Below are 72,089 nucleotides of genomic sequence, written 5' to 3' on the forward strand. Positions count from 1 at the left end.
GCTTGTGATTGGGTTGAGGAACAGAAATTCATAACACTTTCAAAATAAACTACCACCACTATGGTAATGTTCTGAGTGAAAATTATTATCACTTCTGGACTGCCAACACACAATGTCACATGTTTAAAGAAAAGTTATATTCAGTTTATGTAAATCACAGGATTAAACAGGAAGTATTATTTGAATGTCAATTTAAATGAAAAGCATTTATTTAAGATAAACTAAAACCATTCAATCAAGTTAAATGAACATCATTGATTCTAGTTAGTTGTATGTCGTTGATACTATTTGGTTTTACTTGTTTCGGTCACGTTGAACCACTGTCCATGATTGAATCATGTTCAGCCAAAGAGCTATTTTTTTGAGTGCATTTGCAGTCTTTGCACTTAACCACTTGTCTACTTACATGACATACTTCCAGATTTTGGCCAAAGTGTTCAAGTAAGCATGAAGACCGCAAGTGTTTTAAGACTTTTGTTTACTCAGTGGGACACTAGTGCATGATTGTGGTGCTTCATTTGCAAGCGTTTTATAAATACATATAATATCTGCAGTTTCTGCACCAATTAAAAATGTGCAAGTCCACATTTTACAACCAAATTATATGTAAAATCTAATTAATTTAACATACACTAGAAAGTTTTCCTAGACATGACACCTTTAAGCAGTATTAGAGATGTAAATTTAGTCTAAATTAAGTGTAGACTTGCAGTCTTGGCCACTTGAAACCCTGTGCATGCAACAGGAAGTGTGCAAGACTGTTCCAGCTCTGAAAAATGCCAAAGCACTTAACACACACTAAATCCACAATGGTTGTGCCTTAAATCACATGCTCTCTTGAGTTGGTACTTATTTTGAATAAGTACTTAATTTGCACATGCTAAAAAGTACATTCTATATAGTATGAATTTGTGTAGCATGAATGTAATGATGTATAAATTCTCCATGTTGTCATTATCATGTGACCTGCAGCGCCAGTTGCGCCACCTGCAACGTTGCGTCACTATATAATACATATTTTGGTTGTAAAATGTTAAGTGTTGCACATTTTACTAGTGTGGAGACTGCAGGGATTATTATTTTGTAAAACATTTGCAAATGAAGCACCACGATAACGCACTGGTTAAGTGTGTCCCATTGAGAAAATGAAAGTCTTAAAACACTTGCGGTCTTCACACCCATTTGACCACTTTGGCCTAACTCCGGAAATACATTATGTAAATAGACAAGTGGTCAAATGCAAAGACCGCAAGTGTAGGTATTTGGATAGTCTACAGCTACACAATAATTCATTCACTTACCTATTCAACAAAACAGAAACAACTTCTCAGGATCTTTCCACCTTGTGTATGTTTACATTTGTGTTTAGTGTCTTGTGGCTTCACACGGTTCCAGTTTCTTTGGCCATACAGGTAATAATTCTCCCGTTGTCTCCACTTATTTCCGCTACTGGAAATGGAAGCCATATGGGAGCTTGTTTCCACCACTGAATAACAAAAAAATAATAAAAAATAAAAGATAATTGCACCTTTTTATTTCACAATTTACATTTTTCTCTCACAATTGTGAGTTTACAAAATTGTGAGATATAAATTTGCAATTGCGAATTATAGTCATATCTCATCGCAATTCGGACCTTTTTCCTTGCAATTCTAACTTATTTTTCTCGCAATTGCAAGTTTAGCCTATATTTCGCAATTCTGACTTCTTTTCTAAGAATTGTGAGATACAAACTAGCAACTGTGTGATATAAATTTAGAATTGCGAGTAAATATGACACAATTATGAGAAAAAAAGTCAGAATTGCGAGATATAGGCTAAACTCGCAATTGTGAGATAAAAAGTTGCATTCCTTACCTGTTGATATAGCATTTAAATTAGTTTTGCGGAAATTAGGGCATAAATTGTTACTATAAATGTCGCTATAGCCAATGTAAAAAAATCTAAATTATCAAATGATTACCAACACACAACAACTGATCCATGACGTTGCCACAACTAACATCACAATCCTTCGTTGTAGCAACAAATCCAAGATTTTCACTTGTCACAGCGTGTTGCCACAACAAGGCTATACATATTATGTTATCAGTAGCCTATATGTTCCAGTCATATGAGGCACTGTCATATATTTTGGATAGCTGGGGCTTTCTTTGTCTCTTGGTTCGTTCAAATCTGCCTCATATTAATGCTGCTAACTGTTTTTTTCTTCTTCAGCTGGTGGTTCATGAATAGCTTTTCAGATTTAACACACCACAGAAATAAAACAAAAATAAACTAAGCAAAGTTTATGCTTAAAACAACAAATGAAAGAGCAGAGTGCATTTGAAGCCTGTAATGGGATACAATGGTTGTGAATGCAGAACAAAACCGAACATTGTGAAAGAGTTTAAACAGAGGCTCATTGAGAGGAAAGGGGCACTTAGCTATAATTGAAATCTCTTGGTAATAGACTCAATCTACAGGCAACAAAGCAACTACAGCACATTTTATGCACTCATTTAAATGATGTGCCATTAAGCTGTCAACAGGGCTCAACTCTTGAGAATGGGCTTGATCTTCATCTTTGTCAGCTCTGATGTATAAACATAAGCTACCTGAAAATGTCACCTTTCAAATTAAATCAATGTCCAAACCCTCTTTATTTTTTACTCATATACATTTTTATATTGTAAAGTGAGCAGATATCATGTCAGCTATTATGAATATCTAAATTTTTTTTCTTCCATACAAAACCAATATACCAAGCTTTGGTGAAGGCCTGCGTTGTGTCTTATTCTTACAATGAGCAGTTGTGTGTTTGAACCAGGCATTTAATGCATTGAAATTACTCTGAAATACATTCACCAGTGAATAAAGCATCCCTTGGGTACAATAAGACCAAGGGAAAAAAAAAAAAAAAAAAAAAAAAAAGAAGCTTTCTGTGTTCTGTGATCTTAAGCCTTTGAGGTAACAAAGTGACATAGTGATTCAATTGGTCGGCTCTGTTCTTTCATTTCACTCTCATTCCTGCATCAGCTTACAAATGTTCAAAACTACTTTAAATTAAGTACAAAAAGCAGTACCCTAGCACAGATGGAAATGAAGCTTTAATTTGGTATCTGATCCAGTCCAAAGCCTCTTTTTTGAAGTTAAACTGACAATAATTGCTTAAAAAAAAGAAAAAAAAAAAAAAAAGAAACAAGAGCAATACTGTTTCATCCATAATTTCCAAGGGTGATCCAAGACATCCAAATACTTACACATCCAAAAATATTTTAGTCTACATTGCAAAAGGATTACTTAAACCAGATGTTCTGAGGATTATAACACAGACATATTTTCAGACACACACACAAAAAAAAACATTATATACAGTAATTCTCCATGGAAAATTACAGTCATGCTTGTATCCTGCCAAATCTTTAGTTCTGGAGGCTTGGAGGAGTGATATAGCTGGCCTTTTTGGTCTATTTCTTGTCAGGGTCATTTCAGTTTTATGTGGTCAGCCCTTTCCATCAGCTATTCCTAGAATAGTTTCTTTTCAATAAGAAGGCAATGTTCTTCTGTCTTTCTTTTCATGAAATGCTCTTTGCGACAAGCCTATTTTAAGTGATATCGAGCATTTGCCTGAAAGATACTGTAGGTCAGTGAAAATCTAAATAAAGCATGCTCTCAAAGTGCTGTCAGCAGTCTATTGAATGCAGTCAACTGCTCACAGTTAGAGGTCATTGAACTCTGACTGAGTGACTGGGTGCTACTGTACCCTTAAAAATATCTCTTCCACATAAGAATTGCTTTTCACTTATTACCGTGACCTCTGTGTATCTGTGTGCCTCTCTAGTCTGCTCAGGGAAAGAATGCAACACAACAGTGGTAAGACTGCAGGCCTTAATTAACTTAGAATGTGGGAGGTGTTCAAATATCCTCCTACTATCCCTCAGGTTAGGGACAGAGGTTTAGGTCAGGTTTGGGTCACTTTCATAAGCAGTGGGGAAGTTTTGAGCAAATGTACTAAAAAAAGTAACTATCATTTAAATTCACAAGATCGTATATTTTTGTCATTGTCTTTTCTTTACTAACTCCTGAGTGTAGAACTGTCCACACAAACCACTATTTACAAACAGTACAGTATATCAACATTAATGGAAAAAGTTATAGTCCTAACAAGCATCTCTCAATGTTGGAATGGATCTCTCAATGTTGGACGCCATCTTGTGCATACTGTAAGTATTACCACAAAGATAGCAATATCCAAAATCCTTTTAATTTTTTGGTCCCCATGAGGAAAACAGTTTATTAATCATACTATGTGACATTTTTTGAAAATGTAAAAATGTAGAAAGTTTTACATGATGGGTAGGTTTAGAAATAGGGTTGGGGTTAGGGGATAGAATATTTTGTATAATACAAAAATCATTATGTCTATGGAATGCCCCCATAAAACATGAAAACCCAAGTATTACTGTTTTATTGTAATTTTGATCAAATAAATGCAGCCTTGGTGAGCATAAGAGACTTTTAAAGGTCCCGTTCTTCGTGATCCCATGTTTCAAACTTTAGTTAGTGTGTAATGTTGTTGTTAGAGTATAAATAAAATCTGTAAAATTTTAAAGCTCAAAGTTCAATGCCAAGCGAGATATTTTATTTAACAGAAGTCGCCTACATCGAACGGCCAGTTTGGACTACATCCCTCTACTTCCTTCTTTAATGCCGTCACTAAAACAGTTTTTTGACTAACCTCCGCCCACAGGAATACACAAGAGTTGCGTTTGTAGAGTGTGTTTGTCGCCATGTCGTCGAAACGCTGTTATTTTCATCCCGCAGTCCAATCACCGGGTCTGATTCCGGCTCAAATTGATAGGGTAAAATTAAAGACATGTTTACAATAACACTGAGCGCGTGCATCTCCACGTTATGGTAAGAGGCGTGACCTTTCCGGGCAAGGTTCGCTAAGCTGCTGTCGAATCACAACACAGGAACCGCTGGCACAATCAGAACTCGTTACGTATTTCTGAAGGAGGGACTTCATAGAACAAGGAAGTCATCAGCCCGTTTTTATGACAGTGGAAACAACGGTATACAGATAAGTAAATTATGTGAAAACTACTGTGTTTTTTTACACGCGAAACATGAACACATGTTATATTGCACACTATAAACACAATCAAAGCTTCAAAAAACCACGAAAAACGGGACCTTTAAAAACATAACAATTTTAATTATTCCAAACTTTTGACCAGTAGTGCACATATGAGTATATTAGAAATTAAATATATAAAAGTCATTGTTATACAACTAAACTCCTCATTAAATAAACATGTATTTTCATTTGTGTCTACAGCTGAATATCTTTTCAAATCAACACAGAACTCACATTGATGCTATTTTTAATACATGCATTACTAGAATAAAATCCAGTGCTTCATTATGTAGTAAAAATCAAAATGACTGACAAAAGGGGGGCAGGGTGGTTATTCTCTTCATTAAAAATACTCTCTACCAGTTAACTATTGGTCTCTATCAAAATACTCTCTATCGTTTAACTATCGGTCTCTATCAAAGAAAACCTTCAGATTAATTATTAATCACTGTATACAATTTACAATTTATTTCAAATTAAGCCATAATATTGTTCTACAATGAACTTCTTTACAAAGTACATTAATTTCAATGACATCATAAACGGAAAACTGAAAAATCCTCTATTTAAACATTTAATATGATGAAATAATTGAAGCTTGCACAGACTTTATTTGAATTTCAGAGGCGTTTGTTAATTTAACAAAAAAAAAAAAAAAAAAAAACTATCTGTCTGTCTGTCCACATACAGTGCTGTGTAGATTACTTTCAAATTGTAATCTTACTGAATGTAAATTACATGATAAAAATTGTAGTTAGAAATGTAATTATTACATTACACATTTTAAGTAATATAATCTGACTACTTTTTTCTTATACTTTTGACCTATCAGTTTGTTTATGCTGTATGGCTGTAACGGTGTGTGCTCAGGCAGACGAGGACAAAGACGAGTCAGGTTCAAACAGTTTAATGTAATAATATAAACAGGAATCAAAACAGGCATAGGGATTCACACACATAACTAGATACGAGACCAGACAAACAACAACAACAGACAGGCAGGAACTTAAGTAGTGCAGATGAGGTGCTTAATGATGAACAGCTGACAAAGGTGAACTCATAATGAGGGTGACCATGGAGACGGAAGACAGGCGGGAACACAAACAAAGGAACATGTGACAGATGAAAACCAAACTGAAAGTCCATGAAAACTGAAACTAACGTGACAGTATGCCTCCTCCGGCAAGGCGTGTCCTTGCACCGTGGAATGAAGATGGATGGAGAGAAGGTGGAGGTTTAGGAGGAGGATGAGGATGTGGCGAAGGGCTGGAGAGAAGTGGAGGTGTTGGGATGGCAGAAGCAGGCAGATTGGACCGTGGAGGCGCAGATGTTGCCGACCCAGACGATAGCCCACTGCAGAGTAGATTGAGGGAGAAGAAATGATGGTGGCTTACGGGGCATCATCCTGGTGATGATCGACATATGGGCAGCCGTTGGGAGAAGAGCCCCCAGCGCAGTCGTAGAGCCGAGGGAGTGAAGAAGCGCCGATGACCCTGGTGACCGCAACTGAGCCACAGCGACGACCCCCTGAGAAGGAAGTGGGATCCTGAGGGCTGAGGACGAACCGGTGTGACTGAAGGCGGAGGTGAAGACTGAGGGAAGGCGGAGCTAGCCAGAGCCGAAGGGGTGGAGGGCCAGAGGGCAGCGGACAGCCCGCAAGTCCGCAGCGGAGGCGTGGTGAGGTCTGACCCAGGCTGAGCCAACTGTCCGAGGGAGCCCGGCGAGGTTAAATGGCCGAAGATCAACGCTGGAGTTGAGGGAGGAAGGAGCGCAGGTGCAGGAGCCAGGGTGACGGGTTGAGGTGAGTCTAAGCACTCTGAGGCTGGAGGAGGAGTCACGGGCTCAGACCGCCCAGGTGGGATTGGCTCCTCGCAGGTCCAAGGTGGAACCACGCCACTGAGAGGAGGTGACACAGAGGGACCAGTGGGAGATGATGACGACTGGGTGGTATCAGTGGCTGAGGACTGAGGACGGGCATAGAAAGATGAGCAAAATCCAATGAAAAATAACGTGCTACCAACAGCAGTCAGGAGAGATGGTGGGAGAGGGAGGCTGGGCGGGGTTAACTTGACTGAAGAAGATGATTGATATACAGGTGAGTTCATGGGGTAAAAGGGATCCAACTCTCCGGGTTCTTGAAAAATGTCCAGTACATCTGGCTGGTACTCACTCTCAGTGGCGGGAGGGTGGGCATGGCTCACTTCCATGATCGAACTCCACGAGGACTCCCACGGCAATGGACTGTATGTAATGTAATATATGTAATGTAATGTAATGTAATATATGTAATGTAATGTAATTTAACTGTTGGAATCTGTTTACATAATCCAGATTACATATAATCAGTTACTACCCAGCACTGTCCATACATCCACCAGGTGGAGTGCCTTTGATTTTCACCTGAGGGCACTCCTCTCGACACCTGTGCTCTATCCCAGTGTCCTTTGTCTGTGCTCATGATTGTTTTGATTATGTTCAGCTGTGTCTCGTTACCTTGTTAATAATGTTTCCCTTTAAACCCTTGTGTGTGTTCTTTGTCTGGTCTTTTCCTTTGTAGGATTATTGGTTATTGCTGTATCTCAGAGCATAGCACTGAGCATAGTTTCTTATTACTATAAAATATATATATATATATATATATATATATATATATATATATATATATATATATATATATATATATATATATATATATATATGCATGTCAGTGTGGGCTCAGTCTACAAATAATACAAATAAAACACAAGGGAGCAGCTACTTAACAGCCAGAGTCATCCAGTATAATGAGTTGGATCTCTGAGGACGTGTGTGCTTGTTTATATGAGTGGTTTGTCTCATCTGTCGACTAATTATCTCTGTGCGCTGGTGGTGAATGAAATTTGACTGCCGACGGCATGGATCTTCTCCCTCCTCTGGCTCTCCTAATGGACTCAGTAATGGGATGATATTCTTATCATTCTTGTCTCTGCTCATCTGGAACATCAGGCTAATGACTCTGATTGGGTCGTGCCACAGAGAGTCCCCAAATGGCCTTGGCAGAACTCATTCATACTCAGATATATTGTCCTTTAAGATTACTATTTGAAAGATTTTAAGGGTTGGGATTTGGAGCACCATACACTCTTAAAAATTATTGGCATTGATGGTTCCACAAAGAACCTTTAACATCCCTGGAAACTGTCCATTGGAAAAAACGGTATTTACATGGGTAAAGGTTCTTTAGGTTATTAAAATTATTTGCACTAAAAATGATTCTTTTTATAGGAACTGTTCACTGAAAGGTTCTTTGGGGAATCACACTTGCAGTACTTTGATGTCAAATCTAACAGCAACAAAATCCAGCATGAACTGTCCCATAAATGTTGTTTTTTATACTAAAATAGCGCTAAAAAGGTTTATTTTTCAGGCTAGACAATCCAATGTGCATGTGCAGTCCAAAGCGTGAGTCTCAGGTTTCTATGGTAACCAGAGCTTCAGCAATTGACTCTTTTACTTAGAAGGCGGGACATATTTTGCCATATTGTGCATTGCAGTTTCTCCCATTCATAACTGGTAGTGAACTGTCTTCTAGAAGTAGAACCAAAGTCCCTTTCAAGGAAAGTCTGTTCACTTGGCGGCCATATTTGCAACGCTTCCGGGCAGTTATTTCAGGCATCCAAGACCAAGTCCTAACTATTTGAATGGGGGAATCCTGAAATTTGAAAAACTGCTTGGCGAACTCACAATAAAATATCACATTTCAAATCAGCAACAAAATCTGACATGAACTGTCCCATAAATGTTGTTTCTTATGCTCAAATAACATCAAAAAAGCGTATTTTTCAGGCTAGATGAGCCAATGCGCATGTGCAGTCCTAAGCGCGAGTCTCAGGTTTCTATGGGAACTGGAGTCTCTAATGGCAGCTGCAGTGATGCAATGACTTTATCAATTAGAGATTGGCTCTTTTACTTAGAAGGCGGGATGTATTTCGCCATATTGCGTGTTGCAGTTTCTCACATTCATTATAGGAGTGAACCATCTTTCTATATCTATAGTCTTTGGTAGAACCCATTATAATCAGTAACAACCAATGCTGTCTACACTGAATGCGGCACCATGCAGTGTGATGCGACAAGTAGACACGGGCTGCATCCGAAAACTGTAAAATGCTGCCTTCGGAGGACACATTTCAAGGAAGGAAGGCATCAAGGCACGTCCGAATCCAATGTTAGCTTCACTTCCTGTTTCCTGAGATACCTTCATCTGATCAATCTTTGAAGGCAGCATAGATGTATCCTTTGCTGCCTTTGATATCCCACAATCCTGTGCTTTCCATTCTGTGACAGTTGAGCTATAAAATAAAGATGGCGTCCGAAAGTTGCGTTTGCTGGTTAGTTTGTGTGTAAATGTACGTATTTGACCAAAACTTTCCACTTTTGATGTTATTTCTAGCAAGAAAGCTGCCTTTCGAATGCAGTCATGGTGTATAGGTCAAATTCGGCTACATTGATAATGGCAGTTGCTAGGCTATTCTTACTTTTTACATAACAGATTACAGAATTCAAATATGAATGATTAAAAAGTATGATAAGTCTATATTTATAATATAGCCTCCAAAAATGGTTTAACACTACTTAAATTGCTATTGCATTGTTTTAAAGAAAGACATGCAGACATTTTAAAGATGCTTGTATGGTTTCAAATGATGATAGATTAAACAACTTCATACATTTTCTAAAAATCACTTCAACACAGTTTCAAGTCATTGTAAAATCTCTCAGAAAAAGCTAATAATTCTGAGAAAAAAGTCCAGCATCATTTGTGTGCATATGTCACTTGGTATTTAAAAGTTTAATGTTTTATCAAATGCAATGAAATTCTGACATTTCCCACAATTTTTATGTGTGATTTAAGTGTCCAAATGCTTTTAAGGCCACTGCATAACATCAATTTATTCTTCAAAGTACCACTAGATGTCACCAGAGTATCTGCTAGAGCTGTGTTTCCCAACCCTGTTCCTGGAGGCACACCAGTACGCATTTTGAATGTCTCCCTTATCTGAACCATATTTCTGGTCTTGGAGTTTCTACTAACGAACTGATGAGTTGAATCAGGTGTGTTTGATTAGGAAGATTTGGAAAATGTGTACTGTTAGTGTGCCTCCAGGAACAGGGTTGGGAAACACTGTGCTAGAGAGCTCTTTATTTTGTGATGAGGAGCAATTCATGAGTTTCTAATTGTTTCCAAAGAAATTTACATTGCTTCTTAAAAAAACAAAACTATATATGTATATATATATATATATATATATATATATATATATATATATATATATATAATGTTACGCTTTCATTAAATATTCTGATATAAGGTTAACTGGAGTCAGTTTTTCAAAGTTATACAGTATTTGCATATTCCTGTTAATTCCAGTCATATATAGCTAGGCCTAATAATACTAAAATTGTATGAAATGTGTTTTGAGATTTCCATAGAGTTTGATTTTCTATGCATAAATGAATAACATGTTCACGTCCTCACAGGAACTCAAAATAACTGCGTGGGAAAAGCGATAAACTGACAGAAGTGGCTTTCAATCTCTTCACTCTCATCAGTTGCAATCACTACGTGAAACTGTATGAAAGTGTTTATGTGGGCGTTCAACTCGGTGGATATTCACTGATTTTCTTTCACCTGCAATTTGACAGAATGGTCAAAAGTAGGAGCTCTACACCATGAATATATATTTTTCTTCTAAAACGTTTTAAGTCTTCTTCACACAGGTCAGGATAATACACCTGAGGACGCGCTTACTCCTGCACGAGGACTAGAAGAGCACCGCTCCTGAGATAGAGGGAGGAGTTACTACACAATCACCTAGTAACCAGTAACGTAAACTGACCAGAAGGGTCGTAAATACGAAACCCGATCCGCGAAGTCGGATCTTTTGTGCAGCTGCTTCAACGCTCGCAGACTGAACTTGTCTCGAGATTGAGAAGACAACCCTTGCAATTTTTGAAGGAATAAAGAAAAGGGAATAGGAATGTGCACGCAACACATGGACAACGTGGGAAAGCATCGATGCACGCGGCTGGTATTAAGAGACAGGAGTTCATAATAAACAACGAACGCTTCCTCGAGCGAGTGGAATAAATCCGTAGTTTCACACATTTTTATTTGGTAGGTTGATGAATTTGCATGTCATAATTCCACGTGGTCATATTCATATTTCCAATGTTTTCTACAATGAAATTTGTATGAACTTATATATCGAAACGGCTAAAGTAACTTCAGTTGATTAATGTGTCATTACTGAATGGATGGAGAAACTTTTCTGTTTTGCACTGAAGACAATGGATCACAAACTGCCCAGTCATGTTTTTCATTATTATTATTGCAATGAATATTATTATCTTTACAATAACCATTCAGCTATATCGTTTTTTTTTTTTTTGTTATCGATCACCAGCGCTGAAAATTAAGAGATAAACAACAATAATTTAGTTTTGTGACCATTTAGCGTGCAAACACACGTTTGTCATTTAATGTTAGCTAAATATACAACTGCGCTAACAAAGTCAAAGTTTCCGAGTGCATTAATCGCCTCACAGCAGTTACTAGACTGAACGTTGTTCTTGTTTACCTGCTGCTATACTCTGTATTGTCCGCAGTATAATAGTCTTCTAGTCCCTGATTGACGTGGCGAGACCATTGACTCCAGCGGTCAGAGTTTGAGCGGTCAGCTGGTGATATAGTTTTAAAAGCAGACTTTGTTTTTGTGACTAGCTATAATTTAACGTTATCTCTAAAGAAAGAGAACTTAAACCAGTTTACGTTGTTTGTTCAGGCGTCTCCAGTGAGTATCATGACAATTTAACAACATTAAGTGAGCTCACAGCACGAAAATACGCAGGTGGGTGAAACGGAGCTTTCAAACAAAACTCAAGTAAAGTTTCTTTGAGCTGTTTCGTTCCGGAAGCCTATTAGCTGAGTAAAAAGACAATTTCTTTTTAAGTGTATTACCAAACAGCCTAAAACTCTACATTAGTGAATGCACATTTGACGAGTTGTGTTAAAGAGGTGGTTAACCCAAAAATGGTCTACTCACCCGTTGTGTTGCTTCAAACTTGCATGACTTTTTTTTTTTTTTTTTTGTGTGTGTAACACAAAATGAGATGTTTATAGACTTTACAGTGTTAAAGTAACTGTTCTTCCATAAGTGAATGGTGACCACATCTGTCGAACAAGATTTAAAGTGAATAACAACTTAAATGTAACTTTTTTTCTTTATAAAGCTATTTTATGGATTTAGAGACTAGAGATAAACAGTGCATGACCTTTCGTTATGCTTTTTTTTTTTTTTTTTTTTTTTTTTGGCTTGACAGCTCCTGGTCGAGGTGAGCTACTTCTTTTTTTGTGTTGTTGACAGAAATTGCATGGCAAATGAGTTTGGAATGATATCAGGGCTACAGACAGCGACTGAAAATGACCTTTTTTTCCATGCCAGTGCAACTACATTTCGTAAGAGGTTGCACTAGTGCAGCTAACAATTATACTAAGAGACATTGTTTTATTACGGTTATTAATTACTCTTGGTGCTACCAAATCAGGTGCTTATGCCACCTTCTGAACTCTCTAGAACTTGGTGTCTACTGCTCTCAAATGTTAGTCTGGAGCACTGGATATGAAGTAAATGATGACAGAGCTTTCATTTTTGGGTGAACTATTCCTTTAAGGGTTGTTCATGTAGGTCACCCACTTGCTTTCGCACACTACATCTATCAATCATAAGAGTGTAAAGTGCAAGCTGACATCTGCCCCCTCTCACATTTGCGCTTAGCTCCTGTTGTGAGTGGTTTCTTACACGCACAGGATGGGTAATTTATAGCTCTTTATCTGGTTTGGTTAGTGACTGTTGTACTTGCAGCATAGTGGCTCGGCCACGTTGTGTGATCAAACATTATTGACTGGAGCAGTCAACTGTGATAACTCTGGTTTTTCATTTTCAATACCACAGAGGAGTGCAACTTAAAGCAGCACGCAACATGATAAATGGCCTAGCACAAATCATTTAAATATTTATAAAAGTAAGAGAGCATCTTTTTAAAGACATTCACATTTCATTTACATTTACTTATTCTATGTCTTCAAATTGAGTCTATGTTGGGAATTTTGAATCAGTCATTGTTGACTTTTTTCAGCACTGAAGTGTGTGTGTTTGTGTGTGTGTGTGATGCTAATGAGATACTTTTGACACATTTTGGTATATAAAAACCAAAAGTTTTCTTATGACTTTTGGAAAATTGTCAAAATTTGGTGAGGGAGTAGAAAAAAGTTTGCATAGTGTGACAGGGCTAATTGGCATTCCCAAACATCATTGTTTAAATTCATTTGTGAGAGTAAATGTTGAACATTTTAACTAGAAACTGGAATTACTTTGCAGTGTTGGAGCTCAGGTTTGTTGTGGAGCTTTGAAACTGGTGTTGATGAATCATCTTGAAAACCGTCACCATCTGCCAGACATTTTCCAGGTCTGTTTACCCCTCTGTGCATGATGTGCCTTATCCCTTCAGAAGAAGTTTTGCGCTCTATACTAAGTCTTAAAAGTTGTGAGCAGTGAGAGCTTTGTGTCTTTTTCTGTATGGGAAACATGTCCGGTGAGAAAGCTGTATAGTTATCAGAGCTCTCTCTTCATGATGAGGTGTGGTTTTTATTGGACCTTTTCCCCGCTCGTAAAGTGCTGTGGGAGAAGCAGAAAATGAGTACAACTTTAGTCACATAAGCCTCAAAGAACCCCATGAAAAACTATTAACATACATGTTCCAGTCTTGGGGGCCATTCACACAAAACACGTTTTTCTATTCCACTGCACTACTTTTCCATTGTTTTTCAATGTAAACATGCGCTAGACAGACGTGTTTGATTGTTGCGCTCATGTCTTTAGGCCAATTCACACTGCACAGAGAGACACCGATTGTCACCAGATTACAGTACGTCACTTTTCAGACATTTCAAGACCTGACAAACGGTGATTTAACCTACAGTCGGCGAAAATGAGAGCTAACCAACGGCAACAGACGCAGACTAGGGTAACGCAGTGATCCGACAAAACCTGATAGTCGTATGTCGGTCGTCTCTCTCGCACATGACATGGCATTCTCTATCTGTCTGTGTGTCAGACACACGTCTTTGGTTGTTGCTTTTTTTGTAGATTCATTATTATAGGCTTTGTTACAGAAAGTACAAAAATATCAAAAATATTGTTTTGTCATTATGTGACAAGGTGTTTTCTGCAGATTACCATAATTATTTTAATAAGCAGAGCTGCCATAAGCAATGTGGTTTTAATACACGTGTCCAGGCAGTTATGTCTATGAAATAATCAGTATTTATTACCTTTGGGTAAAGAATCTATCCATGTTTTCCAAATTTTTAGTCTTTTCTTTTCTTTTCTTTTCTTTTCTTTTCTTTTCTTTTCTTTTCTTTTCTTTTCTTTTCTTTTCTTTTCTTTTCTTTTCTTTTCTTTTCTTTTCTTTTCTTTTCTTTTCTTTTGTGCAGTAGTTGATCATGGGCTGACATTACTGTGCCATTATTTGAACAAGTTTTCCCCCCATTGGTCTATTAATGAGTTGTCAGCTAATTCAGATCAACCCAACTTTAAATGACACTTAAAAACAAAAACTGTGGTTGAGCGCTTTACATGTTGGTCTCTTCCTGTCTAAGTCTGTGTTTTACTGGTATAAGCTTCAAAGTAGGCCTGACTTTATGCCACTGTAGTCAAAAGTCTGGCTACATGAGACTACCAATAGAACAACTGTGCCAAACACCTATAAACACTTTTATTAGATATGAAAGTGTGTACAAAGAGTATGAACTTGTGTGCTTATTAATGGAGGTTTTGCTTTCATTAAAAATGACTGTCTTACTCTATCCAATATTTAGTCAAATACTGTATTCAAAGTGTGCATGCTGCTGCCTTGTTTGAAACAGTCTTTTGAATTCAAGTTAGTGATGTAATCACTGCGTCATATCTCGTTTGACTCGGACACATTTGACTAGCCTGATCATGCCTGGATCTGCTACACCTGCAAATTGACTGTACAATTCTCTTCATTTCCTTTCTGTCTCTCTGTCTTTTTTAAAGAGTATGTAAAGTAGAATTTATAAGCCCCTTTCTGTGAAAAATTTATCTGCATTTACCCTAAATCAGAATGATTTATGATTCCTGAACATTATACCCAAGAGTTTCACACTAACCTCAATATTAGCGACTATCACCAGAGAATGCAGCGGCTGAGTTATGTTTCTTTGTTTCTAAATTAGAGCTGAGATGTATAACCTAGTATTTATATTATAGTTAATATTATGTTCACATTATCGCCCCAGTCATTGCATGGTGGTATACCCCATGTGAAAATATGTACAAATACAAATATGTATCATTTTAAAACTTACTTACTTTAAAAATCTGCTTTTTCATGCATCTAACCATTTTGATCAACTGTTATTGAGTGCTGAGTAGTCCCTCTAAAACTGAGTGTACCACCTGTGGGCACCACCTAGCTATGAAAAGTATAATAATCTTTTTTTTTCCAAACTACTGCCTTGATCAACACAAATAGGTGTCATTTGAATGCTTAGAGTCTGAACTTTACAATGTATGTAGCCAATTCGATTAACTCCTGAGTAGTGCCGAGTTATTTGTTGATAAATAAAAAAAGTTTTTATAGTTTATGAAATACTTTTTTGTACTATGTACTGGAATGTCAAAAACATCACACAGCTCAGATAGTCATGTGTCTAATGTCATTTGAAAGGTCTCACGGAATAGAATACAAGAAGCATAATTGTTTTGTGCTTTGACTAAACTTGAGAATGTTTTTGTATGTGAAGCCCGCAAGACCAATATGTAAATACAGATGCGGCATGCATGCCATGTTTTCACTTGTAACTTCATGAAACATGCTCAGATCATGGAAAATGGCACAACATTATTTACAGCAGATTGTCGATTAAATTGAGTCCAAAATCAACATAATCTATTGCGCCGATAATGAAATATTTCTCACGGAGTCATGACAAATTAAGTAAACATAGACATAGCTAAGTAAAATCAAATGTAGTGTTCACATGGCGTTTTTGCTTATAACTTCAGGAAACATGCATATATCGTAGAAAATGTCACTTCATTACTTACAGTGGATGCGCCCGACTGAAATGAGTGCAAAATCAACATAATCAATTGTGTCAATCATGAGATATTCCTCACAGAGGAACAACAATTTTAAAAATGCCTTCCTGGTGTCAAGGGCTAAACAAAAAGACTACATTGGTTCCAAATACTGTAACTTTTGATTACTTTATGCTATCACCACAAAATTTGAACCAGATGCAACTCGCATTTTCCAAAATCACCAAAATTTTCCTCCTACCTTATTTCTACCCTGAGTTATCATGTAATAAATATTTTTAACAAATTTAAAACGTTTTCTATCAAACGATACCTACCATTTGACTCTCCTTGCTAGAGTTTTGTAGTTATGAGTCTTTACTTTTGTGTATGTCATTTAGAAAAGAAAAGAAAAAAACAATTCTAAAAATGCCTTCATGGCTTAAAGAGTTAAAGGATTACACATGTGACACATTGCTGGTTCCTTTTATACATTCTTTTAACTGAATTAGTTCATGAATCAAAGGCATAAAAAAGGTCAGGTGACACTTAAGTACACTCCCTTTTCTTATATACTAAGCTGCAATTTATTGGTTTGTGCTCTCTCTTTTATGAGTGTAAAGATGATGTTTCAGAACCATGCTCTTTAATTTTTATAGGAGCCTCATCACACATTGTTCTGGAAAGAGTCTTATCATAGAGAAGTTTTTGCTGGACATCAAATGACATCCAGAGCCTCCTATAAATGCATTTTAGTTATTTAATGTGTTACAAATGTTTGTCTGAACTATTCTAATGGGCTAAAAAATATTACATTTCTAACATGCTGTTCAATTCATGAACCTTTCTCTATGTAAATCTGGCTTTGTCTAAGCTGCTTTGAAATATACACTACTCAAAAGTTCAAGTTTAGGGTCAGATTTTTTTTCTTTCTTTCTTTTTTTTTTTTTTAAAGAAATTAATACTTTTATTTAGCAAGGAGGATGCATTAAATTGGTCAAAAGGGGTAGTAAAATACATGTATAATGTTGTAAAAGATTTCTATTTCAAATAAATACTTTTAAACTTTGTTAATCGAAGAATCTTAAAAATCACGTGACGCTGTTGACTGAAGTAACGGCTGATGAAAATACAGCTTTGCCATCAATGGAATAAATTAAATTTAGACTGTTTTTATATATTTTATTTAAATTGTAATAATATTCCTGGTTTTAGTGTATTTTTTGATCAAATAAATGCAGCCTTAATGAGCATAAGAAACTATTTTCAAAATAATTAAGAAAATCTTACCGACCCCAAACTTTTGAATGGTAGTATACAGGGGCGTAGTTTGCGGGGGGATGGGGGGGAGGTAACCCCCCCAATATTCAAATCCATCAGTTACAACCCCCCCAATATTTCAACATGAAAATCACAGTAGATCTATACTAACATATGTATAATTCATTTATTTTGTAACAATAATTTTGTTTCTAATCGAATATGAGTTTGTCATAATAAATTAGTCAAAAAAGTACCCCCCTTCCATTGAACCGATTGGTAACGCCCAACCAATGAGCGTCGCACTTTCACCAAAACAATGCGAGTGGAGCTCTAATGTTTGAATGGAGAGCACGGGTAGCACCAAAAAATGAAGAGAACCGCTGCCCAGCCAACTGTATTAAACTTCTGTTCAAAGAGGGACGTTAAAAAGAATAAAGCATATACTCTAGGAGGTATGAAAACATTGTAATAGCTAATTACTCTCCACATATATTTTAGCTATCTAATCCATTGCAATTTAGCCATAACTATCAGTGTAACTGTAACCAGTTACCAAAACAGCCGTCTGTTTTGTTACTTCATTTTTCAATAGTTATCAATGAAAAAAGTATTCACATAGGTGTTTGTTTTCTTCCTTAATTAATCTGACTTTTGAACGAATTGGCTTGAATGAACGATTTAAGTAGCTCACTCATTAAAACGTCGAATCGCTGCCACCTACTGGTTTCAATATTTAACATAATTTCTTTCTTTTTAGAATCACTCCGTTATGTTAGAATTTGATGAATGTAGTTATGATAGATAGATAGATAGATAGATAGATAGATAGATAGATAGATAGATAGATAGATAGATAGATAGATAGATAGATAGATCCAATAACGCTACACATAAAACTGATTTTTTTTTTTTTTTTTTTTTATATATATATATATATATATATTAAAAAAATAATAACAGGCAGCATACCAACACTAAACCCCCCCCCCAATGTTGAAACCAAATCTACGCCCTTGGTAGTATACATCACTAAATTTGAAGTGTTAAAAAGTCACAGTGACATTTAAATTTTTAATTCCCACATTGTTGCTCTCCCCACAAGGCTGGGCTTCATGTAAGATTGAAACGTAAACTGACACAAGAAAATGCTAACATGGCGATGGATTGTTCATCTGTTTCCCCAATAAACTCTTTAGAGCAATCTGTTCTCGTAAATACATCTGAAAGAAGAATATAACTGCATCATCAACACGTATGACTTTATTGTATGGCTTTATTAATATGATTTCATTTATCTGTTTCAGGTAGAGTGGATTACTGATGTTGCAGCTTAATGCCGGAACTCAACATAAAACCAGAAAGCCCTCCTGTAAAACATGGTGAGAGGGGCTCTTGAAACCGATGGGCTTACCAGGCAACATTGCTGCCAGCATAGACCACTCTAACTAATGTGAAAGTGATGGGGATGATAATTATATTACACATAGCAATGATGGAACACCCACATTGACGAAGATTAACTGCATCTATCTTCAGTGCGCTGCAGCCAATCAGCATGCTGCGGTCGCTCAAATTTGGCCGCGTCTACCGATGTGGCAAGTTCCTCTTCATCGTAGCGCTTTTTGTTATTCTGCTGATGAACACTCACAACCTGTTCGCCTCGTTTCAGAGGAACGAGCTTACTGACCGCCGATTCATCGGCCTCAACAAGTGTCCGGCCTGCTTCGGCACTAGCTGGTGCCGCAAGTTCATGAATGGCCAGGTGACCTTCGAGATGTGGGGTCGCCTGCGTTTCCTAGACTTTTTCAATGTAAAGAACGTCTATTTTGCTCAATACGGAGAACCCAGGGAAGGAACGCGCAGGGTCGTGCTCAAGCGCCTGGGCTCCAACCAAGAGCTGGCAGAGATCGATCAGAAGATCTGCAAACGAGCCACTGGAAGACCACGCTGTGATCTCATTCAGGGTATGTACAAAACGGAGTTTGCCAGACTTAACGGGGACGTAAGACTGCTGACCCCAGAGGTGGTGGAGGGCTGGTCGGATCTAGTGCACTGCCCCTCGCAGAGGCTTCTGGACAGAGTGGTCAGGAGGTATGCAGAGACCAAGGACTCTGGAAGCTTCCTGCTGAAGAACCTTAAAGACACGGAGCGAATGCAGCTGCTGATGACGTTGGCATTCAACCCTGAACCTCTTGTGCTGCAGGTATTCACACACTAGCCGATTAAAACCTCTCCTTTTAAATGCATTTTCAAGTTGCTGAATTTTTCTTTTGATGCAAAAGCACTGTGTCTGATGCCCGCTTGAAAGTTCAAGGGATTAAGGGTGCATCTTTGCATATTTTAAAGTTTTGCACAAGGCTGTGTAAATAATAAATACTTTGCATCTGTCGGTGGTCACTAAGAGATTTCTCTGCTTTGGCAAACAGTGTGCTTGTCCTGAAGAATTCCTGCAAACATAAATCATGGAAAATTGTTATTCCATACACAAATTTGGCGTTTAAATATATGGAGGTTGCGTATTGGTCATAAAGATTGTCCAAAACATGTTTTGGTATGGCACACGTTTCATACTTAAAGTTGTGCGATATTGACAAAATATTCTAATTTATTTTTTGGAATTTTGTCGATTACGATAATTAGATAATATTTTGCTTAGTATGCTGACTCCCAAAGCTTTTCATATTTTTCATAGGTTTAGTTTAAGTTTTTTTAAGTTTGTTAACCCCAGAAAAGGGGAAACAGGGTTTTTGGTTCCAGTAAAACACAAAACTAAACCTCTGGGTAAGTTACCATAGTAACTTACTCTGTGAACCTACCCTGGTTTTCTTCAGTAAACCCAGTGTTTCTTTCGGTCTCCTCCCCCTTTTTAAAGTATGCGCTATGTTTAAATACTTCATTCATTCACGCTGCAAAAATAATTTTCTTATTGAGTATTTTTGTCTTATTTCAAGATCTAAATTAAGTGCATTTAAGTAAAATTATCTGCAGTGTGGTAATAAAAATAATCTTAATGCAAACGGAAAACAAGATTGATGAGAAGTGTCTATTACTAAGTGCAAGTTTACACTAGCTCCGCCCACCAATGTACACAAGGTTAAAAAAGACACACTTGTATCACCGGCTTCAGTGGTGTAGTCGGTATCTTGTAAGGTGCGTAGAATTAAGTTGATGCGATTGACCCGGGTTCGAGTCCGACCTTTGCGGGGCTTGCTTTTCTGTCTTTTCCCATCACATCAGAAAGGAATTTATTTTCAATAAAAATAAAGAAAATTTTCTAAAAGTTTAATAATGATAAAAGTATTTATAATTATAATAAATATTTTCAGTTATTTACAATACATATTATTTATTTATTTGTTATTATTGCACCCTGTTTTTTTTTTTTTTTTTTTTTTTTTTTTTGCCCGTGGGATACCATGAAAATGAATATTAGTTCAATAACTTACTGTTCTGCCAGTTTTCACTTTCACTTTATTATAACAGTGATAAGAACATAAGTTGTATTGACTTGAAACTATGCGGACGTCTTTTTGACGGGTGCCATGGTGAATCGTATATATCGGAGCTCCAATGATCATGGCTTTTCATAGTCGTGGTGCATTAACTCAGAGTCAACCTACTCAGAGTTAATTGAACTCAAATAAGCTGTTCTGGAACCAAAAACTCAAGTCAACTCAGAGTTCAAATTTAAACTTTAATTTAAAGTTTGTTAAACCTCCTTTCTGGAATACACTCCTGGTCAGTTCACAGCAGTGACAGAAATGTCCATTGAGGGGTGATATTTTTCCCCCCTTAAATTGATTTCCTGGAGATTTTTACCTTTTATAATGGCTTTTTTTTTTTTTTTAAATAACCTTATTAGATATTTACCCTATCTAATGTCAAGTTCTAATATTTAATTAATAAATTCAGTTAAAATGGGAAGGCACTGTTCAAACAAAATCAGTATCAGCTAAATTCATCTTTGCACTGCAGAAGTTGCACAGACAAATCATTTGGAAATTGTCATTGATTTAAGCAAAAACACAATATTGTGTCTATAATGTAACTCAAATTGTTAACTTATTGTTTATTGAATTGTTTTATATAACCAGTATGATATTCACAATCATGCTGATATTTGGGAAAAGCAGCAATCTCGCTTGGGTGATATGGGGGTGGGGAAGTGGGGCTAATGATATATCGTAGATGATACATATCGCATACCCCTATTTCCACTGTATTTTTTTTTCTTGTGTTTTCATGAGAGACCTTGACAGCTCTCTTTTTTTTTTTTTGCACCCCTCAGTCTGGCATTGATTTTTAGACCCAGCTAATCTATTCCAATTTCTTTTGCGATTGACCTAGCTTGTCGAAGGCCTGGGCAAACAAAAGGACATCTCTGTGAGAGCAGCCAATATCCGTTCTCACCTCCCATCATTCACTCCATCTGCCACACCTCAGGCATTCTAGGTGATAAAGGCAATCTGATCTCTCTCCGGAGAGCGAGTCGCTCGATTTGATTAGCAACATACAGTTTAGCCCCCTTTTGCCCTGCAACCTCTGCAGCGATTTGGTCAACATAATGAAATGTCATTAGTTTGCTGTGGATGCTGCTAATGAATTGGCTCCTAATCCATAGATGCGATTAAGTGTGATCTTCACCAGTGCTTGCTCTTCCTTCCCCTGCTGAAAACATGATGTTAAAGCTAACAGATGCTTGTCTCTTCAGAATGCTCTAAATCATTCATCACACTTCCTGAAGCTAAGAAAAGCCAGTTTTTCTAGTTTGCCAGAAGTTGTAGCAACCTTTTGCAGTTTTATAAGGCAGGCAAAATCTGCTTTCCAATTAGAAACCTGAGGCAGTCAGTCAGTGTCTACAAAGGTTTCTCCAAAATACCATAAAGTGCTGCAAAACATTGATGAGAAACGTGATAATTTATTAAATCATGCAATTTGCAAAATCAATTGAAATTAAAAAGTTGCAAAGTAACGGAAGTTGAGACACATCTATTCTTTCTTATTGTGACGTATATCTGAGTGAAAGAATATTGTAAGAGGAAAAAGATGTTGAGCGGGGACTGGGTTTTACCCAACAATTATTGATTGGATGGAGGCAGATCTGAATATGAGTTTGCGTTCTATTGTAAGAAATGGATGGGTTTAAGCACACTATATGATTTGAGAAGTTTGGCATACACCAACAGAGAGGAAGATTGATTTATAACATTTTGATTAAAAATTACAAGGTCAAAACACATTTTATTAAGGAGATGCATACATGGGTGAATCATTCACAATAAGATTAATAACAGACATTTAGAAAATAGGGTACATTTTCATGTTCACTTAAGATATTTTAAAACTGAAAATGGTATAATCAGCATACATGTTTGATGTTATTTTGTGTAAAATATTGTCTTTTCAGATGACGTGTTTGCTATGAGCGCAAAAATTACTTTTAATTTTTCTGCAAATTACAGTTACTTCTGATGTAATTGAATTATAGAACTTATATAGAACATTTCTATAAAAAACATTAGTGGATTTAACATCAAAATTTATCATGTTAAATGTTAAAATGTATATTTTTATTGTAACCTTTTCCCCTTTTAATACTTTGTTCAGTTCAAGAATAATTTATGCAATTTAGTATTGTTTATTTGAAAGAATTAAAAGAGCAGTTTCATGTCTATCCTTGTATTGTTCAACTGGTCAAGTTTGATATGGAATTTAGAAAGTAATTAGTAATAAGTGATGCAATACTTTTTAGAGAGAGTATATTTATCTAATTAGTCTGTTGAAGATGTAATTAATTACTTTTTTAGGGTAACTTACCCAACATTGATCACAATATGCACATTTGCGACATTAATGTAGATATATTGTGCAGGTGCAGCCCTCACTTTGTCTACAGTTCTAATTTTCCTGTCAATACATTTAAAACATTTCAGTCACTCTATTAGATGCCATTTTCAATGTCCGTTAATGGTTGATCCATATACACAGGATTGTTGGATATTATACAGTAAGCAACAAAGTAGAGCCTTCAGAAACTTTTTTTATACACTTGCAATGCATTCAGACATGGTTTGTTGACTTCCTACCTTCGTGTTCTGCTTGTGAAAGCAGTCTTTTTCGGTTTTTGACCACAATATACAGGCACGCTATATGGTCTTGTATACTGGATATGAGTATTTCTGTATGTTGGAAAGTCAAATTTAAATTCTGTCATATGACTGTTTTCTGTTTGCCCTGCAGGATGAATGTGAAGTCACTCAAGTTCAGATTTTTGTGGTCTTTGTATTTTTAGGTTTGTGTAAAAAAAAAAAAAAGAAAGAAAAAAGAACAGAGTAATTTGTTGTGTTTGGAGTTGATGGGAGTGCTGCGCTCAAGGGGCAAAAGAGCCTATGGAGCCGGAGACGAGCAAGACAATGAGAGGATTACAAAATCAGCGTGTAACAAGGATGCAGATGCCCCATCCTGTTGATGTTTTTTTTTTTTTTTTTTTTTTTTTTTTTAAGGCTTTGCCCACTGACATTTGTATTGCTATTTATAGCAGTAAAGGTCAGAAACACAATTTGTTCCCCTTAGCCTGGTATTGTGTCAGATTGTTGTGAAATGTGTGTCCTCTGGAAAAAAGCTGCTGCGCTTGACTTTGTACTTGCATTACTCGTGCCTCCTTCCTCCATTGAGAACGTGGCCCATCTGCTCAGCAAGGCTGAGAATAGCACAGGCAGAGCCCCGAGGGTCACGTCCATCACGGCATTAATCTTGCACACAGCCCAGTGTGTGTGGTGTGCGCCTCCTCTCCCTTCACCTGACAATGAGGTTATTATGAGGTTGTCATGCCCGGAGCACCTTTCTAAACAGTCCCAGAGCTGACAGGAGTCAACTGCTGTTTGTGTGTAAGGCTTTCACAAACAAGACTGAGCACAGCAAGGTTGTTATCAAGGACATGCCTATTATTTAGTGCATGTAAACTGGTGAACTCTCTTCCTGTAGAAGAAATTTGTCCTGATAACGTTGATAAATTTGTACAGATAGTGTCTGCAGTACTTTAAAAGGTGTTTTTGAAGTGATTCCTGGAATGAGATTCTAGAAAATTTTAATCTAGTTTCCCTTAGGTTTTAAAGTGTAATGCAGTCTTAAAGGGATAGTTCACTCAAAAATGAAAATTTGATGTTTATCTGCTTACCCCCAGGGCATCCAAGCTGTAGATTACTTTTTTTCTTCAGTTGAACGCAAATTATGATTTTTAACTGCAACCGCTGCCGTCTGTCAGTCAAATAATAGCAGTGATTGGGAACTTGACCATTAAGAGTCGAAAAAACTTCCATAGACAAATCCAAATTAAACCCTGCGGCTCGTGACGGCACATTAATGTCCTAAGACACGAAACGATCGGTTTGTGCGAGAAACCGAACAGTATTTATATAATTTTTTTACCTCTAATACACCACTATGTCCAAGTTCGTTCAGCTTCCGGCTAGTGAGGTCTGATCGCGCTCTGACAACGGAAGTGATGTCTCGCGCTCATTGAAGTATATGGGCGAGACATCACTTCCGTCTTCAGAACGCGTTTTTTGACCTCACTAACAGGAAGCTGAACGAAGTTGGACATAGTGGTGTATTAGAGGTAAAAATTATATAAATAATGTTCGGTTTCTCACACAAACCGATCGTTTCGTGTCTTAGGACATTAATGTGTCGTCACGAGCCGCAGGTTTTAATTTTGATTTGTCTAAGCAAGTTTTATTTACTGTTATAGTTGAAGTTCCCATCTACTGCTATTATTTGACTGACAGACGGCAGCGGTTGCAGTTAAAAATCATAATTTGCGTTCGACTAAAGAAAAAAAGTCACCTACATCTTGGATGCACTGGGGGTAAGCAGATAAACATCAAATTTTCATTTTTGGGTGAACTATCCCTTTAAATACTGTTTTATATCTTACATCGTCATTGGTCTGTGTCTGTCGGTGCAGTGTGAATTAGCCTTTAAAAGTATTGACTTATCTAACAAAAAACAACAACAAAAAAAAAAAAACAAGGTATCAAGTACGTAGTCTCATTTGATAGAAAACCTTTCAAATTTTGAAGAAAATAGATTTTGATCATGATTGATGAAACCCAGAAACGATGCAATTAATTGATTTTTGGTTCCCACTTTATATTAAGTGGCCTTAACTACTATGTACTTGCATCAAAAAATAAGTACAATGTACTTATTGGGTTCATATTGAATTGCAAAACACGTTTGCTGCTATTGAGGTGGGATATGGGTAAGGTTATAGGGAAAGCTTTGGTGGTATGGGTAGGTTTAAGGGTGGGTCAAGGTGTAAGGGAACGGTCAACAGTGTAATTATAAATTTAATTACAGATATAATTACATGCAGGTGTTATCAAAATATAAGTACAATATGTACCCAATAAGTGCATTGTATCAAATGATTAATTTAAATGTAAGTACATACATTTAAATGTTAGTTTGGCCTTGTTCACAATCATATCAGCTGCATCTGAGTCAAATTTTGTGTTTATCTCAAAGCAATCAAAAGTTATGTCATTTAGAACCATTGTAGCCTTTTTATCAAAAAAGGTCCAAAAAGTCCAAAGTCCAAAAACCTCTCTAAACATCATGATCTGAGTGTTTTACTGAACATAACTACTTACATGTGCACAGACCACAAAGCATAAAAATATTTATAATTACATGGAATCAAGACCTGTGAATCTGAATGATCAATCCAATCCAAGGGTGCTCTAGCTGTAAAATAGTGTCTGATTGGTCTTGACACGTCGTCCCTACTCACCATACCCGAGATTCATTTCTATTGGTTGAACTTTCAAATAACATTGGAAAACACTGTGTCGTGATCATGATGTGTTCGAGCTTTAGCCCAGCAGCATGTAATGTCACTCCATGAGGATTTTCTCATGGTCTACACATGAAGTTATGTTGTGTGTTTGTGTGTTTGTGTGTGTGTGTGTGTGTGTGTGTGTGTGTGTGTGTGTGTGTGTGTGTGTGTGTGTGTGTGTGTGTGTGCGTGTGTGTGCAGGCTTTTTTTATTCGAGATTTATTTATTTCTGCTCTAAATAAAGATGTGTGGTTTACTAATGTTTTGCGAAGCTACAAAGCAGAACGTGGTGCAAAAGCCTCATCTGTATACTGTTTACATGCCCCTCGGTGGCGACTTTTTAAGTTTTTAAGTCATCAAAATTGCAATCTGTTTGTGGGATCAGCCAAAATTAGTGACTACCGGTCGAGTCATAGAATTTGATTATCATCTCCGGCTGATCGATCAGAGCATCCCTAGTAATGTTTAGGTTTAGTTGACTAAATGTTTGAAACTTTTTTTTTTTTTACATTTACTTGTTTGCATTGCCTTGCCCCATTGATTTTTATTGTAAGTGCTTATTATAAAGGTTGGGAATGGGATCGAAAAATGTTGCAGGCTGGCTTTAAACCAGCATTACCCGCATGAGAATCAATACACTGTGCTACAGCTTCAACTTGCCCATATTTTCAAAATAGCACTGCTATATTCTTTTACACTTCGTCATCTGTGCAGAGTTGATATTCCCTCCTTACACGTCAGCACTAGTTTGACAGGCTCTATAATTGTAGAGAGTGTGAGCAAACTGTAGACTTGGGAACTTCACCACCGAAATGGAAGTTGCCATTCTTGATTAGTTGTCAAGCAAATGTTTGTTTTTAAAGAAACTTTGGTCCCACTTATATTAAGTGTCATTAACTACTATGACATTTAAATGAGTCATGTGATACAATGCACTTATTTTGTATCTACATGTTTTTACATTGTACTTATATTTATAAACTACTGTTACATAACTACCCATCTAGGGCTGGGGAGCCAGTAACAAAATAAGAAAAAAAAAAAAAAAAAAAAAAGTAAAAATAACTAAAGAAAGAAAACCTTGGAGAGAGAACGAGGGCAATCCAACTTCCCGTCCCAGAATCAACACAAACACCAATTCAAATTAGGATCTTTTAATTGAAAAGGTAAAGATTTATAAACTAAAATTAGTATTCTCAAAGTATTAACAGAGGTATTGGGAACAAAACTTCAGGGGAGGGTTATAACAAACAAAACCCAAACTAACTAACCCAATAATTTTATAAGTTACCTAGACAAAGATAATCCACAAATAAAATACATACAACTTCCCTCTCTCCCTACCTAGCCATAACCTGGAGAAAAACAGAGAAGTACAAACAAATGGCACCCTCCCCCTACATTCCCTTAAAGCAAAAAGAACGTAAGAGGTTAACAAACATAGATAACGTAAGTCATAAACAGAATCAAAAGATATTGAACAACTTCAATTCTCTCTCTATCAAAGAGCTCACTAAAATACTGAGTTCACTTACTCATATACAATAAATCAGAAATCTAACAACAAATGAGTCTGGGCAACAGGAGGAAGTATTTGCCCTGGCGGAAGGAAGTCTCTCTCTCTTCTCCACTATTCCACGACGTCTTATATTCCCACTCCTTTCCGTCAACATCCAGTCACCCAAGACCGGATTGAACACAGCTGATTGGAACACCTGTCTCATAACGAGAGAGAGAGAGAGAGAAAAGGGGAGAGGGAGAGAAAGAGCAAACAACCAGATCCAACACACACACACACACACACACATTATAAACACATTGAATACGTCTTTAGATGTAACACTACCTGCATGTAATTATAGCTGTAATTAATTTCTGTAATTACATCAATAATTACACTGTTGTAAGGTCCCTTACCGCTTAACCCACCCTTAAAACTACCCATTTCACCAAACCTGTCCCTAACCTTACCCGTATTCCACCTCAATAGCAGCAAAAATGTTTTGCAATGCAATATGACACGTAATATGAAGTGTGACCAAAAGTTTCATGCGAAAAGTCTCTTGGTGATTGCTAATCCTACTAACTCAATTTCTGGAATTGGGTATATGTCGAACGTCACATGACCAAACCGGAAAACTGGTCTCTTTGCATCCGCTTGTCAGAGAAAGTGTTAACAGCATTATGAACTGACGGAATATCTATCGACATTTAAGGTAATCATCGAAACTACCTAGTTCACATTGTTATAGGAGTTTTATCCTATTAAATATCTAAACGTTAGTGTGAAGAAGAAAAATTTAAAAATCTTTTAAATATGAATCTGCATATGCGGAGGACATCAGTTATTCTCATCTTTGCTTGTTCCTTTTAAGTTATCTTGGATAAAACAGATAATTCTTCATGTAGCACATACAAAAGACCCAAACCGGAAGCGATCTGATCTGTTTCACAGAAAACGGAAGTTAGATTGCGCATAACCCCTGTTGGCCCTATCAAGGTTGGGAACGGCCTTTGGGTTTCTTGCCCAGATCTCATTAAGCTGCCACTACACTAACTAGGGTTGGCTTGATATCAACATTTATTACAACACTGGCATGATTCCAGACCTTGGTTTTGATACTAAAGTGGTGCCTTGACACAAACAGATGGTCGACCTTTAAATATAAGATTTACAATTCATGCTGACCATTAATTGAAATAAAGCATATGAAATCTGTTTAATTTCAACGCTCATTTACAGAGACATGCAGAACATGTAGACTTCATTTTTAGTCTTCTGCTCTCTAATATTCACAGTAGTGGTTGACCAATATCTTAGAGAGCTGGGTGGCCGATATTAAGCGATGGATGGATAGATAGATAGATAGACAGATAGACATAGATAGATAGATAGATAGATAGATAGATAGATAGATAGATAGATAGATAGATAGATAGATAGATAGATAGATAGATAGATAGATAGATAGATAGATAGATAGATAGATAGATAGATAGATAGATAGATAGATAGATAGATAGTAGGAGTGTAACGATACGCGTATTCGTATCGAACCGTTCAGTACGAGGCTTTCGGTTCGGTATGCGGTTACGGTAATTAATTACATTTGGAAAATAAAAAAGTGTGTGAAATATAATGGTATGCGTTCAACAAGGTAGCCCAATAACCCAAACGACGTAACAGGCAACGCCCCTGACACCCCTGAAGAAAAAAAAACACCAACTTATGTTTATGTTAGGCTACTCAGTCAGGCGCTCACTCACTCAGTACGCGCTGAAGGCTCGTTGCAAAATGGCTAATGCGTTTAACAGACCAGAAATAGAAGATCCTCCAATAACCAACAGGTCTGGTGTTTGGGTGCACTTTGGATTCCCTGTAAGCTATGATGGTGATGGCAAGAGAGTGGTGGATAAAAAATCAACGGTATGTCGCATCTGCTACATGACAATAGGGTACACCAGCGGGAATACTTAAAACATGTCAACTCATTTACGCCGACATCACCCCAGAGTGTCAGTCTCTGGAACAAGACGAAAAACAGGAGAAACATACACGCCACAAACTATCCCCGCAGCATTTAGACAGACATTTCCAACTGATTCAAACAGGGCAAAAGACATCACCGTGGCGATTGGTACATTTATAGCCGCGGATATGAGACCTTACTCTAATAATATTTTTTTCTTTTTGCTGTATCTAAAACATACCGAACCTTACCTTACCGAACCGTGACACCAGTGTATCGTATTGTATCGAACCGAACCGTGAATTCTGTGAACCGTTACACCCCTAATAGATAGATATACACACACACATTTGCAAAGAAATTAAGGTTTCTGATGAAAACATTCCAGGATTTTTCTCCATATCGTGGACGTCAATGGAGCCCAAACGGTTGGTCAAAATTACAGTTTACAGCAATCCCAGACCAGAAATAAGGGTCTTATCTAGAGAAACCATCGCTCATTTTCTTAAAAAAAAATAAAAAATTATACATTTTAACAATAAATGCTCATCTTGAACTAACTCTATTTTTCTTCTCTATTTGAATTCCAGCAAGTGTAGATACTGCTAAGTGTATTACTGCCCTCCACAGGTCAATGTTTAAACTAAATTGTCATATACAATATGCTAGTGCAAGGATATATAATAATTAGTTCAAACTTTAACCTGTGGAGGGCAGTAACACACTTAGCAGTGTATACACTGCTGGAATTCAAATAGAGAAGAAGGGAGCTAGTTCAAGATGAGCATTTATTCTTAAAACTTAATAATATGTTATTTATTTTATTTTATTTTAGAAAATGAGCGATTGTTTCTCAAGATAAGACCTTTATTCCTCATCTGGGATCGTGTAGAACGTTTTGATGCTGCAATGAAACTGTAATTTTGACCTTCAACCGTTTGGGCTCCATTTAAGTCTACTATATGGAGAAAAATCCTGGAATGTTTTCATCAAAAACTTTAATTTCTTTTCGACTGAAGAAAGAAAGACATGAACATCTTGGATGACACGGGGGTGAGTAAATTATCAGGAAATTTTAATTTGAAAGTGAACTAATCCTTTAAACAAGTTGTTTTTAGTTTGAATCCTATTTTGCAAAGTTCACTCATCACAAGTTAACACATTTGCATAATGCCTGCCTACGTTCTTCATGGACATCACATGAAAACTTGAACCTTTCTCAAACGCTGTAGCTCGTTCATGTGGATAACATGTCGACAAGACGCTGTGCTCTGGGCTGTGAAAGGAAATTTGGTTTATGTTCACTTCCAAATTTTGAGGCTGTGAAAAATCAGTGATTAAAGTTGGGACATTACCTGCTTTATTTGGACCAACTTGCTCCTCAGAATCACAAACTGTAAGTGTGATTAATTATTGATGCATTTTATACCGGGTGTTCAAAATACATAGTTTTGTGTTTTAGCTATTTTGTATGTCTCTGGCTAACCGGCTAACTCACATTATTATCTCTCTGAAATACTTCTGCAAATCAGTTGTTGGCCACTATTACCTAAATCTGTGTCCATTAATGCAGATTGTCTGTCGTTCTTACAACTTGAGCAAGATTTGTTTTACAAACTTTAATGTTAAATCAGTCATTCACATTAGTGCTGGGCTAACGAATGCACAGTTATTGATACAGTTAATAATACAGTTCCCACATGTGCACCGCAATAAATTAGAAATATACACGTCGGTTTGTTGATGGACATACGCTTGTTAATGCTGACAGTGAGGAATTACATCTCATAATGTAATACCTCAAACTGAGTAGTGTAACACTGAGAAACTCTAGTCGTTCTTGTGATGGAGGCTCGGATTGAATAACTATTTCTTCTAATGTTTCATCATCGGACTCTAGCTCAGATTGATATGGTAAAATCGACTCCATCGTTACTGTCTTTACAGTGTGTACAATCGCTGAGCTTTAGGAAGCATACAGAGCTGAATCAGTTATGGTAATGGGCGTTTGTTTCCGACTTGTGCTGTACGTGGTAGACCAATCACAACAGACTGGGCCATCTGGCCAATCAGAGCAGAGCAGGCTATCGAAAAGGACGGATTTATTGAGACTGATTCATCCATCGAGTCGTTTGAGAAATATTGAATAATGTGGTGATATGCAATGTATATTATGAGAAAATGAAAGTGTTTTTTGTCCTTGGATGCATGTAAACCTGTTGTAGGAGACCTCCAAAACAAAATTAGGAACCTTACAAAAACCATAATGGGGCACTTTAAATCAAGTAGGGTCATAGAATTATCAACAGTCAGTTACTAATAAGTGAAAACTTTAAATAAAAGCAAAACCTTTTTTTTTTTTTTTTTTTTATACTACACAGCCCTAACCCATCAGCAGGTTACATTTATAAGTGTGTCTCTTAGTTATAGATGACTAGCACTAGGGTTGGGCCGATAGATAATGCCATCGTCCGTTGACAGATTCTGTCCGAACCATGAGACAAATGGTAGCATGTTTTTACTTTTTCTAGTTGAAGTGAGAAATTTGTCAAAACAGAGGTGCGACTCACACCACAAGCACTCTGGATCGTTTGTGGTAATGATATTTCAGCGCTATATTCTCTAGTAGTTTTTTCTAAAGCTAAATGTGCTTCATTCAAGCCCTTTCAGCTCTGTGCATGTTCTCTCTTTCTCCAGATGCACGCCACATTAACGTTGTGTGTCCATTGTCGTGGAGCAGAGCGAATGTTTTTAATTAATTCCAATGGAAGTTGAGCTTAATGCTCAGATGTCAAGGTGAAGCTCCCATAGACATCGCCCAACCCTAACTAGCACCTGGCGCATCTGTCATTGTGGTGTTGATGGTGCTTTTATTAAAACAAACCTTTCACCTGCCTACAACAACCTATTCAGTGTGTCTCACAACCATTTGGCCATTGTTGGAGTTTATGAAAGCGTCGAGTTCAGACGCACATTCCTATTATTGATGGGCTAGAATTTCCACTGGGTCGGAAAAACAAATGACTAACTTCCCTGAAACGTTTCTCTCTGCACGCTCTTGTGTGCATTGGTTGTGTTTGTCACTGATTCCATGATTTACTGATCTGAAAACATTCTGTGATGTAATTTGTCCGATTTTATTACTCTTGAAAGCACATATATCGGGCACCTCTGATTTAATTTGTCCTTGAATGTGTTTGCAGCTTTTCATGTCGTTAATTTTCCTTAAAAGGTTTGCAGTTGTCTGTAGATTCACATGCTGTTTCAGTGTGTTTGAGAATTGAGGATTTCTTTGACCTTTCTTGGTAAAGCGTTGTACCATCTCTTAGAAGTAGCATAATATACCTTTTGAAAGTTATGTACATCGTCATTTTACAGAGTCCTTGACAAAAGTCACAGCTCTCTGGGTAAGGAAACAGTGTTAAGTGTTAGTCAGAGTCTCAATTATAGCAAGAACAACAGAGGAAAAAAGGCTTGTTTCTGGACCATGTTAAACTGCAGCTCAACAGGTTTGTGGTGCGAAGGGCTGTTTTATTTCACTAAAATTCTTGGAACGGTTTTGTTTTTATGTCAAAACCTGGTTTGAGTTCAATTTAATACATAAGGATTTGGTTTTCCTTCATTTGGTAATGATGCAGATCCTTGGAAATTTGATGACAGTGATGTTTAACAAAATCATTGCAAAATGTAAGCAGAGAAATGCTAGAAATTACTGAATTTAAACAACACTCTGTGCATGTGTGTGAATAAAACCAGATATCATTTCAGTTGGGTTGGGCGATATTACCAAATTCTTATTTCACGATATGAGAAATCTTATATCATGTGAAAAAGGACAGAATTTGAAAGACTACACTTTGTTTCTTATCGAAAGTAACAAAACGCAGAGCTTTTTGCAGTTATTGGTGGTTAATGGTGGTTAGGCTACAACACTGTATTCGTTGTGTAGATCTGGGCCAGGGCTGGGCCGGGCAGCAGGGGCCGGGGCGCGTTTGGTACACCATGACAGTATTACGCTTTGTACCGTGGGTGGTGTATCGCATTTTTTCAGTTTGGTTTGAATATCGTTACACTACTTGAGACATAACTGATAACATAACAAAACTCCAAACAACATGAGCTGTGGAAAAATATAAGTGATCTAGGAGCTTTTTTCAGCGAATGCCATTGAAAACACAGTAAGTCTATCCTTCAAAGTCTCGCTTTCATACTTGTCATTGCACTGCTCTGATTAAGGTCTGTAAGGCAGCAAAAAGAACTCAGTTCAGTACTCATGCACTCTATGAGCAGCGGCTTCATGTGTGTGCATCTCTCAGACAGCACTCAAAAACCATCTCTCAGACAGCGCATGTGCATACTGAAATAAGTTTATCGTGGTTGAGGGTTTAAAATCAATTCTTTTTCCCTTACCTTTTTTTTTTCTTTTTTTTTCTTTGTCAAAATTAATCAAAAGTGCCCCTCTCAAACAAATATCAAAGATAATATTGTGGTCAATAAAACTAAATGCATTTGATTATAATTAACATTACAATGTGTACAAAACTAAGGTATCCTAAAGTATCCTGGGGTCTGCAGCATTTTCAAAAGTCTCCGTGGATGGCAGGCGTAAACGTAGCAAGTTACTCATTTTAAAATGAAAACACACTAGTGTAAATGTAGATCTCCTCGGGAACTTATGCTCTCGAGCTAAATATAGCTCTTTCAGTTGAGTACCTATGGCTTGACGGCAGGAAAAATTTAAAAAACGAATTTTTAATTTTTTTTTTTTTTTTTTTTTTTTTTCAATAATCAAAGGTAGTGTATCGATTCAATTAAAAATCCACATATTACTTATTTTAAAATATTACGGTTAATTCATTGATGCCTATTTGTCATGTAGGCTACTGATTAATTATCATCCGGCACAAGTTCAAATTTCATTGCACAATGTGAAGTGGAGTCATTCATAAATCAGTTGAAAATTACATGGACAGACGCCTTTACATTTATAAAGCGATCTGAATCTGTTGTTGTTGAAACAATGAATGTTTATTTATTACAAAGCACTACACAAAACCATGCAGTACCAAAAGTCGCATTATTGGTTAGTATTCAAGCCACTGGTATTTTGCCTATGTATATTGGTATACTGTTTACCATTTGATCAAACCATCATAGTTTATTAAAGGTCCCGTTCTTCGTGATCCCATGTTTCAAACTTTAGTTAGTGTGTAATGTTGTTGTTGTTGTTGTTGTTGTTGTTGTTGTTGTTGTTGTTGTTGGAGTATAAATAAAATCTGTAAAATTTTAAAGCTCAAAGTTCAATGCCAAGCGAGATATTTTATTTAACAGAAGTCGCCTACATCGAACGGCCAGTTTGGACTACATCCCTCTACTTCCTTCTTTAATGACGTCACTAAAACAGTTTTTTGACTAACCTCCGCCCACAGGAATACACAAGAGTTGCGTTTGTAGAGTGTGTTTGTCACCATGTCGTTGAAACGCTGTTATTTTCATCCCGCAGTCCAATCACCGGGTCTGATTCCGGCTCAAATTGATAGGGTAAAATTAAAGACATGTTTACAATAACACTGAGCGCGTGCATCTCCACGTTATGGTAAGAGGCGTGACCTTTCCGGGCAAGATGCGCTAAACTGCTGTCGAATCACAACACAGGAACCGCTGGCACAATCAGAACTCGTTACGTATTTCTGAAGGAGGGACTTCATAGAACAAGGAAGTCATCAGCCCGTTTTTATGACAGTGGAAACAGCGGTATACAGATAAGTAAATTATGTGAAAAATACTGTGTTTTTTTACACACGAAACATGAACACGTTATATTGCACACTATAAACACAATCAAAGCTTCAAAAAAACACGAAAAACGGGACCTTTAAATGAAGCCCAGGTGCCACCTACAGGCCTATTATGTGAAGTGTAGGCTGACGAGCACGCGAAATGGTGACGTGAAAGGACTTTATTATATTACCATTTTTGATAATTATGCTACAGTGAATTATGCATTCCCCTTGGAATTATAAGGTAACAGGAACAGTAAGAGGTTAAGGGGGAAAAAAAATACTATTTTATTGCAATACTTACTTAAAAGCAAAACAAAAAATGTTAGTTACAGTTGATTGTAAGGAAGATTGGTAATTATTTACTAATTTCTGTGTTCCATACATCTCATCACGTAACAAAATAACAAATGGCTCAGACCCGAAGACTTGAGAGGTGAACTAATCAGCGACACTAAAAAGTCATCTTCTCCTCAGTCATATTTACAGCTTTAGGTAAGGAACAATGGCTTACGGCACAGCACCAGATGTACAGCAAATGTACTCCCTGGTATCCCACTCACAAAAAAAGTCAGATTCCTCATACAAAATAGCATTTTAATATAAATTCCATGAATCTACATTAATAATTTTGATTACAATGTCAAGGGATATATTCAACAAGTGATTTTCTTAGTTGGTATCATTATAAGCATTAGGTCAAGGCAAGAGGAAAAATATGGATGTTCTTGTGGGTTTTGCCTTCGTTTATTCACTTGTGACCCTTAAAAGTCTCAAGGACAGGATGAGTGTAACAGATTGGAACATGCCGAAATGCCTCCTGCAGTTATCAGATTTATGACATCAGGAGTGTAAGCCAGTAAAATGTTATATATGTGACAGATTCGCTTTGCCAAATGTCCATCACAAACCATATATCGTGAATAGCAGGAAGCATGCCCTCTCTAGCCTAGACCACAGAGGCCAGATGTTGGAGGCTCCGACTGGTTACCGAATGCTGTGTTTTGTCCTCTAAATTATTTGAATCTCTGGGATTAAAGTTTAATGGTCACTTATCCATTTTTAATGACTCGACTTGAAATGGGGCTATCGAATATCAACAGCACTTAAGAAAAGTTTGGTACAGCTACTTTGCTCCAAGCTAACGATTGTGCAGTTTATCAGTGTCTTAATGTGTATCTTTTGCTTCAAATGTGAGTGGACCTGCTGTTTTTTCTTTATCGTGTGTTTGAACGGAGAACTTCTGTCTCACCTTGACTCTCTCCTCATGTTTCATCTCTGCAGAGTTTTCCTTCCGATGAGGGCTGGCCGTTCGCCAAATACCTGGGGGCCTGCGGCCGGATGGTGGCGGTGAATTACGTGGGCGAGGAGCTCTGGAGCTTCTACAATGCACCATGGGAGAAAAGAGTAGATCTGGCCAAGCAGCTGATGGACATCGCCGAGCAGCTGACCAACAACGACTTTGACTTTGCCCTTTACCTCCTAGACGTCAGCTTCGACAACTTTGCAGTCGGGCCTCGTGACGGGAAAGTCATCGTCGTCGATGCAGAAAACGTCATAGTGGCAGACAAAAGACTGATAAAGCAGAGTAAGTAATGACTCATTCCAGTGTCTCCGTGGTCTTGGTTTGCTTAACGACATTTATACATTTCTCTGGAAGCTGTTATCCAGGTTAGACCGGCTATTTTTTTTAATTTTTTTTTTAATTCATTTTTTTTGTCTACTTTCATATGCTCTGACCCACTTTCAGTTTATCCTGAGCTGGAGCACCTGTTTTTTGGACTGTTTGTTACTGTACTGCCTTCCCAGTCAACATAAATGTTTCTTTGGCCTTTCAGGCAGAATTATCACAGTAGACACTCTGCATTTCGGAACTCCAGTCAAGTCACGTTTATTTATATACCACATTATACAATAGATTGTAAAGCAAGCAGCTTTAAAGCCTTGTGCACACCAGGACGATTACCACGCACGCTTATCGCCAGCATTTTTCGAGATGTTTTTCGACACGTCTTTGTTCATACCAAAACAAGTTGTTGTTTTTTTGTTTTTTTTTACTGGCGATGCACTGAGTGAACGTGCAAACTCCCTAACAGTATACGGCACTTGTGCTTAGTGCAAGTGAACATATTTATGAATTAGACATTCTAAATATTTCTTGAATGTAAATAAAACAATAAAAATACAGATATAAAATGGCATATACATGACATGAGGAGTTGGTAGTCAGAAACGGTAGTGCAAATATGTCACAATGACAGTAGTGCAAGTGAACGGTAGTGCAAATAAACATTTATGAAACAGACATTCTCAACTATATTTCTTGAATGTAAAAAAAACAAAAAAAAAAAAACAATAAAAAATATAGAAATAAAATGGCATATAATACAGATCAATTGGTGTGGCCAAGAACTGGCAGAGCACCCATAGTTTGTAGGGGTCTTCTTCGTCTACTTACTTCCTTTTCGTCATCCTCTTCGTAGGTATCAATATGTGCTTGGCAAGACCGTTTTGTGCTTGAGCGCCACCATGTCGTGTTTTACTGTAATTTCAGCAGCTCCAGGCACGTGAACAAAAGTCTCTCATTGGAACTCAAATCTCATTGGTCGGCCAGTTTTTAACGCAGCACTTCAAACCAAAAAAAAACCCAAGTTTTTTTTTTTTTTTTAATTATGCTTTTACTGCTGCCGTTTTGTGCATCAGTGTGCACGCTCACATTGGCGTACTTTTAGTCACAAGACGTTAAACTTCAGCGATAAGTGTGTGTGATAATCGTCCCGGTGAGCACAAGCCTTTACAGTTTTAAACATGAAAAACAGTGACAGTGTCACTTTCGATTAGAATTACAACTTAATTTTCTACTATAAAGCAGCTTTCAAGTGTGTACACATTTTTACTTGCGTCTGACCTCGACGGACTGAAGAGAAGAAATGAACCAGAGAAGATTTCAAAGAAGGCGGCGCCTCAGAGCCACACCTACCTATTACGTAATCGCCACAGACCAACGGTAGTTTGAAGGTGTTTACCAGCCAGAGCAAACTTTTCCCGAAAGTTCGCTTTTGGCAAGCTGTTTCAAACTCTAAAAAAAAAAAAAAAAAAAAAAAAAGTTAATTTTTAATGGCATCACTCCAGTTCATTCTTTAATTTCACTTGAAGTATATTGGTGCCTTTAGTCACCGCTGAAAATGCCTGTTTTTTGCTCAGTGCACACGCTCACTGTCTGAATTCTGGATTCTTATAAATTCTCTTAGAAACAACAAAGTGCAGATCCAATGTAAGTAAGATAATCATTGTGCAGTATAGAGAGATGTTTAGCTTATTTTGTCTGTGTATCCATAATCTGAAATACCATTTCCTCAAACAATACCGTTTAATGTTATCATTTGTGTACTCCGTGGAGGCCATTTACATTAATGCTGCTCAAAGGTAGCATTCATGCATTTACAAAACAACTGCATAAACATAAATGCCATGTCTAATGCTGCTTCTGTTCCACATTTCCAGTATAAAGATGGCTTTTTTTGATACTTCTAAAATTAAATTGGTAACAGTCTACAGGTGCTGGTCATATAATTAGAATATCATCAAAAAGTTTATTTCACTAATTCCATTCAAAAAATGAAACTTGTATATTATATTCATTCATTACACACAGACTGATATATTTCAAATGTTTATTTCTTTTAATTTTGATGATTATAACTGACAACTAAGGAAAATCCCAAATTCAGTATCTCAGAAAATTAGAATATTGTGAAAAGGTTCAATATTGAAGACACCTGGTGCCACAATCTAATCAGCTAATTAACTCAAAACACCTGCAAAGGCCTTTAAATGGTCTCTCAGTCTAGTTCTGTAGGCTACACAATCATGGGGAAGACTTGCTGACTTGACAGTTGTCCAAAAGACGACCATTGACACCTTGCACAAGGAGGGCAAGACACAAAAGGTCATTGCAAAAGAGGCTGGCTGTTCACAGAGCTCTGTGTCCAAGCACATTAATAGAGAGGCAAAGGGAAGGAAAAGATGTGGTAGAAAAAAGGGTACAAGCAATAGGGATAACCGCACCCTGGAGAGGAATGTGAAACAAAACCCATTCAAAAATGTGGGGGAGATTCACAAAGAGTGGACTGCAGCTGGAGTCAGTGCTTCAAGAGTCACTACGCACAGACGTATTCAAGACATGGGTTTCAGCTGTCGCATTCCTTGTGTCAAGCCACTCTTGAACAACAGACAGCGTCAGAAGCGTCTCGCCTGGGCTAAAGACAAAAAGGTCCAAAGTTACGTTCTCTGATGAAAGTAAATTTTGCGTTTCCTTTGGAAATCAGGGTCCCAGAGTCTGGAGGAAGAGAGGAGAGGCACACAATCCACGTTGCTTGAGGTCCAGTGTAAAGTTTCCACAGTCAGTGATGGTTTGGGGTGCCATGTCATCTGCTGGTGTTGGTCCACTGTGTTTTCTGAGGTCCAAGGTCAACGCAGCCGTATACCAGGAAGTTTTAGAGCACTTCATGCTTCCTGCTGCTGACCAACTTTATGGAGATGCAGATTTCATTTTCCAACAGAATTTGGCACCTGCACACAGTGCCAAAGCTACCAGTACCTGGTTTAAGGACCATGGTATCCCTGTTCTTAATTGGCCAGCAAACTCGCCTGACCTTAGTCCCATAGAAAATCTATGGGGTATTGTGAAGAGGAAGATGCGATATGCCAGACCCAACAATGCAGAAGAGCTGAAGGCCACTATCAGAGCAACCTGGGCTCTCATAACACCTGAACAGTGCCACAGACTGATCGACTCCATGCCACGCTGCATTGCTGCAGTAATTCAGGCAAAAGGAGCCCCAACTAAGTATTGAGTGCTGTACATGCACATACTTTTCATGTTCATACTCTTCAGTTGGCCAAGATTTCTAAAAATCCTTTCTTTGTATTGGTATTAAGTAATCTAATTTTCTGAAATACTGAATTTGGGATTTTCCTTAGTTGTCAGTTATAATCATCAAAATTAAAAGAAATAAACATTTGAAATATATCAGTCTGTGTGTAATGAATGAATATAATATACAAGTTTCACTTTTTGAACGGAATTAGTGAAATAAATCAACTTTTTGATGATATTCTAATTATATGACCAGCACCTGTATAGTATTCTGATGTATTGAAGTGATTGGTTAAATTAAGTATTTGACATACAAGACAACACAGAGACATTAAGGTAATTATAAATAATACCCTTACAAAGGTAAAATTGCCCCTGGAAATCAATTACAGGGATCAAATATTTCCCCACAATGGAAACATTAATTTCAGACCCTGGTAGAGCACCTAATTTAATAATGCGTGGTATTTGAAATTCCAGTTTCACATTTGAGTAAGTATTGCTGTTGAAGCGTTTGCATTGCAACAGATTAATGTGGCCCAAAGCTGCACTTTTGATTCTGAACAGTAGTGAGTTGGCATGGATTGGTGCAGTGCTGGACCAAGTATGTGTGCCAGTGTATCTGCCATCCAGAGAGGCCAAACTGGGCTGGCGGATGAACTTGGAGCATGTGTGCTACATAACAATGGCTATTTGCTTCAGTCTGCCAGCATTTATCTGAATGGAGCTTGTGTGTGTGTGCGTTTGCTCGCAGATGGGTCTTTCTGAAATGTTAGATAAGACGAGCCTTTTTTGAGTTTCTATTCTGAATTGAGATGTGCATATGATGTCATAGCACTTCAATGGACCTGTGTGGGCATCAAGGTTCGAAGTCATTTTGCAGAGGGCACTGGATAGATGGGGTTTTATTCATTTTTTTTATTATTTAATTCACTCTGCTAGTAATATCTCAGTGCACTAATTCAAATTAATTAAAACGTGCCTTTCATGGCTTCGGAAACTATTTTAATTCACTGGTTTAATCCAAAGGTGGTTTCTGCTTATATGCATTCAGCTTTTTTATTGAGAATATCGGTGTTGGCAATTTTAGTTGGTTTAAGATATTTTGAAGATTATTTAATCTGTTTTTGTTCATACAATGAAAGTCAATGGGATTATTTTTATATTTAACAGAAGAAATAGTCATACAGGTATGAAACGACATGTGGGTAAATAAATGAACTGTTCTTTTAATTTAACATTTTCCGTCGGGTCTGAAACAGTAATTTTCTATTTCATGTTGTTCCTCCATAAACCTCTGGATGGGATTCTCAGCACACACACAGCAAAAGAGAAAATCACTGAAGCCAGTGTGCGCTCTGATTGGCTGTGGCACATTAACTCCTCTGGATCTCATAATTGGCTCCCTCGAGAGTGATTGGCAGCGTGGTGACTTCATTTTCTCTAATTAGTTATTGGCACAATATTGAGCTGTGTCAAATGACTAAGACAGCTGATCCCCCACTCTTTAAGTCACTTTATGACTCAATATAGTTTTGCTGATGAATAAATGTCACAGCCCAGTCTATTTCTGCACCCCACCACCTCCTCCTAAAGGATCCTCAGCTTTATTGATTTGTTCAGAATTAGAATGGGTGGCCAGAGAAGAGCTGCACCTGCTGTCAGAAGAACTTTTTATTTGTCTTCTTCCAGAGAAGAGCTGAATCAATTCATCATCTTTATTCTGCAGATCATCATCAAAGACTAGGCTATAGATATACAAAGACGGTTCACCCCATTACTTATAAATGGGAGAAAGTGCAATACGCAGTAGACTTCGTTGGCCAATCGGCATTTGTCATTACACTGGTTCCCTCGACAAAAACCAATAGGATTTTTCCGTAGGCTTTTCGAAAAAAAAAAAAAAGCTCTGTGATCAAGAAAACTTTGATACTTACATGTTTTGTCCATCAAAATTATTTTCACAGACAAACTAACTTTTATGAATTTTGAAGCCTAAATGCAGTTGCCAGAAATAAAAAGCTAAAGGTATAGGCTATAAGCAATGCTTACCTGTTTCGCGTGATGACGTTTAATCTCCCCGACTACCTCTGAAGTACCATTTAGTCTCTTGCTAGCTTCAACCATCTTCTTCGAGACACGTAGCAGCTTTAAAAAATCACAAGCGGGGTAATACTGATGTATTTATGTTGTAGAATAAAACATGAAAGTGTCTTGAGCTTGTTCACCACAGACCTTATTTCAGCTATTTAGTCCCATTCAAAAAACAAAACAAAAAAAAAAACATGGACTTCAGCACAATGGAACCGGAAGTACTAAAATGCTAACTCGTTCCCGTGTTTTGGCCTACAAAGTGATGTCATACCTGCACTACTCTATATGGCAAAATACTTCCCGCCTTCCAAATAAAAGAGCCAATCACTGATAGATAAAGTCATTGTGTCACTGCAGCTGCCGTTAGAAGTGCCGGTTTCCACAGAAACCTGAGACTAATGCTTAGGACTGTACATGTGCATTGGCTGGTCCAGCCTGAAAATTTAGTTTTTCTAACACTATTTGAGCATATGAAACAACATTGGACAGTTCATATCAGATTTTGTTGCTGATTTGAAATGTTTATTTATGAGTTCAAATACATGTCCGAAATAGCTTTCCGGAGGCATTAAAAATATGGCCGCCAAGTGAACAGACGTTCCTTGAAAAGGACTTTTGTCATCATTCAATTAATGTATGTTGTAAAGAGTTGCAGATGGAAAATCTTCAAGAAATAAAACACTGTAATGTTTTTTTTTTTTTTTTTTTTTTTTTTGCCTGTTATACAGAATCTAACATTAAGTTGTTTGTAAAATAAGAGAGTGGAATAAGGATATGGTGGTAAGGAAAAGTCAGCTGGCAACTAGGCATATTGTGAAACACAGGAGAACTTGACAAGAAGTTTCACTGCTTCTGTAAAAGATAATGAACTTGTTGAATGTTGGCTTAAAATGTAACCTATTTTTCTCTGAACACACATTGCTGGTCTTTTTATGCATGCTATTCCAAAAACCATTTGGACTATTTGGACTAATTGGACTAACAGCCTGCATAAATTGCAGATCACAAACTCGAGCACAAAAACATTTGTGTGCACCCAAATCAACACGTTGCGAGCTAGGAGAAATGACAAAACCGCGAATGCTGACAGGTTCCACTTTCGTAGAACTGACCACAACCTCAAGTTCTCTTCTGCATACATGGCATCTTAACTTGTTTGGCTTCATACTGTCAGAAGGCAGTATTTTAAGGCATGCAACAAACTGTTGTCTCTCTTCATTATCCACCATTGTACTGGTGAATCCGAGGGCAAGGTATGCCTAATCATTAGGGCGCAGGGCCCTCTTGATCCCCTAAGAATTGTTCTTATTATTCATTGGCTCCGACCAACTTCAGCTAATTTGGTTTGAATGTGGATTTTTTTGAAAAAACAGGCTATGAATTTTATACTACTACTCCTACAGAGTTTATACAATTTACACCAAACTTTTTAAACTTGGTGCTAACACATTGAAGTTGTTTAATTGCAGACGGATGTTGGATATCTCAAATGGTTTGGCCGTGGCAAGGCAACAAATTTATGGCAAGAAAAGGGAAACAAAGTGTTATAACTTCTGCATACATTAATTGATTTTGATGAAACCTCGGCTGTGTCTTTGTTGTACAAGGCTGATCACATGGATGTGACTATTGTGAGTCAGTTATAGCGCCACCAACTGGCAGCAGGAAGTGTATCACTTTCAGCTGTTTTGAGATCACCCTCTTATTTGTACCTGATTTGCTTCAAACTTCATCAGAATAATGCCAAAACATGGCAGATCTAGACCTTTAAAAAAAAAAAGAATTGTGATATCTCAAACACTGTTGCCTTGGCAACGCATCAAACTTTAATATTTGTTTTGAATGCTTTTGAGAATGCTTTTTGAGACTTGAATGCTTTTTGAGAATCCACACACACATCAGAATTATTAGCCAGTAGACATGGGCAAAGGGGAAGGGAGGAGGGGCTCTATAGCGCCACCTTATAGTGCAGTAAATGTAGAGTGAATTTGACATAGTCCTTTGATGTTTAACTGTTTTAAATGCCTATTGCCTGCTGTGCACAGTTGCCCTGAAGCCACCGGGGTGGCGGTGCCACCGGGCTTGGGTCCGCCATCGCTGCTTGCAGCTATATTATTTTCTTGTCTTTTCACCGTGTGCACACCGGATGTGACAGACACGCCGCAACAGCTTGACGGTGCATGTCCACTTGTGCAGAGCGAGCGGAACATAGCGAGTGTTTTCAATTAATTCCTATGGCAGTTGAGCTTCCATAGAAATTAACTGAAAATGCTCTCGCAATGGTAGGCTGGCTACTGGACACAACAAAACGAACGTTGCAAATCCATGCGGACGCAAATGGGGCATCAGTTTACTGTCAGGGATTTTGCCACACCACATTCAGTGTAGACAGCATCCCTCATTATAATGGTTTATTTTGCTTTTTTTGCACCGTACACATCTGGTTTAGACAAGTTGTTTTGGTAGTTGTGATGTTTAAAGTAGATTCGTTGTTTGCTTTATTGTCCTGGCACTGACAGTACTTTTACAAACTTGTCCACGTTTAGTGCAGAACCATGCATCATTAATTTATATTTTACACGGTTCCATGCGATACTTATTTCTGATTCTTCAATCGCGCCATCTAGTGGTCTGTAATTGCACAACAACAACATCTACAACTGATAACAACTTTTGCTTCGCTTTAATTTTACTTTTGTAAAGCTGCTTTGAATCAATCTTTATTGTATAAAGTGCTATATAAATAAGTGACTTGACTTCACTGTTCGAGTCCTGAATTATATTTGTTCACTTATTATTATTATTATTATTATTTATTTTATTTTATTTTATTTTATTATTATTTTTTTTTTTTTTTATCAGCCCGGAATTGCTTTGAAAATAGCGTTGGAGCCCTCTATTGGTCAACCACTTGGTGACAGATATATGAGTATATCTATTACTAGTAAAGATTACAGCAACTAAGCAGAAAAATCAAAGAACAAAATCGAAACTATAATAATCTTCATTAATCCAATGGAGCCAACCAACCCCGTCACATCACAGGGTATAGTACTGCAAGATGACGTGCCCTTGCTACATTTTTTTTTTTTTTCTTTACATTTATTGGGTTTGTTCTATAATTTTTGATTCGAGTGTAAATCCTTTTACTAAATAATGTTAACTTGACTGACTGCTTCATTTCCACTTAAGTTACGTTACATAAAATAGTCCCCTGAAGCTATAGACCATTTGCAGGCTAACACATCAATATACTAGATAGGAATATAACCTGATATAAGCTGATAACCCTGCTAGTTTAACCTATAGTCTACACTTTGTAAGTCACTTACCCTGCAATGATTTATTCTGAAGCTCAAAGTATACTTTGTCTGGCCTACATGCTTCATCATGCTACCACAGCTACAAAACGATAACAGGTGTTAGGCTGTTTTGATTTAGCTACAACAAGATATTGCAATAACAGCTTTTGATTAACCGGCTTCCCCCTGGGGTCCAGTGTGAACTGTGCAGCACAGGGGTCTTAACTCTTCATGACACCAGCAACATTTCAATACACTGCAGACTTTCATTCTGTTCTGGCATCCCTTCATAGGGCCCTACAAATTCAATTTTATTTTTTCTGAATTCAAAGCAAGTGTAATTAATTTGCTTACAGTTTAACAACAATTAATTAAAAACTTAACAATTTTTTAGGGCCCTATGAAATCCATTTTATTTTCCCCAGATTCTGTGTTTTCCATTTTAATTTTACTGGATTCCATTTATAATTAAATGAATCATCAAAAAGCATGTCTAATCAATTGAATTAATAAAACTTTCAGAATTTAATAACTGATTAAAATGTTTACAATAAAAAGGCCTTATGAAATGTTTGATTTATTTATTTATTTTCAGAAATTCTTTGTTGTCCATTTTAATTTTTCTGGATTTATGATTTAATACAAATTTATTATCAAAAACAGTGGTCATCAAATGAAGGCACAAAATATTTACAATTCAATTAATCTTTTAAAATGTAATGAAATTAAAATCAATTTATGTTATTTTCTCAGCAAAAGCAGAGGTTTACTGTTAAAATTTAAAACATGGAAAAAAAATGATATTCCTTAAAAAAAAAAAAAAAAAAGAAAGAAAGAAGAAAAAAAACTTAAATTCCTTAAGTTTAAACATGCAGAACATGCCGACTTTAGATTTAAATAGCCTTTTAATGGTTTAATATTCATCGACCCTAGTGCATATCACAATTTGGTACAGCTTTTTATGTAATCGTCAAATTCATGACATTCATTGTACTTTAAATTCCATTTTCATGACTGGATTTCACGATTCTGTCAAGGTTTTCTGCGATGTGGGCATTAACTTCAGTCTTAAATATTCAGCTCTGGAACATCCAGTTTCACCCAGAAACATGGGCTGCAAATGTCATTTCAAGTAGATTTTAAGGTTTGTTCTTATGTTTTATTGTGGCAGATATTATGTACCCTTTGACAGATTTTTTTTTTTTTTTTTTTTTTTTTTATCCACTCAGATAAACCAGAAAACTATGACGTGTGGTATGAGAGCCGCTACGAGGAATGTGACAAAGAGGCCTGCCTCTCTTTCTCCAAGGACATCCTCTGCTCGCGAGTCACCGTGGACCACAACTACTATGCTGTCTGTCAGAACCTGCTCTCCAGATTCGCCACCTGGCGTGGCACCACGGGCGGTCTCCTTCACGACCCCCCTGCTGACGTGGTCAAAGACGGGCGCCTCATAGCCCTGCTGGATGAGTGCACCAGGCCTCAGAAACGTTACGGCCGCTTCCAGGCAGCTAAAGAACTGCGGGAGTTCCTGACACAACTCTCAGAGCTGAGCAATACTAACAGGTAGTGTCGAGTACAGGGGACGCTGCTGCTCCTGCATTCTGTGGCCCCCCTCAAAAACAAAAAAAAAAGACTTCAGAAGTACTTTTACAAATCTGCTGCCAGATTCTGGAACACTTTCGTACACCTTCAAGGGAGTCGCTATTTCGTTGCCGCTATTAATCATGCCAACATTGGTTCCAGTCCTGCCCAGGGCTAATTAAGAAGTTTGCACATGAACATGGATTAAAGGGTCGTGTGAAAATCAGCAGACTAGAGGCTCAAACTGCTGTGATCGCACTAGTTTGTGTGTGTGTGTGTCTGTGTGTGTGATTGTGAGCTGATGCTTCAGTGAACCCTCACTGCTATTATCGGTTCTGATCAGCATTCTATAATACGGTTTCTATTTAATTTATAAATTGGGTGCTGTAAGGGCACCGTGAGCAGCGGTTATTACTGACGTGACACAGGGAGCTTTGTTTGTTTAGGTGAATCTCAAAAAAAAAAAAAGTTCAGGTCATGTTTTACCCGAGAAAATAAAAAGAAGAAATGATTTTCAATGTAACATATTCCTGTTTTGGCCAGAAACATAATTACATTTTAGGAGAAATTTGTTTTTGACATATTTCCCAAAATTCTCATTATTGTAATGCAAAATTTTTTTGCTTTATTTTTGTTATTCATGTTAATCTCATCATGTTAATACAGTAAATTAAAAAAAATTTAGTATAAAAAAAAATATTTAAAGCATCATAAATTTAAGGCAGTGTAATACTACCATGATGTTTAAATATATATTTAAATATCAAATTAAAGATTTAATCAAAATATGCTTTCTTATTTGATTTTTGGGTGAAATATCACCAGGACATGTTCTTGACAGGCTTTGAGATTCATCCATTTGTGTTTTCTCTATATTCGATTAACCACCTGATTTCTTTGCTACGGGAAACTTAGTGAAGTCTTAACTGAATTTGAAAGTGTGCTTGGTCAAATTATCCAAGGGAAATTTGATCAAGTGTTTCCTGTTACAATTAACCTTTTTGGTGAGGCGTTGAAGCTTTTTGTAAAAGTGGCAGTCGGTGTCAGTGATGGTAGTTGGATGACATGATTAAAAAAATAACCTGAAATCAAAATATATAAAAAAAAAAAAAAGAAAAAAAAAAAAAAGGATTTAAAACAACCGAGTATGCAAGAATAAAAATACCAAAGAATGTTGTCACCATTGTGTGGTTCATTTTGTTCTTTTAGCTTTGACCAAGATTGTTCAAAAAGGGAAACCACAATAAAACTTTTATTTTTCATGTTTCTGTCTTCATAAACCTTTGTTATTGTAGTTTTTTTTTTTTTTTACCTTTTTGGATAGATGCTGTTTAATTTTTCATAAGCTTAAAACAACTATGGCATACCGTTACATTCACTTGCACTTGCACTTGCATTGAGTTTACAGAGACAAGTTGCACTACATTTTCAAATCATTTTTCCTCATAGACCCTTTAATGTTTGCCGTCATCAATATTGTCCTTTAAAATATTTTTGTGGGTTTTTTTTTTTTCTTTTTTTTTTTTCTCCCTCCTACTCATGTTACCCTTGTTTGTAATAAGCAATATTGGGAGTTGATTGTGTTTAATGAACTATTGCTTTAAATATTCCTCTCATTACATATTGGTTTGAAGACATTCCAAACTTTGAAATCCGCTGTTTATGTTTGTTGAGTTATTTGTGCATTTTCTGTAAGAAAAATGTCTGCTTTCTGTACGTTTGTTTTGAGACTACGGAAAAGTCTGGTCGTACTGTGCCTTTCATTCAAAAGTTGTATTTTCGACTGGATAAGAAATTTAAAAGTATATTAAAGTTTATCTATACTTACCTGTTCTGATTTATTTTCTTTATTGAATCAGCAGTATGGAATCGATTGTGAGGTTTGACAATAGGAAAAATTCAATTTAAGGTGGAATCATTTAAATTCCTGTGTGTGTGGTTCAGGTAAATGAAAAGATGGCAATATCTGAAATCTTTTTTGGTCCCCATGTGGAAAATGGGTTTAAATCATACTAGCCTAAGTGATGTTTTTTGAAAATATAAAAATGCAGAAATTTTCTGTGTTTGGTAGGGTTAGGGGGTAGCATATACAGTTTGTACATCATAAAAATCATTGTCTATGAAATACCCCCATAAAACATGGAAACTCAATATGTGTGTGTGTGTGTGTGTGTATCTGTGTCTGTGTCTGAGGACCTCCATATGGTTTCAGCTGGAATGAAGCCAACACCCATATCCTGAGCAGGAGCCACAGAGAGGTGTGAGAAGACTGTTAGACAAACTGAACAGAACATGAACCCTTTTTCAGTTTACTCCTTCAGCTTCAACAGAATGTGAATTGCTTAAGGATAACCTGAGTTTAAGAATTATTTTCTGTTAAAGCATTACTTTTTTGGCCAATAAACTGTAAATAAATATAATGTGTTTGCTGTACTGGTTGACCGCAGAAGTCATTAATATCATGGCCTGAAGCTGGAGTCGAGGCTTGCCCTCCTTTGAGCACGTTCTGGTGATGAATGGAGCGACTCTGGGCTAAAGTTAAACACATTCACCCATGGCATCTAAATATAGATTTCTTCCTCTGGTTGCAAAACTCATGGCAAGGATTAGAGAATACAGAGTCAGCACCACTCTGACAGTTCTCGGAATCTAGTGAAGAGGGAAAAATTGAGGGTTAAAAAAAGACATGCAATACCCCAGATAGTCGTAAACCATTCGTATTATTCACCTGTTTCATACACTAAACAAGAAAGTTTCGGGCTTACGGGGTAAGGAAAATGGAAAAAGTACATGAGCACCAGTGTCAGAAATGTTTTTTTTTTTGTTTGTTTGTTTGTTTTATTAGAAACGTTTTACACTGCCCGGCCAAAAAATAAAGTCGCTGTTTGGATTTAAAGGGATAGTTCACCCAAAAATTAAAATTTGATGTTTATCTGCTTACCCCCAGCACATCCAAGATGTAGGTGACTTTGTTTCTTCAGGAGAACAAAAATTATCATTTTTAACTCCAACCGTTGCCGTCTGTCAGTCATATAATGCGTGTCTATGGTAACACAATTTATAAGAGTCAAATAAACATGCACAGACAAATCCAAATTAAACCCTGCGGCTCGTGACGACACATAGATGTCCTAAGACACGAAACGATCGGTTTGTCGATCGGTTTGAAACCGAACAGTATTTATATCAATTTTTACCTCTAAAACACCACTACGTCCAACTGCGTTCAGCATTCGCTTAGTGAGATCTGATCGCGCTCTGACAACAGCAGTGATGTCCCGCGCTTATACTTCAATGACAGCGAGAAATCACTGCCGTTGCCAGAGCACGATCAGACCTCACTAAGCAAGTGCATTTTTTGGTGAACTATCCCTTTAAACAGACAAATGCTTAAGATGCAAATAACATCACAACATTTATTTCCATCAAGAGGTGCATCCATTTTTGGTCAAGATCTTGTATTGACAATGCAAGAGTCGAGCACTCTGTAAAGTCTACTCCAGCACATCCCAAAGACTTTCAATGAATTTAAGGTCTGGAGGTGCCAATTCATGTGTGAAAATGATTCTTCATGCCTAGTGTTGCTTTCGTCAACGAAAATTATGACTAAATATCGTCGTCAACGAACCTTTATCACCTGACGAAAACGAGACGCAACAGAAATGCTGGTCATGTGACGATGACTAAAATTAAATGTATAATGCAATATTGTTGACGAATAATAAGACTAAATGTGGTTTACAAAATAAAAACTATACTAAAATGTCTCTTCATTTCGTTGACTAAAACGAGACGAGACGAAATGTTATAACGTTATAGTCTCGTTTAGTCGTGTTATTATTATTTTGCAGTATTTCTGTTTCCTGTGTCTCGCTTCAGGAGCTGCATCAAGTCGTACTGCGCAGACGCAGACGACGTCACTTTCTCAAGCCCCACTCACGGCATTATTTAGAACAGTGGTTCCCAAACTGGGGTACGCATAAAATGCACAGATCATAGAAAATGCACATCATAAAGCAGATTCTCACGATTAAAATGAATCCAAAATCAACATATTGCGTTCATCACAAGATATTACTCACAGAATGATTTAAAGCTGCAGTCTGCAATTTTTCCCTTTGTCGCCATCTCTGTTTGAAACATGCGATTGCAGTCATATGCGGAACAGTTATCTGTACGTGTGTTGTGCCTCGGCACAGCTCGTCAGCGCGGATGAATCTAATGCTTGCTGTCAGTCACCGCACCGGTGTGGATACTGTACTTCAGAATCACAGATTCTACGTCTTGAAAGTATGACCAACATAAGAATTTTCACTGGAAAAAATCATCTGAACAACTAAGTAACATGTCTGTCACTTTTGTTCTGACCAACTGAGGAAAAAAGCATCAGGCCTACAGTAAATCACGCTGCCAAATTGCCAATGATGATTAAATCTAACGATCGCTTAGCTTGGATCACACCAAACTGTGCAAATTATTATTACTGTTATATTGTTCTCAAATTGTTATTGTTAACAACATCAGCATTGCGTGACTGTGTATTTAGTGTGTATTAGCGTTACCTGTAGATTTCAATTTCTGTAGTCACTCCACAGTCCAAAGTCTTTTGCTTTTTGGCTACGGGTGAATCTCCAATTGTCACTGATGATTGTCATTTTGATCTTTCTGGATTACAATCCGCCATCAAAATGATACGTTTAATTATTTCAGCTGCTGTGAGAAAAGGCTATAAATGTGCCGCTACCGGTAGCATCCTCACATGATATAACTGACTAGCCTCTCGACGGGACTCCTTCCTTTCTGTTTACGGACGTGATGTAATGACGCACAGAAGAAATGCTGCATGCTCAAATTTCCTGTGGAAATCCGCCATGTCGCTCTTATTATAAAACATTATTACAAGCTTACTGTTGTGAATCAAGACAAGATAATTATATAGTTTTGAACACTGGCTGGTTATGTACTTGCTCAAAAATTGATTTTGGATCATTTTTAACCAAAAAAAGGTGCGGACTGCAGCTTTAACATACTTGGCTAAAAACATGTCATCTTTCCGGGATGCAGTGTGTATCCAATGTTCCTGGAACCATTCATGTTCGTTTTCCAACGTGGAATAACACAAAATTGGAATCATCTTAAAGCTTAAAAGTTCAGCTTTTTTATGCATCTAGCCATTTTGAAAAACTCCAAAGGAGTGCTGAGAAGTGCCTCTAAACTGGAGTTTACTGCCCGTGGGCGCCATCTAGCTGCGAAAAAATTAATAACACTTTATTAAACTATATTTTATATGCTATTTCCACAAAATTTTAACCAGATACAGCTCACATGTAGGAGCGCATCACCAAAAAAGATTTTTTCTCTGATCTTATTGCCTTCCTGAGTTATTCCATGTCAATAAAAAAATGTAAATTTATAAATTTATATTATATATATATATATATTTTTTTTTTGTCTTTTATCAGCGTCTTTTCAGCATGAAAATGTCTGAATGTAAATGTAATTTATATTTTCTAAAAAATTAAAACATGTTCTATCAAATAATACCTACCTTTTGACTCTCCTTACTACAGTTTTGGAGTTATGAGTCTTTACTATAAGATTCATTATGATACTGATTCATTATGCTCCGAAGCTTCCTGAAGCAGTGTTTTGAAATCAGCCATCACTAAATAAGTCATTATTTTGTTTTTTTGGCACACCAAAAATATTCTCGTCGCTTTATTATATTAATATTGAACCACTGTGCTCACATGAACTGATTTAAATATGTTTTTAGTACATTAACGGATCTTGAGAGAGGAAATGTCATTGCTGGTTATGGAGGCCTTACTGAGTCATCGGATTTCAACAAAAATATAGTAATTTGTGTTCCGAAGATTAACGAAGGTCTTACGTGTGTGGAACGGCATGAGGGTGAGTAATAAATGACAGAATTTTCATTTTTGGGTGAACTAATCCTTTAAGCTTTTTCCGTAAGTTGAATAGAGAAGGCGTAGGACATAGCGTAAGCTTTTTGAACTGCAAGAGGCGTTGCACTTTCTTCCTGAGTTGAATACGGAAGGCTGTCTGGCAGAAGCTAGATATTTTACTTCATAACTTGTTACATTTTTTATTTTTTTATAGCATTTTTTTCCCCTGACCCCCAATGTCCTTGATAAGCACTACACTATTTGTTAACAGAACTCAGAAGTGTTCTACCACATCTTTAGTTATGGAAAGAAGTAGAGTGGAAGAGAGGAACATTTCATTTAGACACGATCTGAATATAACATGTATAATGGGCGTAAGTTCAGAAGCCGTCATTATTTCAGTGACACGAGGGTGTGAAAATGTACAAGTCAAGACACTGCTCATGACCTCAGAGGCACCGCAGAGTCTGAACGCAGTTTAAAACATGCTGTAGTCTTTATTTTTATCGGATGGTAATGCAGAATAGTCAAGGCAGGGTAACATATTTGGCAATGTGAAATGAAGCTTCACAGGTTGTCAAGACTGTTACTGTTGGCTGCAACTTCAGTTGTGGAATTAATAACCACTTTATATGATGAAAAGATTTAAGCCTTTATTCGTTTTCAAATGGCTCTTTTGTGAAGTAAACACTGCAGAAAAAAAACCAAAAAAACAAATGTAATTTCTACATGAATAAGTTAGTTCAGGCAAGAATTAAAAAAAAACAAAGTAAATTCTATATTAGTACTCAATTTAGGCTTAGCGTAAATATCAACATTATAAAATTAAGTAAACCTATACTCTTTGCCTTTACCCTAACTTTCCTATCATGCACTGGGGCATGATTGCATTTTTAACTGTTTTCCAACATTGTTTTATCATTGTTTTTGTTGTTGGGTTTAGTAACTTGCTGTTTTGTGACATCTGGAGTTCATTTTCTACTCAAAATTACACATTCATATTCAAAAATGATCCATCGAATGTTACTGTTATTGTGTATTGTGTACCAAATATTGAGATCTCTGTGTCCGAGTGGGTACCACATTTCTTCTATTATGTAGATATGTTTTATTCAGTGTTATATTGTTTGAGTAAAATGTACTTGAAAGAGTATTGCAAAGTAAACAAAGTAGAAATTACTCAACAAACTTAAACTGGCAAGTTAAAGGTACTTATTTTCTTTTGTTAATTTTACTTAGTTAAGTAGATTTTATTTAATTCCATATGTGAAATTTACTTAAAAATGTGCATGAAAAAAAAGTAAATTTTACTTCTTTTTTTTTCAGACCTTGGAAATCTGTCTGTGACAGCAAACTGCAGACAAAAGTTATGTAGTGTGAGCTTGCCTTAAGTGTGCATTGAATAATGTTCTGATTTTATGTTCTGATTGAATCGTGTTGCTTCAGAAAACATCAGAAGAAAGCGGTTAGTGTTCAGATCCTAAATTAGAACACATCTGCAACTTATAGTCGGAGGGACTATCCAGCTGTCTGGGGTTATATAAACTGTTCCATTATCTGGATGTTTGGTCAGGTTCACAAAGTAAACTTCATGAATCAATTTGTAAGTGGCAAATTTACAGCTGTATAATGTTATTCAGTCTCAATGGGAAACTTTCATACATTGCAGCCACTTTGTTGCTGACAAATACATCACATCATAGATGTCAGCATGGTTGTAGTTTTATGAAATTTGAGCTGTAAGCACAGATGTTACAGCAATAGTTCACTGTAAATGCAGGCAGCGGGAATGAAGCAAATAAGGAACTTCTGTAGTGAAACTGTGCTGCTTTTTCTCTGTGAGGGGATGAGGAACTAGGGGGAAACCAAGATAAAAGAGATCTAAATGACAATCACCTGACCTGACAGTACCAACAACACCATAAGCTGCTCTATATACACTGTCAACTGAAAGCTCATACTAAAACACACATAACCGTTGCTAAAGCTGCTTTCTCTGACAGCATCATATAGTAAGACAAATACAAGCTTATAAATGACTGATTTGGACACCGGCATGAGCACTTCATGCAAATCACACAAAAGACTCTCAAATGATTTCAAAATAGGTGATGTGAAAGGAACTCTGCTATACTGTATTAACATAGCACACACTTTTGGGGGTAAAAATAGGATATTATATATATATATTGTTGGATCATGGCATTGGCTGAAAGTTTTGATTGTGAGATTTACTACAATGACAATACCAGGAGGATATACAACTCTGACAGCACTGCTTGGATATTATAACTAAAACTGCTGCACTATTTTGAAAAAAATATACTTTGGACACAGGCACATTTGTTTGTTAGATACGATCATATACAGTTTTACAACATAAAGGCTGCTCAGATTGCATCCTTTCTTGAAGAACGATGACAGAGAGCAGATCATTCAGAAGAAATGTGAAATGTTTTTTTGTTTTGCAATGGACACTCATATTTTACCCAAGTGCCACAAATCGGATTCATCTCGCGATCTCTATTTCATTATAAAGGTATGAAGTCCCATTTTGATTTTCCATGTTGTTATTTGCACACCCAACACTAGGCCTACTGGTGTTGGAGCATCTATATCTTAAAGAAACACCGTAGATTGACAGTAAACCTTTAGAACGTTCTGATGATAAAACTTATCTTCATTAATATTTTAGATCGTATCTAAGATAGATAGATAGTTCCTTTGCTTGCTAACATGGTCACGTCGAGCTAGGCGGGCATGGTTTCAGCAACCTGTCACATCAGCTCAAACCACCTCCCCGCCTCTGCCCATTTTCAGTTATCCGGGAGTGACGAGCGGTGACGCGCAGCTAAGATGGCCGCGGCCTCATTTACGCGTCAAAACTGCTGTTCAGAACTCTATGGGTGACGTCACGGACGCTACGTCCATATTTTTTTACAGTCTATGTGTTAAACGCATTAGCCATTTTGCAACGAGCCTTCAGCGCGTACTGAGTGAGTGAGCGCCTGACTGAGTAGCCTAACATAAACATATAAGTTGGTGTTTTTTGTTCTTCGGGGGTGTCAGGGGCGTTGCCTGTTACGTCGTTTTGGTTATTGGGCTACCTTGTTGAACGCATACCATTATATTTCACACACTTTTTTATTTTCCAAATGTAAAAATTAGTCCAACGAACCGTTCGGTACATAATGCGTACCGCGTACCGAACTGAAAGCCTCGTACCGAACGGTTCGATACGAATACGCGTATCGTTACACCCCTAATATATGTATATATATATATTAGACAGTATTTGTTGATAACTGTCATAAGACTCCAGCATACCTGTGTCCCTAAATTGGACAAAAAGTTTGGAAAATGGATGGATGGATGGAGCGTGGGCTTCCGCGTCGGGAACGGGAGCATCGAAGCTGGCCAATGAGGGCTGAGAAAGCGCCAAAGCGGTCTCAAGCTCCTCTGCGACACGGGACTGAGCTGCAGGGAGCGTGAGTGCAGGCAGGAAGACACACACTTTCAACTGTGCTTATTACTAACATTTCAAGTTCCTACAGGCAAACACCACCAAATAGAACTGACAGCTTGACACAGAGCGCTTGGTGAAGAGCAAAAGCTGATGTTACTGTGTTGCCGGCTTCCCTTTGTAGCTTCCTTGTTACGCTGTCACACATCACGAGGTGACGCAGCACCAATCGGGATTGGACAAGTTGCACATGTGCTTCAGACACTGGCTGCGTCCAAAAACTGGAAAATGCTGCCTTCGGAGGACACATTTCAAGGTAGGAAGGCAACAAGGCATGTCCGAATCCAATGTCAGCTTCACTTCCTGTCCATGAGATGCCTTCATCTGATCGATTTTTGAAGGCAGCATAGATGTGTCCTTCGCTGCCTTTGATATCCCACAATCCTGTGCTTTCCATTCTGTGACAGTTGAAAAACTAGAAAAATAAAGATGGCGTCTGAAAGTTGCATTTGCTGGTCAGTTTGTGTAAATGTATGTTTTTGACCAACATTCTCCAATTTTGATGTCATATCTAGCGAGAAATTACTACTGTTGTAATTCAATATTTGTTTAGTTCTCACTAAAGCTCGCACTATTTTGCTGTAGATCATTAAACTGTAACACTGCCTTAGAAGTGTGTCTGAAATCAGTTTTGTGAGGTGCCTTCATGCACAAACGCTGCCTTACAAGTCATTGCCTGATAAGGCAGTGAGGCAGCAAGTCAGTTGCCTAGGTTTTTGGATGCAGCCATTGTCACGCTGAAGGCTTTCCCCAAAGTGCCATCATCAACGAAAGGGAACAGCAAGAAGATTGCTTTACCATTTTAATAAAGAATTGCTAAAGTGTTTTCTGTATTTTTGGCTCCATTGATGAAGTTGACGATGCTGACTTGTCATCTCCACAGCAGTGAATGCGACTATATGCACATTTCATACGGATTACACAACCTATTTGTTTTCCATTTGAATTGCTTAAATTTAAAAGTAGACATTTCTCTTTCTATAGATACAGTACTGTGCAAAAGTCTTAGGCACGTCAGTATTTTCACCCCCCAAAAAAGGTTTTAAGCCAGTTATTTATATCTTTTGCTGTAGTGTGTCAATAGGAAATATCCGTTCACATTTCCAAATATTAATTTTGCTATTAATTGTAATGAGATTTTTGAATACCCAAGGAGTCTGACAACAGCCGGTGCTCCACACAGTGATCTGATCTCACCATCATCGAATCCGTCTGCGATTACATGAAGAAACAGATGATTACATGAAGAGACAAACTAAATCCAGGAGAACTGTGGCAGTGTCTCTAAGATGCTTGAAGAAACCTGCCTGCAAAGATACAGTACTGTGAAGAGTTTTAGGCACTTGTGTAAAAATGCTTTAAAGTGAGGATGTTTTTAAAAAATACTGTTATAAATAGATTTTATTTATCAATGAACTTATATTAACTAAATCAAAACAATATTTTGTGTGACCACCCTTTGCATTTAAAACAGCTCTTGTCCAGGTACACTTGGGCATCATTTTTCAGGTAGCTTTGGAGGCAGGTTAAAATCTTAAAATCTCTTGGAGACACCGCCACAGTTCTTCTGGATTTGGTTTGTCTCAGTTTCATATGTATCTTTATGTAATCACCTATGGATTCTATGATGGTGAGCTCTGATCTCCATGTGGAGCACCGGCTGTTATCAGTCTTATTGTGTATTCAAAAATCTCACTGGATTATTACAATTAATGGCAAAATGAATGTTTGGAAATGTGAACTGATATTTCCTATTGACACACTACAGCAAAAGATATAAACAACTGGCTTAAAACCTTTTTTGGGGCGTGAAAATACTGACTTTTGCACAGTACTGTATATTTTTCATGTCTGTGAGGCAAGTTTACATGGAGTTTTGGTTCTTTTTTTGGCACGCTCAAGTTCACAAAGAGGGACGACAGAAAACGCACCCTCTTTGCTTTCATTATTTTACAAAAGCACACTTTTGTTGTTATTGTGAGCGAACAAATTCAAATGATGTATTGCTGTTAACTGTATAACCAAAATAGAAGCAATATTTTAAGTGCAAGTGATAGCACTGGTGCCTCCATGTTAGTCATGCAGTAAGCACACTACTATTCAGCTTTCACACTCCGCACAAACACTTGAACAGCCAACATTTTTCTAGGTTAATGTTAAAGCAAGCGGCCATGTAAAGTTGCTACTACTTACACATTTCAGATGATAAGCCATATTTCAGGTTGGTGAATAATAGGCGAGCGTTTGTATGTCCTGCCCGATGTACTGTAATTACCACATAGACCAGCTGTTAACATCACAGACTGCGTGACTTCGCCACTTCCTGTGAATTTTTTTCCTGATAAAAGATAAAAGATTCCTTTGATATAAGAGTTGTAACTCGGGCAGCCTTTTATATTCCCAGGCGCTCCACATGTGACATCATAGAATGCCAACTTCCAATGATTACTGGCATTTGTTTACTCTAGCCACGCAAAGGGCGTTCCCCATAGCATCAACAGCAAGATGCAGCGTCTCGTTCCCCTTTTCAGGGAACAAGGAACCGAGTTGCATTCGCAACCTGAGACGTTTTGCCTGTAGTGTCTTGCATCAGTGAGTGTAAGTATTTTATAATCAACATTTTGTTGACAAACATTTTGTTCGCCATCTTGCATTTATATGCAAGAGACTGCGTTTCTGGTATAAAATAATCTGGTAATAAAACAGTATCTTAGGAGGCAGCATAATCAAGTTGCAACCATTTGAAACAAACTCATGCCTATGATATCTTAAACTGATGCATATAGAGGTAGCTCACTATGTTTTGGAAAAGAGCTAGAGTCTTTTCTGTCAGCGCAGTCCTGTGAGATGGCCACAGGCACTGAGGTTAGAGAAAGAGAGAGTGCATGGAAAACCAACACAGCGGGGCGTATGAACAGCTGTGCCCCCATTACTATCACTGCCCACATGACCACCCCACAGAACACATAGGATGTGATTACTATTGACCTGAACAGAAGAAAAAAGAAGAGAACACCATCCATACCCCCCTGGGGGACTTTTAGAGCTGGGTTGGCCTCATGATTACAGCTGAGTGTTGAGTGTTTTGATGTGTGTGTGTGTGTGTGTGTGTGTGTGTGTGTAGAACTACACACTGACCTCTCTGCCATCCATCTCTATTACTGGCACAAATAACACAGCACTGCAGGACACAGTGCTGTTCAGTTCTTTCTCATTGCTCTTGTCCTTAACTGCAAACTTCAGAAGTTTCAGTTTTATTTAAAGGCAGAATTCAAAATGTTGTTTTGCACAGACACTGTTTACACTTTTGCCATATCTCATTTCTTATCTGAACGCTATCCAGTGAAATCAAAAAATAAAATTAAACCAAATACGAAACTGTTATGATAATTTATATGCCAGCTGAACCAACAAACACTGCACTTGTTTGTTCATTTCAAATTATTATAATTTTAAAATTATGTAAAAAAGATTCAAACCTGCTCTTGCAGACATGATAAAGGCAAAACAAACAAACAAACAAACAAAACACCTCAGAGTCACAGTTACTCACTTTTAAGTAAGGGGTTGAGCCCATCTAAAGGTGAAATCCTAGAATCGCTCCAGGCTACTTTTATGATACTTTTAAAGAGTTTTTTGTACTTTTTTTTTAGCTTGACAGTAGCCATTACTACTTAATTTCACTGTATGGAAACTTAATACTTTGCCAAAAGAAGCACAGACAGCATAGATATTCTGCAACATTTAATAATAAGAAACATGTGTCCAAATATATCAACATTTATACCTTTGAGATATTTGACTTTGTTGGTGGTGAGTTTCATGCATATCAAATTTCCCTTCCACAGTTTCTCCCTTCATCTTTCACTTTTCAAGCAATAAAGCTCAACTGAGGGCTTGAAAACCTCTACTGAGCCTTTTTGTGCTGAATTTCCAATTTTCACCTTTGAGAGCAGACCAGGTTTTCCATCTCTATTAAATGAATAGAGAGTAAAGACCTGAGGTGCATCCACAGATCAAATGCATCGACATGCTGACTCAGGAGCAGGACACTCTGAGACACGGCAACTCTTTAGCATGGCAGTGTGGATCAATAGAGCAAAGCTTGTGATTCAGGACAGCGCTGTGCCAAGCCAACAAATTGGGACGCTTCGACTTCATCTTTTGATCAACATTTCACTCTGATGAAAATCAGTGCCGAATCAGTTCAGAGAAACATGATGTTGACAACATGTGTCTCCCAGAGTGAGCTCACTTCTGAGGATGATAGGAAAATGTCACTGGCTTTCAACTACGAGGGGCTCAAAAACTTCTGTAGTCAGATGTACTGTAAGTTGAAATTAAATTGATCAAAAGTGGCATTTATAATGTTTTGATTTCCTGAAAAATAAGGATCACAGTTTACACTAAAATATTAAGCAGCACAACTATTTTCAACTTTTATTATAATAATAAATGTTTAGTGAGCACCAAAACTGCATATTAGAATGATTTCTGAAGGACACTGAAAACTAGGGTAATGATGCTGAAAATTTACCTTTGCCACAACATGAATAAATTATGTTTTAAAATATATCAAAACAGAAAACAGTTATTTTAAATTTCCCAGCAAAGTTGCAAAGTTACATTGTTACTGTTTTTTCTATATTTTTGACCAAATAAATGCAGCCTTGGTGAGCAAAAGAGACTTCTTTCAAATATTATTGACTTAGTCCACTGCATAGTGTTTTTTAATGTTTATTGATGGGGAAACTAATATTTAAATTCTTACACATTTCATTATTATCATTTAATTATTATAAGTTTTTTTTTATAAGAAAAATACTAATTAGGATTTTTTTGTTTAATTTGTTTGAATTAGTTAACAAGAACTAACAATGAACTATACCTCTACATACCATAATACTACTACTATTAATTATATAGTAACACTTTACAATAAGGTTAACATGAACGTGAATGTGAAAAATACTTATAAAGCATTTGTTAATCTCAGTTAAAGTAAATTTCAACATGTACTAATACATTATTAAAATTAAAAGTTGTTTATGTTAAGATTTTTGATGTCCTGAGCTAACATGAACTAACAATGAAAAATGTAAACTTTATTAACTAATGTTAACAAAAATGATTAAATACTGTAAGAAATGTATTGCTCATTGTATATGCATAAAATAATGTTAACCAAAGGGATAATGTAAAGTTTTACCATTATTATCATTATCTTAATTTTAACATTTACTAATACATTTTAAAATTGAAAGCATCTGTTAACGTTATTTGACTTGGAACTACAATGAACAACAATTGAACTTGTATTTTTATTAACTGACTTTTAACAAGGATTAAAAAAAAAAAAAAAAAAAAAAAAATATATATATATATATATATATATATATATATCTATCTATCTATCTATCTATATATATATATATATATATATATATATATATATATATATATATATTAGTTAGTTATAAAATGCATTAATATAGTTAGATAATGCATTAACTAATGTTAAGAAATTGGATTATAAAGTGTGTCTATTTTGAGAGTACTTTTACAAAAGTAGAGCCCAAGAAACTTGTATGGAGATTAATCCATGTGTCTTTTCAATGGCTAATAGTACAGAAGGCTCTTATTGTCTATTTTTGGTACGTTTATGAATGAAAGTCCACTAATGGCATACTTGATGAAGTATAGCCCTAGGAACCATGCATTTGTATTGTGAATTTAGCTTGTCTGAGCAGGGAGATATTAACACAGCTCAGTGGTCTCAGCATGTAAGGTCTATAAGTGGAAATCTCACTAAAGACAAAGCAGCCAGCTGGAGCACAGACCCGTGTGTAATTCCTTGCGGTATTCGAGTGTGTGGCATACTGAATAAACTCAAAGAAGTGGAAAGCCATGTGTAAGGCGAGGCATTAGACCAAAATGATTGCTGTCCTCTCTTGGGCAAATTGATATGGTTGTTAAATCAGTTTCATATCACATACAGACTCTGTCTAATCGTGACAGATCACCCATGCTAGCCATATGTAACATCATGACTCTAATTCACTTGCTAACAATGTGTGTGCTGTAAGTGGAAAATGTTGATGCTAATTTGTGCTAATTATAAAAGTAGAAGCATACTGAAAAATAGATGAGTGTGGTTTCCTCAAGGGAAGCATTCTATAAATGTTGAACACTCATTGCCAGCATGTAATGGCATTTTAGATAAGGGGAGACAGGAGGCGATGCTATTTTCAGATGCATCAAAGTGCCACACCACCATAAATACCAACCAGCCAAATCTGATTTGAAGAAATTCATATGTGCTGCTGAAAAACAGAGGCAGACAATCTGAGACACACAAAATAGAAAAGAGTCAGAGGTTGTAGCACTGCAAAGGAGAATGCTAGCTGCGCTAATGTGTTGCATTTCCTCATTTATGCTGATGCTTTAGCAACGGCTGTTGTCCCAGTCAGAAATACTTAGAACTCCCTTCGAGACTTGGAAAGCTAGCATTAAAACTCACGTGGTGCTTTTAAAATGGGTCTGTGTTTACTTTCTGAATGGCCAGCCATCTGGTGGAACGCTTGTCTGGTGAAGTTTTATGCTGTGCACACTTGGAATAGTGTCATTTAAGTCCATGGTGGCTAATCTGGACTGCAATAAAGACAAGTTACAACTTTAAAATGAATAAATGGTATTCATAAGGATAGTAATTGTGCCACTAAATGACACTAATAAGATTGTTCTGCTTTCAGGAAAATTCATCTTCAGTTTTCAACATCTTCAGTGGACAGGCTTCAGTGATCTTGGTAATAGGGGAACACAGGTGGTGTCTCTGATAAGGTAACAAATGGGTGAGCTGTCAAAGCACACTACTGAAATATTTGACCAATCTCTCATTCTCACTCAAGCAAAAAAAAGTCAGTGGCAGATTGGATGGCAGATGATCAATAAAGCTCAGAAAGCAGTGGGTTCCCTCAGGGCATATGCTGATGCCCCATCAAAGCTAATATAGCCAGCTGTGTGCTGTTGCCAGAAATGAAATTATCTCTGGCAATAATTGGCACAAATCTTAGTGACAAATCTGAACTAAAAACAACTTTGCTGGGTAAAAAATGCCAAGTAGATAAAAAGAACTGATATTGACACTTAGAACTGTGAACAAACCCCATTAGGTAAGAAAAAAGAAAGAAGAAACACAAAAACACCCCCTGAAGTGATTTGCTTTACTGCAGTTTAGAGTGCAAGTTTCAAAAGTGCCTTAAAGGGATATTTCACCAGAAAGTGAAAATTCTGTCAAGAATACGGTTTGAAAATGTCTCAGTGTTGATTACAATTTGTGGGCTTTTGCTTGTCAAGTTGCCTTTTGAGGATTTGAGTTCATTTGTAATCTGTTTCCCTTTCGAAAAGGAACTCGTGCTGCGTCCAAAGCACTAGGGGAACCGCCTCCATAAACTGCCCAGATAACGTCATCCTCTTTTCGTCTTCAGGGACTGTTTTGTGTGAAACACTATCATGGCAATTATGAAACGCACAGAGAAACTAGAAGGTTTACGTAGTGTGTGGATCCGTGTCCTCGTTATCTGACGCCAGATGACACACACGAACTGTGCGTTCTCTGTCTGGGGAAGAGCATGCACAGGAAATTCTCGAGGGAGTTGCCTGTGCAAACTGTAGCGTTTTCCTATAAGTTAAGAATGCTCCGTTCTCGTCTCGCTCTCTTTTTGAAGGAAGAGAGTTAAGCATCTGGACCTGGAGGTCCGGGTCCTACTTGTGCTGAGGCAGAGTGGAGACTCATGGGGCTCTCAGATGGAGCTTGCCAAACAGTTTGAGAGGGGTGTGACCGCTCACACGATTCGGCAGCTCGTGAGAGTGAGCTGCTGGGAGGTCAGGTCCAGTGGCGAGTGCACTTCCAGCCAAGGAGGATAGAGAGGGTGAGTTTACCGAATCCTCTCAGCCACCCTGCCCTGCATATGCTGAGCTGTTTTAGATTATGGAATCGTTATGGATCGTCATGCCTTTCCGAATGTGCGCGGTCTCTCTCCTAAAGCGCTGCCATGGTAACAGTATTCTGCTGGCAGTGCGTTAAGCCCCAGGTATACTTCACTTTCCGCACCTGGACGCGTCGCGTGTGCAGTCGCGTCTGCGAAACTTTCAAAGTATACTACACCACGGATGCGCGCAGATGACTGCGTTTGACACATGCGCAGTACAGTTTTTTTCTATGCTTTACCAGACAACGGAGGGCAGCACTGAGTCATGTCATCAACGGGACAATCGCTGGGCATGATCGGAGAAGAAAAGTAGTGCATCCTTTCCCATATTTTTACTTATCTCCCTCCATGAATTTGCCACCCTAAACACATCTTTGTACTCTTTCAAACATGAATTGTACAAATGTTGGTACTTTCTAATCTCTTCGCACAAACGCTCGTCAAGTTCGCCGTCCATTGTCGTGTTTTTCCTCTTTTTTTCAAGCGTGTTGTTTTTAAACCGGTCTTTTTACACTCTTCTTTGACGGCTGAACACTGTGCTCAATACTGTGCGTATTGCCACCCAGGGGACTCTTCTATACTGCTTGCGCATGCGCTGTTGCACGCGGACTGTCCGCGTGGTCTTGAAATTTGGGCTGCACACGCACAGGGTGTATACCGAAGTATACCCGGGGAAGTATACCCAGGGCTTTAGGAGAGAGACCGTGCACATTCGAAAAAGCATGACGATCGGTTTCTCTCTGGCCATAATTCTACAGCTCAAGTGAGCTTTCCATTCCTTCCTGACTTGAATACTGAGGTTGTAGGGGCATAAAAGATTGCCAAAACATATTCTGAAAAATATATATAATGCCCTTTTAGGCTTGAAAAAAGTGGTAGACCTTCACGTTTTCCATGGTGTTAGGTCAACCTGCACCCTGTGGCTGCAGGTTGAACTGTTCAGGTCTGGTTACTATTTACAGTATCTCACAGAAGTGAGTACACCTCTCACATTTTTTAAAATATTTTATTATATCTATTCATGTAACAACACTGAAGAAATTACACTTTGTTACAATGTAAAGTAGTGAGTGTACAGCTTGTATAACAGTGTAAATTTGCTGTCCCCTCAAAATAACTCAACACACAACCATTAATGTCTAAACCGCTGGCCACAAAGGTGAGCACTTATTTTGTGTGGACAAGCTGTACACTCACTACTTTACATTGTATCAAAGTGTTATTTCTTCAGTGTTGTCACATGAAAAGATATAAAATACAGCCATATTGCGACAGAAAGCCCACCACATACCAGCTTATTGGTGGAGAGGAGATGAAGCCAATCAGTGTATGGGGATGATTAGGTGGCCATAATGGACAAAGTCCAATGGGCAAATTTGACAATGAAAGCTTAGACTCTGCCATCTAAGCCCCTTAAAGTGAAATCTCACTTAAATGGCAGGGCATACACGGCAGCGGGTCAGGCTGGTGCTGCTACACGATGGCTGTGTGGCTGGTGCACCAGGCTGACCTGCTGAGCATTGTGCATGCTGCTTAGGTCTGAGTCCTCACAGATTGGGCCTGGCCCATCCTGACCTGAGGGCCGTGGACAGGGCCAGAAGGTTCCGTTCTTCTTTACCCCAGGTGCTACTTACATCAGGCCTGTGTGCCGATAATGAATATTATGATTATGATTTGATAGTAAGAAGACCCTTTCAGGCTTGTAAGGGTGGAAGACACCACGTTTCCATAGTGGAGGTCGCCACCCTGTGGCCACAGGTGGAATTGTTACCAGGTCTTGTATCTATTTAAAATATTAATGTATTTCTTTTAGACCGCTGTTCCCTGTGTAGGATGTGCATGGGCATTCATCTGATAAGGAAGATTTTTTTATTTTTACTGTAAAAATATAATAATTAGGGCCCTGAAGTTTCCTGTAGGTTGGCTAGAATGATTTTTAGAGAGAAAGAAGTACCATTTGGGTCTTCTTAGGTGAGTGTGCTACTTTTGTATTTCTCTTTATTAGCAAGTAAGCTGGCCTCCTCCCACTTGAGAGTGGTTTTGAGGCCGCTGCTCTGTTGCAGGCTGGCCCTCTTCAGGCTGCCTTGATAGCCACCTCAGGGTAGAGTAGTTTGTCTCCCCTCCTATAGGTTTGGAGGGCTGTTTTGCAAAGTAACAAGCACTTTGACTTCAGATGGATTAAAGGTCTAGCGTCGGCCCACAGGGCGTCCTGACATTGTTACCTGGTTTGTATCATTACTTCTATTCTAATAAGGATAGTTAAGGCTTTAAAGAAAGAGAATTCTGCCACCTGAGCGGTTTCAGATTGAGTGATTATGCCTCCTCTCTTTGAGAGTTGGAGGCCGCTGCTCTGAGGAGCTCCATGTAGATCTATGCTTTGTGGACTGGCCCTCACCAGGTTCGCCCTGACAGTTTGCCTAGGCTAAGTTCTAGGGATTGTAAAGGCTGCTAAGCATTCCTGCCTTTAACCCCTCATTAGGTGAGTGTAGGTCCCCTTTTGCATCCCTAGTGCTGGCCTCCTCTCAATAGAGAGTTGTCTAGCCAAGGCCCGCCTCCTTCTGCATTAGGGCATAATGTAGTTTGGTGTAGAGGCAGAATAGACTTGTTCTCCCTTTTCTAGTTGTGAATAGAAAATGCTTTTTGCTGTGGCTTGCATTTCAGAAGTTGAGCTACCATTAGGCCCTCGCTAGGCTCCTCTTAAGCCCACTGAACTAGCGTTCAAGCATTGGGTTGATTGTGGGTGGCTTTTCTATGAAAGGTCCCTATTCCTCTGGGGCTGAGTACAGATATCATTTCTGTCATGATAGAGTCTTTGTGGTTGGCCTGTAGCTTTCCACCCTGTAGATTTCTCAGGGTCAGGCAGATAGCACTCCCTTGTAAAACAAGTTATTATCTGAGTGCTTTGCTTATAGCTCTTTTTATCTGCCTTGCAACATTGTGGCTCAGGTTGAGCAGTATTTGACCCCCACTGAGGGCTGGTCATTTAGTATGCCCCCTTGTAGCCCAGCATTGCCACGAGCTGATGCCCATGTTCATCTGGAGTAGTAGGCCCAGGTGGGCCTCCTCCAGGGCATGTTAGCATAAGTTTGTACTCACCTTGCTTAATGGGTTAAAAGTGCTTTGATCTCTGCTATTAGACTGCTATAAGGTAGTAGGCCATAGCAGGCCTCCCTTCAGAGTGAGTCCCCACCATGTTGGGCTCCTAGCAGCCAGCACATGCCCTGTCAGGTAGCTGGCTTTAGTAGGCCTCCCTGTTAACAGCCCCAGTAAATAGGTTTTTGGTAGCTATATCTGGTAGCTATTTCTATTTTCTGGTAGAGGTGCATGGGATTGCTTCAGACTATAGGCCTTAGCAGGCCTATCTGAGGAAGAGTCCCCAGGAGCTTGGGTATCTGGCAGCCAGCAATTGCTTGTTTTCAGTTTGCTGGCCTTAGCAGGCCGCTCTGAGAATTAGCAGGCCTCCCTGTGGGCGAGCCCAAGGTTGCAGGCTTTGAACAGCTAGCTAGACTTGCTATCAGGTAGCTGGCCTTGGCAGGCCTCCCTGTGTATTAGCAGGCCTCCCTGAGAGCCAGCCCCTAATAAGTGGGTGCATGGCAGCTAGCAATGACTACATTCAGCCAGTGAATATTTTCCATCGAGATGTTTGGCCTTTCATGCTAGTTAACAAATTTGTAAATATTTCGAATAAAAAAGGAAAAATGTAATAAAAGCAGATCATCAGTCATACAGCGCTATTGTGGCTGCAGTGTGTCACGTAACAAGCAATGACACGTCACCATGGAAACAATAAAGTGATATATTCTAAATAACAGTCGCCCTGAAAAACTCATGCTGGGGGCTCAGCCAGAATATTTTAAACTTACGTGTGAAAGGGTTAGTGACCTTGCATGCTTTTAAACCTGTTGTTGGGGACTTCCAAAACAAAAATAGGAACCTTTTAAATGCCATAATAGGGGTACTTTAAGCCCTGTGTTTAGTTCAGTTCAGTTGTCTGTTATTGTTGCATTTAGGAGGTTGTTCTGTCCTGTGTTTTATGTATCCTGAGTTCTTTGTTAAAAAAAAAGAACTTAAAACTGCTTGTGCTTAGATCCTGCATTCTACTTGATTTGCAATGTACCGTGACAGAATAACAGACCAATTGATATGGATCTAGCAGCAGTGAATGTCTGGTCAACGATGATGGAATTAGGAGGAGCTTTCTTTGAGTGAGAAACTTTTTTGTGCACAATTTTCCAGAATGGAAGAAATATTGAGAAGTACTTGCAAGAGTTCTTAGAACATTGTTACCCAAGTGTGTGGAATGATTGTATTTTTATCCACTGTTTTTCAGGGGGATTAGATGATGATGTCTGTCGTTTGTTACCCCTTGAAGATCCTAGTTTGTCACTGGAACAATTCCTAGATCTGGTGCTGGGGCTGTATGGATCACCATATACTATCGGTGGGCGAACACCAAGAAACCACTCAGTTTCAGTTCTCCCAATCAGCTTCCCGTGTGGCAAACCCAATACTATCCTCAAAGCCAATCCCCAGTATGGGCCGACAACCCGAGGCCCCTGAAGACCCATAGTTGGAGCTGAATAGTCCGTTCTGGAACCGGTGATGTCTGAGCCATCTGACCAGGGTAGTGAGCCAGGTATTTTAGTAGGATCGGATGAGGAGTACAACTATCATTTCCCTCCGTTAGTGCCTGTAAGCTATGGTGTTCCCCGACCAGAAGTTCTGGATGTCTGGAGTTTCATCTGTCTTCTAGTCCTGACACCTCAGCTGAATCCAGAGTGTGAAATCTCTGAGTCCGTTCCAGTTTGAGAATTTTGTATGAAAATCTCCCAGCTAGTGAGTACTCTTCTTCAGTCTGTTCCTGTACCTGTCCTTGAGTCAGCTCCTGTGAATGAAGCACTGACCATTACACATGTTGTGTGTGTGTGTGTGTATAGCCCCTGACTATTGTCTAGTGATGGCTCCAGCCCCTGACCAGAGTCCAGTGATGGCTCCAGCCCTTGAACAGTCATTTGTCATATGCCCACTCTCATCCCCGAGCTCAGCCCAGTGCCTGCTCTAGTCCCAGAGCTTACCCATGAGCCCACTCCAGGGTCCTCTCCTGTCCATACGTCCCTGGCCATAGTGGCCAAGCCAAGATCCAGGCTCAAGGCCACGGAGACCGATCCTCTCTGGCCCCCTGAACTGCCAGTGCTACCATGGTGGCTTCCTGTTCACCCGAAGCTGCTACTTGTCAGCCTCTAGGGCGCCCCACCCCTTGGATGTATTATGGCGCCCACCCCTAGGATGTGTTATGGCGCCCACCCTCCCACCCCTTGGATGTGTTATTCCGCCCACCCTCCCACCCCTTTGATGTGTTATTCCATTCACCTGTGCCTTATCAATTAACCTGTTAGTCCCTGTGTATTTAAGCCCTGTGTTTAGATCAGTTTAGTCGTTTGTTATTGTTGAGGTTGTTCTGTCCTTTGTTTTATGTATCCTGAGTTCTTTGTTAAAGTAAACTTAAAACTGCTTACGCTTAGATCCTTCATACTACTTGATTTGCAACCCTCTGTGACAATGGCTATATATTGATACATTGAAAATATTTAGAAATGAAGACAAAAATAGCATTACATGTAATGTTCATAAAGTTTTCTCCTTTACTGTGTACATATATTGTACACAATATATTGTACATGTTCCCATATAAATGTGAATGTATTGTACACACAAATACATTCACAGAATGAGTTCCAATCAGTGGTAACAACAAATTTCTAGTTCCCAGCATGCTTTGCTAGGAGAGTAAATGTTAAAATTGTGTTATTTCATGTGTTTTTCTCAATATTAATAAAGGAGAAGATCTGTTAGTGTTTAATGTTCTATTGTTTTGGAATTTAAATGGTTTTCTGTTATGTCAGAGTTTTTGGGGTTACCATTGTGCTGAAGAGTAGAGCCTGTGGTTAGGTTAAGGATTGGCCAAACACCATTAAGACTATAATTTCTTTATTTACACGTATACCTTGCCATGCTAACAAATGCCTGTCCTGGTGTGAAGCTGTCTTGGCACAACTCAGGAAAAAGGAACTTGCAACCCAGTGGTGACCCATAGGGCTGTGACGGTAGGCATGAAAACCGCGCCACCGCGGTTGTGGAGTGTCACAACCTTATATATATATATATATATATATATATATATATATATATATATATATATATATATATATATATATATATATAAAATCTCAGAGCAGTGATGGAAAAAATCTGCAGCCCTTCCATCATTTTGACAGATTATGTAGCTTGTGACTGTAATTCCCACCCCTGTCCAGTAGGTGGTGAGTGCGCTCCAGTGTGGCAGCAGAGCGCGAGTTCAGTATCCAGAATAAAATGAAAATTATGCGCTTGATTCCACACAGACGAGCACCCTAGTTTAAGTCAATTTTATAATAATAAAGTTACTTATGCTTACTTACATAATTACGTTTTTTTTTTAAGTTATTTTTCTTGCTGACTATGAGTTTATGGTCAACGAATGGCTTTTCTGAAGTATAATGTTACATGACATTGTTTGCAACACTGTTGACTGATGTGATACAGATTTCGGTAAGCTACTGTATCTTTCAACATATTTTTTTATTTTCATACACGTTTATTTCGTTATGTACAGTAGTAAAGAGGCAAGGATGATCGCATTCACTCACGATCCGTGACAAGTGTTCAAGATGAAAACTGAAAAGTGACGCAGTCTTTGTACAACTTTCTTCTCATAATATAAGTAAATGCATAGCCTATGCCTATTTGCTTATCCTGTAAGTTCGTGAATAAAAATGAAAATGTGGACGAAATCAGAAGCTATTAAATGTCTTATCATTAAAATATAAAGATTAAAATGACGGGTAATTATTGATTATGATGGATTTTTTTTTTACGATCCTGTCCATCAAAATGACGGCGAAACGCAAGTCTAACGCAACCTCTGATTTTATTATATATCCAAAAAGTTCTATCTTGGTCTCAATTTAAATTATATATATATATATAAATAAAAATATTTTGTACATAAATAACATGTCTCTTAAATATATACATATTAATTACACACAGTACTCACACATATATTATGCAAACTGAAACTTTTATTTTGTATGTGATTAATTGCGATTGCATTCTGGTTTCCCAATACGTTACAACAGCGATGATC

General features: G+C 37.8%; 1 protein-coding gene across 3 annotated transcripts; it reads left to right on the top strand.

Annotated features, from left to right (window-relative positions):
• Positions 1-10,941: 10,941 nt before the first annotated feature.
• Positions 10,942-49,307, top strand: dipk2aa (divergent protein kinase domain 2Aa). Of its 3 annotated transcripts, none has more exons than XM_048163086.1 (4): positions 10,942-11,279; positions 18,837-19,735; positions 36,906-37,209; positions 47,126-49,307. In XM_048163086.1, exons 2-4 carry the CDS (start codon positions 19,088-19,090, stop codon positions 47,464-47,466), a joined length of 1,293 nt encoding a protein of 430 aa, XP_048019043.1. In that variant the 5' UTR covers positions 10,942-11,279; positions 18,837-19,087; the 3' UTR covers positions 47,467-49,307. The 3 variants fall into 3 exon arrangements, with proteins under 3 accessions (XP_048019043.1, XP_048019044.1, XP_048019046.1); XM_048163087.1 differs by lacking the exon at positions 10,942-11,279 and adding an exon at positions 11,773-12,012; XM_048163089.1 differs by lacking the exons at positions 10,942-11,279; positions 18,837-19,735 and adding an exon at positions 29,652-29,798.
• Positions 49,308-72,089: the final 22,782 nt, after the last annotated feature.

Source organism: Megalobrama amblycephala, linkage group LG17 (assembly GCF_018812025.1).
Source record: "Megalobrama amblycephala isolate DHTTF-2021 linkage group LG17, ASM1881202v1, whole genome shotgun sequence".
NCBI classification, from domain to species: Eukaryota; Metazoa; Chordata; class Actinopteri; order Cypriniformes; family Xenocyprididae; genus Megalobrama; species Megalobrama amblycephala.

Coding starts and splice junctions, on each gene's coding strand:
- dipk2aa (XM_048163086.1), top strand. CDS start 19,088: ATGCTGCGGTCGCTCAAATTTGGCCGCGTCTACCGATGTGGCAAGTTC. Junction 19,736..36,905: donor CTGAACCTCTTGTGCTGCAG/GTATTCACACAC, acceptor TCATCTCTGCAG/AGTTTTCCTTCCGATGAGGG. Junction 37,210..47,125: donor CAAAAGACTGATAAAGCAGA/GTAAGTAATGAC, acceptor TTATCCACTCAG/ATAAACCAGAAAACTATGAC.